At 30.2% G+C, this 69,843-nt stretch overlaps 2 protein-coding genes and 2 pseudogenes across 2 annotated transcripts; 1 reads left to right on the top strand and 3 right to left on the bottom strand.

The window, feature by feature from the left end:
- The first annotated feature begins 12,140 nt into the window (after window positions 1-12,140).
- Window positions 12,141-16,529, top strand: LOC137837507 (Regulator of Vps4 activity in the MVB pathway protein). Its single transcript, XM_068646514.2, has 7 exons — window positions 12,141-12,264; window positions 12,449-12,525; window positions 13,037-13,169; window positions 13,304-13,407; window positions 14,597-14,768; window positions 14,879-15,019; window positions 15,113-16,529. The coding sequence occupies exons 2-7, from the start codon at window positions 12,476-12,478 to the stop codon at window positions 16,088-16,090; spliced, it is 1,578 nt and encodes a 525-aa protein (XP_068502615.1). The 5' UTR covers window positions 12,141-12,264; window positions 12,449-12,475; the 3' UTR covers window positions 16,091-16,529.
- Window positions 16,530-25,224: 8,695 nt separating this feature from the next.
- On the bottom strand, window positions 25,225-28,966 carry LOC137838590 (uncharacterized; annotated as a pseudogene).
- A 4,401-nt stretch (window positions 28,967-33,367) lies between these two features.
- On the bottom strand, window positions 33,368-50,212 carry LOC137838589 (uncharacterized; annotated as a pseudogene).
- A 2,354-nt stretch (window positions 50,213-52,566) lies between these two features.
- On the bottom strand, window positions 52,567-54,968 carry LOC137838588 (replication protein A 70 kDa DNA-binding subunit B-like). The gene is made up of 11 exons (XM_068647831.1): window positions 54,840-54,968; window positions 54,465-54,732; window positions 54,284-54,380; window positions 54,086-54,207; window positions 53,905-53,989; window positions 53,697-53,829; window positions 53,454-53,608; window positions 53,252-53,372; window positions 52,977-53,147; window positions 52,816-52,905; window positions 52,567-52,743 (listed from the first exon to the last, which is right to left on the bottom strand). Exons 1-11 carry the CDS (start codon window positions 54,966-54,968, stop codon window positions 52,567-52,569), a joined length of 1,548 nt encoding a protein of 515 aa, XP_068503932.1.
- Between the last annotated feature and the right edge of the window lie 14,875 nt (window positions 54,969-69,843).

Genomic DNA, 69,843 nt, shown 5'->3' on the forward strand with positions numbered 1-69,843 from the left:
CACCACTTATTATGGCTAACTACATTGACATTGAGATTAAATAACTTGATCTTGGTGTCCTCCATTAAGGTCGCTTTACACACACTTCTTGCACTTCCCAAGAACAAAACAAAGTTTAAATTTTCTAAAATTATGTAACTGTACATAAACTTGGTAGTAGGTCACCACTTATTCCTATATAGGTCACCACTTAATGTGATTGTGACTAACTACATTAACAGTGACATCAGAGAACTTGATCATCGTGTCCTTCAGTGGAGTGACTTTACACACATCCCATGCACTGCACTGCCCCACCCAAGAACAAGACAAAGCTCAAAATTTCTAAAAGTACTTCGATGTGCAGAAAGTTGGTAGCCAATCACCACTTATTCATACATAGGGCATCATTTACTCTGATGAATTGACATTATTAGATAATCGTACCTTGATGTCTTCCATTAAGATCATTTTACACACACCTCATGCACCACCTCACACAAGAATAACAAAAAGCTTAAAATTTCTAAAATTACTTAATTATGCAGAAACTTGGTATTAGGTCGCCACTTAATCCTACATAGGTCACCACTTATTATGTTTGTCTCTAACTACATTAATAGTCATATTAGAGAGCTTGACCTTCGTGTTCTCCATTGGGGTTACTTTACACATACCTCATGCACTACACCACCCTACACAAGAACAACACAACCTCAAAATTTCTAAAATTAATTAATTGTGCAGAAAATTGGTAGCAGAGGTCACCACTTATTCCTACACATTTCACCACTTACTTTGACTAACTACATTAACATTGAGATTAGATAATTGTACCTTGATCTCCTTCATTGACGTCACTTTACACACACCTTATACACCACTCCGCATAAGAACAACACAAAGTTCACATGTTTACATAAGTGGTGGCCTGATAAGTGCCACATTTGAGTAATTTTATATTAAAATACAAACACTTATGGATATTAATTGATAAAATATACATAAAATAACCCCTAATTTATGAATTTATACCATTTTACATATTTTGTGATTTTAATTTGAATAAGAACAATTTATTCCCAAATTTGTATTAATTTCAGGATTTTAGGGAAGAATGGAAATGATTGGGAAAAAGGAGAATATACAAAGCTGGAACACACCAACACTCACCCAAAGCTCACCCAAACTTGCCTAAGCCAGACACCCCCAAAGGATCTCGTCCAAGCGAGCTCAATCTTGCCCAGGTGAGATTGCTCTAGTGACGTTGGGTCTTTTTTTGTGCAACTCATCCAGGCGAGCCCAATTACACCCAAGCGAGAAGTCACTTAGCCCAAGCCAATTGGATTAAATAGGAGGTTTGAGGCACAACCCCAAACACGCATGATTGAAAGGAAAACACCATTGAGTGAATTGTAATCCAATTAGGGAGAATATAAGGTGTTAGAAACCCTAGAGGAGGTAACCGTCAAGGAGAAACATTTGGAATCTTCTTTTCTTGCTCTCCATATTTGTAACGGCCAACATGTGTGGCTAATTCTACCCTTTGGGATCAGGAGTTATTTGTTCAAACTCTTATGTATTGAGGTGATATCTAAACATAATATTATGTTCTTAATTGATGATTGATATTGTCATTTTGTTTGTAATGCTTGGTTTACCATGATCTCGAAGCTTAGATTTGACTGGAAAGTACTTCTAAGTTTCTGACCCAAATGATAATGCTTAACTTATTTGAATGTTAGGAATAGACTTAAAATGTTAATTGATGTCAATGTCTTAATAATTTTATATGCGAGAAATCGATATAAATGATTTTTATACGGCATCAATATCAATCAAAGGACACAATATTGTCATACTAATCAAAATACAAAAGAGTTGAGAAAGATGAACCTCAATCCCTATTTTCCCAATTGAAACAACAAACTCTTTGACTTGTTTTCTTATAATTATTGCAATTACAACAAATTCCAACAAACTTTATTATTTTGTTTTCTATTTAGCGAATTTGTTACTTGATTATTTAATTGTTCCTTATGGATTCAATATCCGTCCTTAGGGACAAATTATTACTTCTGAGAACACAGTGCACTTGCCGTAGAAAAGTTATCATAGCCCTTTGTATAGGGTTTTACCTTCCCGATGAGAGCGTTGAAACAACAAATACCCTAAAATATGGCTAGTTAAATTTGTTTGGAGTAGAATTGACTATATATAACTTATATTTAGCCAAGAGGGGTTTGTGGTGGTGCTGATAAAGAATGTCAACCCTACAAAAGGGTTGTCAAATACAAAATGTGTAAGGACTGAGAAAAATAGTCTTAGAGTAGAAGTAATAAAATTAAAATGGCACCTAGATATTTTATTATTAAAGTTAAAAATAGCATATAAATAAAAATTTAGTTATTCAAGTTTCATTTTAAAAGAACCATCATCTCTCTAAAAACTCAATTTCCTTTCCTCTGCCTTCTTTCTAAGATTTTGGTCTCCTCACTCATAAGTTTGAAGATTGAAGTCTGTCATCAGACTCCTGACAGTGAATACTACAAGATTGCCCGGCCATAATCTTTAATAGAGTAAGTTCATTTTTGCTCTTCTCTTTGAGTTGATTTTTGAACTTCTTAAGTTTGTCTCTACATAGGCTTTGCATGTGACCCTTTAAGCTTCATGATTAATCTCTATTAGCTTAGGGTCCTAGTGATATAGTTAGATTTTTTATCATGACTATGTGGTGCAGGTTAAGCTACCCTTGAGCTTTTAGTGGGTTTGGAGCTCTTAGTAAGCATCTGCTCAAGTTTAGGTAAGGGAAGCTAGTTTAAATTTTCAATAGAACCCTAGGCTAAATTTTGGATGTCACCAATTCCAAATTTTGTTTGCAGGATGATTGTTTATGAGTAATGCATAATATTGTTTGAAATAAAATGGAAATATGTTGATTTTGATATGGATGATTTATGGTAGATGTTTTTGTTTGAATCTGAAAAATTGGTTGATTTATATAGTTGATGTAGTGTAAGTTACTTTTGAAGTGAAATGAGTTATTGAAATTGTTTTTGTTTGACTATGAATGATGAAATTAAGCATAATTAATTATGCAGATTTCTCTGCATATCTCGCTCAGGTGAGCTAATTCTTGCTCAAGCGAGAATAAAATGGAAAGATGGGATGCTCTCGGGTCCATTTTGGCCCAAGAGAGAAGGCATCTCGCTCAGATGAAAATTGGGTAAACTCTAGGATTGCTCTTGGATTTACTCTCACTCAAGCGAGAGGATTTTCCCTTGGGTACCCATTCTCGCTCAAGTTAGACTCTTTGTAAAAAGAAAACTTAAAATTTTTTATTTTTGCTTTTGAAAGCCTAGTTTATTATTCCATATTATTTTTAAGTGAAAATTATAAATTTTATTTAAAAATATGATTACAGGAACTTAGTTATATGTTTCAGTGAATTTTGAGATATATTTGGATTGTTTAGAAAAGTTTAAAATATGATGTGATTGAATGGTGCATTGATGTGTTACATGAGATATGGAATAGTGTGAAAGTGTGATCAAGACATAATATTTTCAAGAAAGAAATACCGTGTTGAGATTGTTGTAAGAGTGTATTGATTTGTCAGGTCCGTAATGAGACATCCTGACTCCACTGATATAATGAAATCACATAGATGAAGTTATTCAGTTGGTGAGAGTCGATGGAGGTTCATATGACTTTGTCTGCGGCTTGAAATATAATTTGTGTTAGAATTATTGGGCTAAAACAAGAGAGGGATGAATTGTTTTTGAAAGATTTTCGCAAGTACTGAAGGTAAAGTGAAAGGCTATGAAGAATTAATCAATGGAAAAACTGTCCAACCAAATATAAAATTGTTTTAAGCTTGATGCAGAAAATCAACCTGTTGTTTTTACGAAATAACCGGTTGTTTTTATCAGTAGTTTTATCAAAACAGATTTAAAGCAATTTAAAGAGTGTAAGGATAGAGAGATTCATACAGAATGTTTATACTGGTTCACTCAACACCTGAGCTACATTCAGTCCTCATAAACCACTGAGAATTCACTATGTAATCAATGACAGATTACAAACAATACATCCACAAAGAGGTGATCTTGAAACTACAAGACCCACTCACCCTCTTTGCAGCACCACACACCTCAAGTCAAAACACCCTCTGATTTTGCAGGATTTCACACACAGCAAGAGTGATGATCTTTAACCACTCAAGAACACACACCACTCCTTGGCAAACACCACACCACTCCTAGAATGTTGATCTTGATCCCCTCAAGAACACACAACATTTCTTGGCAACACCAATACAAAAATACAATTATTAAGAAGGAAGGGAATAGAATACACCTGGGTAAATCACAAGATCAAAGACCAGAATACAAAACCCAATCCTATTCCACACACTTGAGATGATCCAAAAGCTCTTTGAAAACATGAAAACTCTCTTTGATTGATCTCTCTTACTTAGTTAATGCATAGGAGCGTAAAACCACCTTTTTATCTTTCAATCAAATGGTTAAAACAGTTACAACAAAAGCCCAAAAGCAGTTGAAATTATTTAAAACAGAAAAACCACTTAACAGAATTCTGTTAAGGTTTTCATCAAAACAATTAGTTGATTTTTCGAAATAACCGATTGAATTTTATTTTACAGCATTAAAATCCACTAAGTGTCAAATAACCTGTTGTTTCGAAATTTCAACCTGTTGAAATTTGTTTGACAGCAAAGGAAAAGATAAAGCTTTTCCAAATCATTTTGAAATCCACTAAGTGTTAAACAATCTGTTGTTTCGAAATTTCAACCTGTTAAAATTTGTTTGACAGCAAAGGCAAAGACAAAGCTTTTTCAAATCATTTTAAAATCTAGTAAGTGTCAAAACAACCTGTTGATTCGAAATTTCAACCTGTTGAAATTTCACTTCCTTTTAGAAAATTCATCTTTTCAAAATGTTAAAGATTCAATTGAGCTTGGATCAACTTAAGGAATGAATTAACAAGTTTCAAACAACTAGACACACACACACAACATGATGGCATTCTCATAGAGCTCTTCTTGGATTTGTGAACAATGGTGCGGAAGCTATGGATTGAGATGTGCAAGATCCTCCTAGGAGTTATGGTGATCTTGAAGGTGCATGATGAGTATGGAAAGAGGGAGGTTCGGCCAGCCCTATGGTAGGTGATGAAGATGAAGATTAGGTCCTAGAAACTAGGCAAAAGCAATGTATGGCACAATGTGGGTAGCATAACATTACTCTCATTAATCTTGAAAATACAAGAGCTAGGTATCTCTTTTTATAGGCTAAGGAGGCCGTGAATGTTAAGCTAATTTCACATGAAATGTAAGCAAAATGAAATGGAAATGTGAAGGCACATGGCACATGGACCACATGGCCGGCCATGTGAGGCAATGTTCTAGAATGTGCACAAAATCTAGGGTAAATCACATATAAGACAAGTTTATGCTTTCTAACACTACACTAATTACTAAGCCACCCCTAATGGGCCTTCATGTAGCATGTATAGGTTCTTCTCCCTCCAATCCGTGGCTTGACCCATGTGTGCATGAAGGTGCTTGGTCATGGACCTAGTGATAGGTCCTAGACGGTCTAGGCTTCCTCCTAGACGCTCCTTGTGTAGCCGCCCCTCCTCTTGTGCTAGACGCTCCCCTCTTGAGTCTAGACGCTCCTCACATGGTTCTAGACGGTCTAGTCTTGGGTCTTGGCTTCCATGGTGAGGTGAGCTTGGCCCTCCTCCATCATCCCCTCCCCCTTGGAAAGGATTTGTCCTCAAATCCAGCTCGTCCTTGTCGTCATTGGTACCTACAAATGGAGAAAGGTCAATTACATTAAAAGTGTCATGTTCTCCATATTCAAGAGGTAGGTCCAATTTGTATGCATTGTTATTGACTCGCTTGAGGACTTGAAAGGGTCCATCACCTCGGGGACTTAGTTTGGACTTCCTTTGAGTTGGAAATCTATCTTTGCGAAGGTGAAGCCAAACTAAGTCTCCTTCCTCAAAAATTATTTCTTTCTTCCCTTTATTGTTGTATTTTGTGTACTTCTCATTTTGTTGTTGTATTTGGATTTTAATCTTCTCATGCATTTTCTTCACAAAGTCGGCTTTGATTACTCCTTCCTTATGCACAAATTCTTGTGGATTAGGAAGAGGCAACAAATCCATAGGTGTGAGAGGATTAAAACCATATACTACTTCAAAAGGAGAAGCATTAGTAGTCTTGTGGACTACTCGATTGTAAGCAAACTCAATGTGGGGAAGATACTCATCCCAAGATTTATGGTTTCCCTTCATGATAGCCCTAAGCATAGTCCCAAGAGATCTATTGACTACTTCGGTTTGGCCATCCGTTTGAGGATGACAAGAAGTTGAAAATTGTAGTCTTGTTCCGAGTTTGCCCCAAAGAGTTTTTCAAAAGTGGCTTATAAACTTGGGATCTCTATCGGATACTATACTTCTAGGGAGACCATGAAGTCTCACCACTTCTCTAAAGAAGAGTCTAGAAATATTTTGAGCATCATCTACCTTGTGGCAAGGAATAAAATGGGACATTTTGCTAAAACGGTCCACTACTACAAAGATAGAGTCATGGCCTCTTGCAGTCCTAGGGAGTCCTAAAATGAAATCCATGTTAATGTCTTCCCAAGGAGCATTTGCAATCGGCAAAGGGGTGTAGAGTCCATGAGGCATTGTTCTAGACTTTGCTTTTAAACATGATATGCATTTAGAACAATGTCTTTGGACATCTTTCCTCATGTGTGGCCAACAAAATTTTGCTTTCAAAAGGTCTAGAGTTTTATCAACTCCAAAATGGCCCATGAGTCCCCCCTCATGTGATTCCTTGACAAGGAGTTTCCTATGTGTGCCTTGGGGAATGCAAAGTTTTCCCTCTTTAAAAAGATATCCCTCGGACACATAGTAACCTCCTTACGCTCTATGTTGACATTGGGCATAGATGGATGAAAGTGCTTGATCCTCTTCGTAAAGCTCTCTTATGTGATCAAATCCAAGAATTTGTGCACCCAAATTTGAAAAGAGTGTATGCCGTCTTGAAAGAGCATCGGCCGCTATATTGGTGCTTTCTTTCTTGTATTTGATTACATAAGGAAATTGTTCAAGAAATTTCATCCATTTAGCATGTCTCTTGTTGAGCTTGTGTTGGCCCTTTAAATATTTTAAAGACTCGTGATCACTATGGATTACAAATTCTTTGGACACAAGGTAGTGTTCCCAAGTCTTTAGGGCTCGCACAAGAGCATAGAGCTCTTTGTCATAGGTGGGATAGTTGAGGGTGGCACCATGGAGTTTTTCACTAAAATATGCAATGGGGTGTCCACCTTGCAACAATACCGCACCTATGCCTACCCCCGATGCATCACATTCTATCTCAAAAGTTTTGGAAAAATTTGGAAGAGATAGAATTGGTGCATTGGTGAGTTGAGCTTTTAGCCTTTGGAAGGCTTGCTCATGCTTATCATTCCAACAAAATGCAACATCTTTTTTTACAAGTTCATTCAAAGGAGAAGCTAGACTTGAAAAATTAGGCACAAACCTTCTATAGAAGCTAGCTAACCCATGAAAACTCCTTACATCACTTACATTTTGTGGAGTGGGCCACTCTCGAATGGCTTTGATTTTCTCGGGGTCAACATGCACCCCCCTTTGGTTAACTATGAAACCTAAGAAAACTACACTATCTACACAAAAGGTACATTTATCCCTATTGGCAAAAAGACTATTTTTCCTAAGCACTAGAAGAACTTCCCTAAGGTGACTTAGATGGTCTTCTAGGGTTTTACTATACACTAGGATATCATCAAAATAAACTACTACATATTTACCTATGCAATCTCTCAAGGTATGATTCATGAGCCTCATGAATGTACTAGGGGCATTAGTGAGCCCAAAGGGCATCACCAACCACTCATATAATCCAAATTTGGTCTTAAAAGCGGTTTTCCACTCATCACCCTCTTTGATTCTAATTTGGTGATATCCACTTTTAAGGTCAATTTTAGAGAATATGGTTGACCCATGTAGTTCATCAAGCATATCATCAAGCCTTGGGATTGGATGCCTATACTTGATGGTGATGTTGTTGATTGCTCGACAATCACAACACATGCGCCATTTTCCATCCTTTTTGGGCACCAACAAGACAGGTACAACACAAGGGCTTAAGCTCTTTTGAACCCAACCCTTCTCCAACAAGTCTTGAACTTGTGATTCTATCTCCTTGGTTTCCTCGGGGTTTGTTCTATAGGCGGGCCTATTTGGTAGGCTTGCCCCCGGAATGAAGTCAATTTGATGTTCTATACCTCTAATGGGAGGGAGTCCAATGGGTCCCTCATTAGAGAATATATCTTCAAATTCACTTATAAGTTTTTCTATTTGAGGAGGTAGATTCATGAGTTCACTACTTGTGGCAGTGCATGTAAGTGTTCCTTTACAAAAGACTAGGCTTGGTTGTTCAACAAGAAGCAAATTTTCCAAAACGTTTTCAAAAGGCTTTTCTTGTTGAGCAACCTTGTGGGAAGGAACACTCTTCTCCCACGTCTTCCTATCCCTAATGATTTTCTCTTTTTCTAGCACTCTTTTTTTTTATTTTCCTCATCCCTCTTATGTTTCATTTGTATTTGGTCTTTCACCACTTGAGAATGTGGTAAAGGACTAAGTACAAATTTCTTATGCTTGTGGGTGAAGGAAATCTCGTTAGTGAGACCATCATCTAAGGTTTTCTTGTCAAATTGCCATGGTCTCCCTAATAAGATGTGCCAAGCTTCCATAGGCACTACATCACATAAAACTTTGTCTTTGTAGTTCCCTATGGAAAACTTGATTTCCACTTGCTTATCTACACTTAGTTCCCCATTTTCATTAAGCCATTGCAATTTGTAAGGTTTTGGGTGAGGAACTACTTGTAGATTAAGCTTTTCCACCATTCTAGCACTACAACAATTACAACTAGATCCACTATCCACAATGAGGGAACATATGTTTTCTAAAACATTGCATCTTGTATGAAATATGTTCTCTCTTTGTGTTTCCATGGATGTGCTAGGGTGATTGTTGAGGGTTCTCCTAATCATAAGCAATTCTTCCTCTAGTGGAGCTACCCTCTCATGCTCTCCCCCTTCCTCTCTCTCACTAGGCTCATCCTCACCACTAGTGTATTCATCTACACCCTTTAGAAACAAAGTCCTTTGGTTTGGGCATTGTGCTTGCACATGCCCCCTACCGTAGCACTTAAAACACTTAACATCTCTAGCTCGGATGGGTGGGGTTGAGGTTTCTTTGGTTAAGGGTTTGGTAGGTTCTTTTTGTTTTTCTTTTGATGTGCTACCCTCTCTTCTATATTCTTTCTTGGGATAAAAGTTAGAGTAGGAACTCACCCTTTGACTTGAAGTTTTGCGCAAGATTTGTTGTTCAACTTTAATGCAAAGTTGAACCAAGTCATTCAAGTCTTGGTAGGGAAGGAGTTCTACCCTATCTCTTATCTCAAGTGATAGGCCACTAAGGAACCTAGCTATGGTGGTGTCCTCCTCTTCCCTAATGGATGCTCTCATCATGTAGAGCTCCATTTTCTGCCTATACTCTTCCACACTCATGTTCTTTTGTTTGAGTCTTTGGAGCTTGTCCATCAACTCCCTATGGTAGTAGGAAGGAATGTGGCGACGTCTTAAGGCTCCCCTAAGGTCATTCCAATACGTAATGGGAGGTTCCCTATGAAGACGTCTTTCTCTTTCGAGAAAGGTCCACCAATACATGGCGTTCCCTTGGAAGCTAAGGGTGGCTAGGGGTACCTTGCGTTCTTCACTCACCCTATGACAAGCAAAGAGTTGTTCTACTTTCATCTCCCAATCTAGGTAGATTTCTACATTCTCCTTACCATGGAAGTGAGGTAGGTCTACTCTAACCTCCCTTGGCCCCTCTTGCTCCCTTTGCCTATTTCTTCTAGGGGGTGGTTGGTAATAGTCATTGATTCTAAGGCTCCCCTCCCCTAGAGACTCATTACTTTTAGATGCATGAGTATTTTGTGACTTCTCTTCTTGTGCTTTAGTCAACTCATTAATTTTAGTCTCATTCTCCAATTGTCTAAATGAAATCAATTGCACAGCTTGTGAAACTTCTTTCAAAAGAGTTTTTATAGATTTTACTTCACTTTCAATAGACTTTGCAGAATGAGAAGAAGAAGACATGACTAGAGCTTTGTGTATACAAGTATTTGACCTTGAGAAAATTTAGGAAAGTCAAAGAAGGTAGTTTTCCAGGTAAGGGAGGTGAGTCACAGTGGACTACTTAAGTACCAAGCCTTTGCCTTAGCCAAAAACTATCCCTCAATGTCTTCACACAAGGCTTTCTCTTAGTAAACCACTTAGAACACAATTAAGTTGAGAAATCAGATTTTAATGCAAGAAAACAATGCAAGCTAACTAATTAACCAAGCAAGAAGATTTAACAAAGCTTAAACAAGGCAACACAATTGAAAAGCGTAGCTAATTAGGCAAGGAAATGCAATTAAAAACAATTAACAATTTGCTAAACTAAATAGTTCTACACTAGTCGGCCCTAGGTGAGGCTTCTTGGACACTTGGAGCCCTTGAAGACACACTCACCGTCTAATCACGTAATTAAAGAAGTAATTAACACAAGTTAAGTTGCAAAGAAAATTAAAAAAACTCCCTTTGTTGATCTTTGTTTTTTTTTTTTTTTTGCTATTGGCACTTCCTTGGTTGTCTTCTCTTGTTGGGCCCTCCAAGTGTTTGTGGTGTTTGTGATAAGTATTTGTTTCTGCCTTTGCTTTTGTTCCTCTTAGAATTAGGGACTTAATTCTCCAATTCCAGCACCTATCAAGAAGACTAGACCTTACTCAAGTCAAATTTCCACTCAAATAAGTACCAATTGAGAATGAATTCCAGCACCAAATTTAGAGGCCAAAGAATTAAAGCAAGAAACAATTGAATTGGAAAAACAGTACCACACAAATGGAGTTAAATTGTGACAACTAGAAAGAGTTCCAAAGAAATATTAGACTAAATTCATTATATTGACTAAAGTTGATATTATCTTATAGATTGAAAAAATATTGATATGATTTCTATTAATTAATAAAAAGTTATGAGATGATTTATAAATTGATATCTAAATTAACTACCAAGTTTTAATTACTAACTACTTTATATTCTAAATTAGTCTCTATTATACTAATAGTTAAAATGTTGATAACTAATGGTTAGATATCAATTTAAAAAATATTTTATAAATTTTTATTAATAATAAAAATGATTTTAGATACTATTAATTTTTTTAATTTATAAAATAATCTCTAATTTATTCCATATATTAACTAATTATTTTTGATTTTTAAAATTAATTTTTATTTAATATTTTTTTATAATTTTTTAATTAAAAGATGTTAAGAATTAAATAACTTCTTTTATTCACATACATGTTATTTTTAGTATAATTATCTTAAAACTTTTGAATATTTTATTCTAATAATGTAAATTTCTCCCTTAACTCGTTATATTTAAAAGTAAAGGCTGAATTTCTTTTATATTAGATCAAAATAATATATGTTTGAGAACTCTTAAAATTTGGAAACTTTCACTAATTAGAGACCTTGTATTATACCATTTTTTCTATATTTTTTATTCTAGACAGATATTTTTCATTCTCTAATATATTATAGAACATGAGATTTGTTGAGATTTATAATTTATTGTCAGAACAAATACTAACATCAACAACCCATTACCAATAATTGATAACAAATACTATCTTTTAAAAACCAAGTACTAACCATAAAAAATTGAATTTTAAGGACATTTTTCTTTTGAAAGGGTTAGAACCAAAAAATTTAAATATATTAAAGTTTATTTATTTTAAATTGAAATGGTTAAAAATAATACCATATCACAATATAAACTAACTATTGCAAATCTAAATTTTTTTTATCATAAATTTTATGGTAATATTATTTATATATTTTATTTCAAAATAGCTTATATGTGAAAATATTTATTTATTAGTTTAAAAGTGAGATTTAACATAAGTTTTAATTAATTCAGAGTATATACTTTGTGAAAATCAAACAGATAATTTACACATCAACCTAACGCGGACCAAACACTTAAAAAAATTATATATATAAGAGAGAAGAAAAAACAAAATAAAAATTGAGATTTCAATTTTCACACTTTCATCGATCTTTCTTCAGAAATCAAAACCTTCGTAGTTAAGGAAGACCAATTGGTATTCATCACATATAATCTCATTCTCTTTCTCTATTATTCATTCACACGAATTTTTTTTTTGTAGTTCAATTTAAATTGATAAAAAAAATCGGAACCTTAAAGTTCCAAGCTAGCTGTCTTCAACAAAACTCACTGCAATTCTCTGTTTTTGGTTTCTGGGATTTTGTTTTCTTGTGATTTAGGGTTTGATCCTGATCGAAACCTACACCATGGCCATGTTCGATTCCCTCTTCAACAAAGGTTTTAAGGCTGCCAAATGGTACTGTTTGCTTATTTTGTTTGATTTTGTATGTAATCTGGGTGTTTTATTTTTCTTATTGAAATTGTATTTTTTTTATACTTTGAAATGGCTGGGTTTAGTGGATTAATTGAGATAGTTTGTATTCCTGAATTTTCCCCTTTATCTACTTACTAAGTAACTGGGTATTGTTTATGTTATTTTTGTGCTTTAATTGTCAAGTATGGACTATGCGACTGTGTTTCAGTTTGATTTAAATGATTCAGTTTATTGCATAGCTCATTTGAACCAATTTAAAAATTGCCGGAAATTGTGACTGCAATTGCGGGTTATCCCAAAAACCTTGATGTTGTGACCGAAATTGCGGTGGCAGGCAGATTGTTTTTATAAAACCTTGATCTGGACAACAGTTCTTTTGTGGTGTTTAATCATTTTATTATTTTTATCACTGGTGTCGTTGCTGCTGCTTTCATTATTGTATTTTTGGTGTTTAGTTTGTAATTGATCTGTTTGCAAATGTTCATCCTTTCAGTAAAACTCTTCTGAAACTGACAATTCCGCGAATAAAGCTGTTAAGAAACAGAAGAGAGAATCAGTTGAAGAATATGCGGCGTGACATTGCCAAGCTACTTGAGACTGGCCAAGAAGCCACAGCTCGTATTAGGGTAAGCCTGCATATGATGTTTAATGTTTTTCTTTTTTAATTTGAGTATTTTAAGCCAATGGTTGAGGACGGGAAGAAAATCATTTTGGTACTTTTTCTTTGGTAGTTCTGTTCTTGATGAGGTCATATGTGCAGGTAGAACACATTATCAGAGAGGAGAATATGATGGCTGCTCAAGAAATCATTGAACTCTTTTGTGAACTTATTGCTGTCCGCCTTCCAATAATTGAATCTCAAAGGTAGTCTAGAGATGAAACAGAAATCTGCCTGACTAGCTTAGTTTCTGTCTGAATTTGTGTGATATGCCCATTTTAATTTTGCATTCAGGTTAGTTTAGTTATTAGTAAATCTTGTGTTGATGAAACTGTTAGTATGTTATTCAGACTGAATTTCACAAAAATGTTACTTTGTTCTACTGGTCTGACTAACCAGTAACTGGGAGGATCAATTTGTTTGTAGTCAAGACCTACAGTAAGCAATGTAAAAGCATTAAACTAAGAAGAAACGATGATTTTTTTCAGCATTTTGGTTGAGGGAGTGTTTGAACAAATTTATCAATCAATTGGTAAATGATTGGGATATAATTTTGTGATTGAAATGTCCCAATGCCTGTGACACTCAAATGAAAAATCTACTGAAAACTATAAAATGAGTCATGCCCTGGTGTTTGGACAGTGAAGTGCCAACGAGAACAAAAGTAATTGTAGCAGAGATAAGAATACTGAGGTGATTGAGTGGATCATTGGAAATACAAGAAAATGTAAAATTACAAATGATTTATATCAATGACATTCTGAGCCCTTATTGATGATGGAACTTTGTAAGGTGATCTGGTTGTGTGAGAAGAAGACCAACAGAAACACTAGTGAGAAAAAGGGGTTGAATTAAAAATAATGAGGTAGACTAGACGAAGACCTAAGAGAAGTCATATAACCATTAAAAAAAGCTTGCTAGAAGTTTTGCTGAAAATTTTCTTTTTGATATAATTCAATGGTTCATCTAGTAGGTTTTATTTGCAGCCACAACCAGTTTTAATGTCTTAAGAAACTATCCCAATTATCATGATCATTAGCTGTGAGAACATCACTTCTTTTGTTAACTTTTGTACTACCCTAATTATCAAATATTACTGCCACATAGTTCTACAAGTGATGATTCCCTATGGTTTTCAATTGCTGTTCTAATCTTCATATAATTTGTATTATTTGCTATTATTATCATTAAATAGACTGGGAATTTTGCTTATCATCTTTTTGAGAGTGTGATGATAAGTCGGAAAAAGTGGCCAATGGATTTTTAGCATTATTTAGTACTTGTTTTTTAAAAAGTGCATGTTGTGATTAAGACCATGATCATTCTTGTAACGAAAGTATAACTATAAAATATCAATCATTATTCTCTAATTATGAATGTTCACAATATTTTCAGGGAATGTCCCCTTGACTTGAAGGAAGCTATATCTAGTGTATGTTTTGCTGCACCGAGGTGTGCGGATCTGCCAGAGCTGTTGCAGGTTCAGATGCTATTTGCTGCCAAATATGGGAAGGAATTTTTATCTGCTGCAACTGAGCTCAGGCCAGACTGCGGGGTTAATCGCCAGGTTCCATGAATTTTTCATGTTATTAAAAACTTTTCTTCTCTTGTACTAAACTTTTTATACAAAAAGCCATTTTATTTTCATGACATTCTCCATGTGAATTTCAATTGCAGTTAATAGAGCTACTTTCAATTCGTGCACCTTCACCAGAAAAGAAACTGAACCTTCTGAAAGAAATTGCTGTTGAGCATGATTTAGAATGGGACCCGGCTGCTTCAGAAACTGAGTTCTTTAAAAAACATGAAGATTTATTGGTAAGTTTTAGGTTGTAATGACTAGCTAGAAAAATACTGGGAATGATTTCCCAACACACCACTATCTTACATTATAAGTCCTTTCCTTTTCAGAATGGCCCCACCCAATTCTTTAGTGGGTCTAAGTTGCCCCTTCCTGATGAAAAGCCCCAGGAAGAGATGTACTCTTCTCATGAAACACCCAATAAAGAAGAACCTGATTCTGATTCTGGCTCTGATACATTAGAATTTCCTGAAGTTCCTAAAGTATCAGTACGGCCAAACGCAAATGTTGCCACAGCTCCTGAAATTGTTACACATCTGACTATGGAACCCCTTGAAGTTGATCTTGATTCATCAAGCAATTCTGGAGATTTTGAAGATGTCAAGCAGGAGCAAGTTGAAGATAGATCAACAGTTCACAAAAATGAACTCCATACTTCAATTGCCAAAGAGAATATACAGTTTGTGCCATTCATCTCTCCTCCAGCATTATCGTCTGGATCATTTTCTGCAAGACCTAGTGACTCTTCTCCCACCTTTTCAAGCGCAAAATCAGAACCCAAAGTGGACTTACAGGATGTGTTAGCTGCTGCCCATGCTGCTGCAGAAACTGCTGAACGTGCAGCAGCTGCAGCTCGCACAGCAGCTAGTCTTGCTCAAATCCGAATTAATGAGCTGACTAAGAAGAGAAGTGATGAACATGTATCCGACAGTAGCTCCGAGAACCCATTTTATGCTGGTGGTGATAATGAATCTCCAAAAAAGGATAAGCATTTCACCGAGCAAAATTCTGCAGGTAACTCTGATGTCCATAATAGAAAAGATCTTGAACATTACCAGGATCATTATACTTCCCCAGACTCTCATTCATCAAGTTTTCCTTCCTTTAACACACTCAAGGAAGATTATGATTCCTCCCCGCCCAGTAATCATGTACTGAATGACAACTTCTCTAGTCACCAGCCCAAGAGATTACCTTCAATGGATGACGACTCATACTTCTCATACCCCAACCTGTTTACCTCTCAAAACTCTAGTGTTGGATCTCAGACACATTCAGATCATAGCCGTTCCCCTCATGATCTGTGATGAAGAATTATCATCCGGCCACACATTTCCTTATATGAGAATCTTAAGTCTTGCTCACGAGTGTGTTTTATACCTGCAGTAAGTACTTTGTTTTTTCATATTTTCGAAGAGCATGCAATCCCTGGCTTTGTTGTCTCCACAGTGGATACTAAGGCCGGCTTTGTTCAATGACGGGTACTGCCACTATGTAATTGCTTTAGTTCAGAAGCGTTACTGTTTGTGGCCGTGGCTGCAATCGCTGTATAAATCTTATAGTGTTGGAATAAAAGCAGTAAGCTTCATTTTTATTTACATTTTTTGTTTCAAGGAAAGCAAGACAGCAGATATACGAGTTATGTCAGTGGAGGATATTAGACCTGTAATACATGTAGAACTTCATTTGTAATTTTGTGAGATGGTGGCATGAGTGTGGAATATATCATTTCATTAGTTTTTTTCATGATGTTTTCTATCAAATGAGTTTCATTGTTCATATTTCTTTCCAAATGTGTTAGATATGCATCATTTGACAATAAATTATTCTTAATTTTCCAAGTCTCTTAATCCTTAAAATGGTTCAAAATATTACAGACGCGAGACTAGCAAAGATCTTATCATGGTCATGGAAGCATGTATGCATTTTCATTGAAATTTTAATGGATAATGATGCTGGAAATTATTGTGTGTATGTGTGTATATTTTATATTCGTAGTTGAGGTTTTAGGTGTAAATGCAATTTATTAGACTTCAAACAATACTTATAACATAATCAAGGTGTAGCGTGATAGTGGAAGTAAATCTTGGTTGAAGAAATTGGATCAGACCACTTGGTTGATCTGATTATAAGGCTCAAAATTAGATAAATCTAAAATGATTTGATGTATGATATGGATTGTGTTCAACATTTATGATCGATCTTAATTTAATTTATTCTAGTTAAAATATGGGTAAATATCTTACATCTTTCGAAATACCAAATTATTCTTGATAGTTTTGATAGAGTAGTTCTAGAATAAGGGATGTTTTTGTAAGTAAAAGATGTTTTTGAAATAGGAAGTCATTTCAGAATATCCTTTCTATAATACATTTTTTCACTATCAAAATGATAAATGTAGAATTTATAAAGTGTATTATGAAAATGATATTCTGAAATGGTTACGGAATGGAATGTCCCACCATAGGTTATGAACTACCCTTTTCAAAATGCAAGGGAATATTTTAAATATTTATTATTTAAATAAAAATATTATAATAATAAATTTATATATCAAAATTAAGAATTATTGTAGAGTAAATTAAAATTATAAATCAAAATTACATCAATTATTGAAGTATTAGTAAAAAATTAAGAAAAATCAAATCGATCAATTATTCCATTATTAGTAAACAATTAAGAATACATAAAAAAACAAAAATAAAAATTTAACCCAAATTACAAATAACATTTGTATTATATTTATTGTCATAGCAATGTATAAATATATTTAGATAGATCTTTTCTCAAATTTAAAAGACAAGGTAGTTAGTAAAGAATTAAGAAAAATCAAATCGATCAAAAATAAAAAATTGACCCAAATTACAAATAACATTGTGTATTATATTTATTGTCATAGCAATGTATAAATATATTTAGATAGATCTTTTCTCAAATTTAAAAGGCAAGGTAGGCTTGATCCATAAATAGTAAAGTTTTGTTGTTTGTTGTGAATCATTGTGCTTCAGCTTTTTCTTTATCAAATTGGCAAGGGGTGTTTTATAGCTTGAGCATTTTCTTGTTCATCAAATTGGCAATGGGTGTTTTGTAGCTGCAAAATATAAAGCATACAGAATCTTTTAGATACAATATCCATGAGGTAATCATATATTCATAATTTTATAAGTCATATATTCATGTAGTTGTCTTATAGATGTTAACCACATAGAAAATGGTAAACACATTGTTCCAAAAACAGCAAGCCAGAACTTAAATGTATACATCTACATGTATGCATAATATTGTAACTCACTGTATGTATTCTCTTTTCATATTATTAAATAAAGACTTTTGACATAGTAAATTGTAACATAACGCAATATCTCATTAATTATAGGAAATACTATTATAGAATAAATATGAACTTCATTACTTGTGGCCAAGTGTATTTAAAGCTCAATTCAGACAACAATTTTTCAACAATTTCATGGGAAATGTAAATAAATTCCATAACAAAAGAAGTTAGATGTATTGTTAAATTCAAAGCTTTATAACAGAAAATATACTCAGTAAAAGAACAAAATATACTAAAAGAGAAATAGGGTCTTATGTTGTAGAGCTTAATAATAAAGCATTAACAAATTAGAAATGTAAAACACAAAACCCACCAGATTCTGTTAATATGGAGAAAGGAAGAAAGCTAATCTGAAACAAAGGATGGAAGAGCAGATGTTTGCAACAAAGGTTGTTTCTGCTGGAAAAAACATGGCTTTGCTTTGATGATAGAAATTGAAAGAGATGAAAAGTGAATAATAAATTGGGAAGTAAGATTAGAAAACCCAATGGTTTATTTGGTGTGTCCAGAAAGTTCCAGTGCCTACCTTTTTTATTTATCATTATTATTTTACGTAAAATACTTTTGAAATTGATTTTATTTTAATTTGAAAATTTGGAAATTTTATTCAGTTTGATTTTGATGATTAATTTTTTGACTTTTTAAAGTGTCTGTAATATTATTTTAATTTTGGCAAATAAATTTAAAAAGTAATTTGTTCAAATAATTCGAAATTTCGTACAATACTTCGATGGTATATAACATTTCATAGATAAAAAAAAGTTAAACTAAAATTTAATAGACAACTTACTATATTTAATTATCATTATTATAATTATAATAATTAATATAAGTTACAAATTGTTAATAAAGACAAATTTACTTCAAATGTGAATCATTCAAATTTAAAATAAATATTAAATATAGTAAATAAATATTAAAGCATTCATGAGCAGATTACATTAGTTTACATTGTAAATAATACAGGTATTATAAAAGAAAAAGAGGAACTAATTAATTGTCCCCAAAACATTTAAATTATAATTATAATGATGGTCATTCAAAAGTTTTTGAGATCCAATAAAAATAATATAGGTAAATTTGATTGATGTCCACGAACTTCATCATGTGGGTACATCTCCAAAAAGATCTTGAACTAATATCTGCAATTAAAAAAAATTATGTAAAAAATATAATTAATTACATTATAGAAACACATTTAAAGTAAATCGTATAAAAGAATATGTTTGTTCCTTAAGGAACATGATTTAGGTATGAAGCATATTGAATTATGCGACAACCTTCTTTGCTAGAAATTGAAATCAAATATATGAAATATATAATGACAAAGGATGAAATATTAATTAAAACATATAGTGCTCATACAAACGAAAGAAATTTAAAAGTTCATATAACAAAAGTCTAACTGTATGCCAAAACAGGTGAAAAAAATCAAAATGTAATACATTACTGAGTGATTAATAATGAACAATATAATAACAAACCTTATTGCAGAATATATTAAAACCTATTGAATACCAGATAAAAAATAATGAAAAATTTCTAAGTGTAATGTACTGCCGTTAAACATCATATGTAACAATGCTAACACATTATAAACACGTCTGATAATGAATGAAAGTTTGAAGTAAAACATAGAACAAATAAAAACAAATATATTCAGATAAACATTAAACATAATAACAATAAAATAAACATAAACATTAATAATAATAAACTGTTCTGGTTTCCAACAAAGGGAAACTTAAGTAAACCACAAAAGGTAACTTTTTTCTCCTTTCAAAACAAAAGAAAGGATTATCCAAAAAAACATTAAGAAATATAATTATAGAGTTTGGGCTGTCTTTTATAATGACTTTTCATGAGTAGCAGAACCTTGATATCAGAAGAAGGCATCATCATATGACATTCAAATATAATTGTGTTGTCTTCACGGAAGGAATGAAGACTACAAATTTTTTTCCAGCCACTCCCAAGCTTGATGTTTGTGCAAGGAAACCTTCCTCTTAACACTTTGCATTGAACATCATGTAGCAGTCCATGTAGCGTAACGTTTCTGAATTTCGTTTTCGAAAGATATTCCGCAAATCCACCGCGGAGATCCTTCAACAAAATAAGAGTAAGTATTGAAGAAAAGAAATAGAATATAAACAAAGCATTTAAAAGAAAGGATTCTTAAAGTTACCAGATAATTTCTTTTGATATTAAAAGAAGACAACGTAATGTAAAAATGTTCAAAGGGACTCTTGGTCAGCGGTTCCCTTCCTTGAACTTCCTTCAAATAATGATTAACACCAATTTCACAGATCTCTCCCATAAAAACAGTTATTTTGAAACAACTTTGACCCCGTAACGGAAGAGTATAGAGTGGTCGCCTTTAAAGCCATAAATGGAACTCAAAGTCGACCATCCATCCAAAATTTGGGAAGACAATATATCCTGGTTATAATATACATTATGGACGTTCCCTGCATTATCTGCGAGGGTTCACTCCTTAGAAAGTTCTGATTGAAACTCAACAGCGAAGGCACGATCAACATAACCATTTTATACATTGTGTAAAATAAAATAGGGTAAACAAAATGCATTGATGAAAAAAGTAGGTATTGAAGAGAAAAAAAATAAACTACATACTTGCCCGCGAATGTACATTGAACAAAAAAGACCTCGTGTATCAAGTTCATTAATTTCTTCAGCAGAAAAAGCCATCTAAGTTAATAATAAAAGTGGAGGTTGAATGACTTAGGAAAAGGTAAATATAGAAAAGTAGATAGAAGAAAAAAAGTCATCTAAGTTAATAATAAAAGTGGAGATTGAATGACTTAGGAAAAGGTAATATAGAAACGTAGATAGAAGAAAAGAGTAGGATTCTGAGTAATGAAAAGGCAAGTTTCTTACGTATTTATAGCCAAATATGAGTCGTCACACTTTCATATCCATTGCCTCAAACAACATGTCGTTTCAGTTCAAGAAAATCAATACATAATTAATAATGAATAATAAGAGTACATAAAAAAATTATTATTTAAATATTTATAAATAATAAAATAGTCAATCATGAATAGAAAATAAGATAAGTATGTTAACTATAATTATTGCTACACCATTGTATTTGATGACCTTTCAACTTTCCACTGCATTATACAACAGAATACTTGTCTTTCAAGTATCTTATTAAACAAATATTGAAATAATAATTATTACAATTTTCTAATTTTTATAACAAATGATAATAATATTAGTAAACAGTATAATTTTATTTACTAATAATTAGTATTTATATGAAAAAAAACAAACAATTAACGTAATTGAAAATAATAATATATCTATATAATTTTGACATATCTAATAATTTAATAGTAAAACGAATAGACTTATAATTTTTACCTACTTTATGTATATATTGAAATGATTACTTGCTGCCATATCTAAGAGAAATCCCTAGGAAGACTAAAAGTCTACATTGAGAAGAGTGTATAAGGGATAGAGAACGACCACATTTCTGACATCTATTTAATGCACATTATTAATTAAAAATAAAATAGTTTACACAAAAAGGTTAGTACAATAAGAAATATAAAATAAGGATTAAAAAGGGTAAAATCATTATGACTTATAAAAAAAATATTAAAAACACATATCAAACATAAATGTGAAAAATAATTGAATGGGAACAATAATTTTGAACCACGTATAAATAAATAACTGTTGTAAATCAATATACATACCTGTAATAATACCTTCTCTGAAAGCAAAATATTATTGTAATAATCTTAAAAAAAATGGAAGAACAAATAAGATATAGAATCTTGAATAATTATAACATTATAACATAGTTGACAAACCTGTAAGATATCTGACTAACATTCTTCCAAAAAATACGCCATTATATTAATTAGACACAAACTAAGTGAAATTCTTAAGTAGAAGGCAAAATTAACTATAAAGTAAATGATGAAATAAACAATGTTGTGAATAGAAATTAGAAAGAGTTAACAAAATTACAAATACAAACTAAAAATGTGCAAGAGTACAGAAGTACATCAAAATTCATCTTTCATAGTACTCTTTTTTCAAGCTGAAATGGTTATCCGAATTAATGGTATTCCATTTGGAATGACATGTAGTGGAAATAACAACAGAAGTACAATTTCTGATGCTATAATTAAAAAAAAAGTTGGATTTATTTGGGGAAAACAAAACAAAAACATATAAGAATGTTTCAAGTATTTTGTATCATAAACTGTTTGTTCATTATTGTGGCTAACCAATAATATTTACGAATAAGAACTACGCTGAAGTGCATTCAGAAAGCCAATGAAGAACATATATGACTCAAGAACCATAAATATAAATGTAGATGAATTTCTTGATACATTACCGTTTGACTGAGAATGGAAACCAAATTCGTTTCTTGTAGTAACCTTTGGCACCATAACTTTAGAGAGTATTGTACTCATAAACTATTTTTGGGCATACAAATCCTATATTGTTATAATTATTAAAAAAAGGTACATTTCAACAGGAAAACAGTTGTATTCTTCTCCATCATTTCCAAATATAACCTAATTATAAAATAATAATAAGAAAAGGAATTCGTGCAAGAAACCCTAAAATTTGTCAACGGTCCACAAAAGCTCACCTTTTACTTACATTGTCGGTTTCCATAAATGTGCATTCATTGTCTGTAATGACTAATTCCAAAAAAGAGATATCAACAAACAAAAATCATTGATAAGTAAATCGTAAATAAAATATGGATGATTTTTTGAATAAAATGCTTTAACCTGAAATCTGTGAACTAAATGCATGTCAAAAGCAGAACTTTAATTATCATTTATGTGCATAATCAACAAAGAAGAAAAATTATTTTCAGTTCCGAATTCATGAATGCCTCTAAAGTAGGTATGAATACAAATTCCTTATTCTCATGTGAAAATAAAAGAGAAATAAAGTTCTTATGTTCTAGAACTCAAGAATAAAGAAATAAGAAAGTACATATGAAAAAAAAAACTCACTAGATTCTGCCAAAATGGAGAAAGGAAGTAAAGCAATCTGAAGAAAAGGATGAAATCATAGACGTTTGCAACTAAGGGTCTTTCTCGGTTGGAAAAAACATAACTTTGCATTGAATATGGACATCCCAAGAGATGAAAACTGAACAATAAATTGGGAAGTAGGCTTAAGAGACCCACCCTTAGTTTATTTTGTGTTTCCAGAGAGTTCCAGAGTTCCAAGGTCTTAACTTTTTTTTATTATTCTTATTTTAAGTGAAATAAGTTAGAGATTAATTTTATTTTAATTTGTAAATTTGAAAATTGTATTAATTTTGATTTGATGTTGATGGTAAGTTTTGATAATTTTTATAGTGTCTGTAATATTATTATAAATTTTGGAAATAAATTTAAAAACTAATTTCTTCATCTAATTCAAATTCGAATTTCAGACAATAATTCAAGATTTAAACAATAATCATACACAATTTACTATATTTAATAATCATAATAACAATTAAAATTAAGATATATTAGAAATGGTTGATAAAAACAATTTGACTTCAAATGATGTGAATAATTGAAATTCAAATTAAATATAGTACATAAACATTAAAAAATTGATTATTAGACTACATTAGCTTACAATGTAAAGAGTACAGGTACTATAAAAGAAAAAAAGGAACTAATTTATTGTTCCCGTATAACATTTACATTACAACAATTTCCTAATTTGAGATTCCAATGAAAATGATATATGTAAATTGGATTGTTGCTACAAACTTCACCATGTAGGTACATCTTCACTAAAAAGATCTTGCACTACTTTCTACAAGTAAAAAAAATGTAAAAAGTATAATTAATGACATAATAGAAATAAAAATACATTTAAAGTAAAACTGATAAAAGGGAAATGTGTGTTTCTTAACAGAAACATGTTTTAGGTGAAAAACATATTAAATTATGCAACCACCTTCTTTGAAATAATTTGAAATCAAATATATGAAATATATAATGACAAATGGAGATAGAAAAAGAAATTTAAAAAACCATATAACAGAAGTCAAAATTTATGCCCAGACAGTTCAAAACGATCAAAGGATTTAATACATCACTGAATCATTAATAATGAATAATATAATAACAATCACCATTCCACAATATATTAAAAAAAATGAATAACAGGTGAAAAATAATGAAAGTTTTGTGAGTTTAATGTACTGGCAACTGTTTTAGTGTTAAGCATATGTAACAATGCTAACACATTATACACAGGCTTGATAATGAATGAAAGTTTAAAGTAAAGCATAGAACAAATAAAAATGAAACAAATCAAATAAAGCTTAAACATATAAAATCCAAATAAACATAAACTTAATAACAATAAATTGTTCTGGTCTCCAAAAAAGAGAAACCTTAAAACCAACTGGGAAAGATAAAAAGTAAAAATGTTAACTAAACAACAAAAAGTAAATAGTTCTTATCCTTTCAAAACAACATAAAGTAGTATCCCAAAACATTAACAAATCTAATTATAGAGTGTGACCTGTCTTGTGTAGTGACATATCTTGACTTGCAGAACCCTAATATCAAAAAGAGCCATCATCATATGACATTCAAAAATAATTTTGTCATCTTCACGGAAGGAATGAAGACTACAAAAATTTTTCTAGCCCATGCCAAGCTTGATGTTTGTGCAAGGAAACCTTCCTCTTAGGACTTTGCATTTAACATCGTGTAGTGGTCCATGTAGCGTAACGTTTCTGAATTTCGTTTTCAAAAGATATTCCGCAAATCCACCGCGGAGATCCTTCAACAAAATAAGAGTAAGTATTGAAGAAAAGCAATAGAATATAAACAAAGCATTTAAAAGAAAGGATTCTTAAAGTTACCAGATAATTTCTTTTGATATTAAAAGAAGACAACGTAATGTAAAAATGTTCAAAGGGACTCTTGGTCAGCGGTTCCCTTCCTTGAACTTCCTTCAAATAATGATTAACACCAATTTCACAGATCTCTCCCATAAAAATAGTTATTTTGAAACAACTTTGACCCCGTAATGGAAGAGTATAGAATGGTCGCCTTTAAAGCCATAAATGGAACTCAAAGTCGATCATCCATCCAAAATTTGGGGAGACAGTATATCTTGGTTATAATATACTTTAAGGACGTTCCCTGCACTATCTGCGAGGGTCCACTCCTTAGAGAGTTTTGATTGAAACTCAACAGCGAATGCACGATCAACATAACCATTCTATCCATTATGAAAAATAAAAGTCAATAAAATGCATTGTTTTAAAATGTAGGTATTGAAGAAAAGAAATGAACTTCTGACTTTCCCGCGGATGTACATTGATGAAAAAAGACCTCGTGTATCAAGTTTCATAATTTCTTCAGCACTAAAATCCATCGAAGTGAATAATAGATAGTGGACAATGAAGGAAGTAGGGAATAGTAAGATAGGAACGTAGAAAGAACAAAAGAGTAGGATTCTGAGTGAACAAAAACCAAGTGTCTTACGTATTTATAGCCAAATATCAGTTGTGACCCTTTGATATCCATTGTCTCAAACAACATGACGTTTCAGTTGAAACACAATATTCAATAATAAGGAGAGGAATATATAATTAATAATTAATAATGAATAATAATACTAAATAATAATAAAAAATTGATTATTAGAAATGAAAAAATAAAAAAATACTCAATCATGAATAGAAGATAAAAAGCTTACCTGTATATATTATATATATTATATATTATTATATTATATATTATATTGAAATAATAAATTGCTGCCATATCTAAGAGAAATACCTAGGAAGATTAAAAGACGACATTGAAAAGAGTGCATAAGGGATAGAGAACGGCCACAATTCTGACAGCTATTTAATGCACCTTATTAATTAAAAGTAAGTTAGTTTAAACAGATTTAGGTGAGTACAATGAGAAATATATTATATGGTTTAAAAAACCTAAAATGATATGACTTCTCCCAAAAAAACTATTAAAAACACATATATGAAAAAGGGTGTTAAAAAAATATACATATCTGTAATAATACATCCTCAGAAAGAAAAAAAATATTGCAATAAGCTTAAAAAAAATAGAAGAATAGATCAGATATAAAATTTGATAAGTAATATCTGGAATAATTATAAATTTATAAAATAATTCACAAACTTGTAAGTTTTGTGCCCAACATTCTTCCAAAAAAATAAGTCATTATATTAATTACACAAAAACTCTTTAACATTCTTAAGTAGAAGGCAAAAATTAACTATAACGTAATTACGTACCAGAAGGATAACGTCGAATGATGAAATCAACAATATTAAATAAACAAACTCAAAATGTATTTATACATCATAAAATATTCTAAATAGAAATTAAAAACAGTCAACAAAATTACAAATACAAAGTAAAAATGTCCAATAGTGATAGAAATACATCAAAAATCATCATCATTCATAAAACTCCCTTTTCGATCTTGATATTTTTCCTTAATACCCTTAATGGAACATCATCATCGGCTGTGTGTGATGGTGAAACAAAATCTCTTTTAAGTCCTAGAGGAACGACTTCAACACTTAACTTCATTGGCAAATTTTTTAAACAAATCCTGCAACATGAAGTATAAATATTAGTAAGATTTATATTTTTAAACTAATTATTTAAATATAAAATACCTGAGGAACTTCTACAGAGGAATCGTCTTGTTCGACATCTTTAATATTGCATAGTCTTTTCTTCTGAGTTTGAAGTTCCTTGACAACATAAAAATTAAAGTAAAAGATATAAATAATTAATTTAGAAATAAAATGCAACACAAAATATAATATAATAAAATAAAAATACATACCACACTTTCATAACCACCATTAGAAAATATTTGGATAATACTGTCATTAGTACAAATTTTTTTGACACGGAATGATTGGTCAAACTTGTTAGATTGATCTTTAATACAACCAACTTTAAACAACACAACTTTGTCTATCAAAAGACCAAATTCTTTGGGTAGTACACCAGAATCAAAGTTCTAGAAATTAAAAAAAGAGAGTAAAATATTACTATATTAATTTATACAATAACATTTTCATATATGCATCAATAGATATAAGCACTATTGGAAAATTACCTTGTCATTACTTTCAAATAATTCCGCACAAGATTTCAGTGTAGTTGTATCTCTGTCAAAAAGAACAAAAGTGGTGGAGTCTGTTTCATCCATTACTCCCACCTTCAGCTTATACCGGAAATATAAAATATAAAGAAAAGGTTAAGAAATATAATATAATAGATTTTACTAATATAGAAAGTAATGAAAAGAAAATTATGGCATTTACAAAGAATACCTTGGTTGCACTTTCATAACATGCTTATTACATTTTTCACAAAAAAACATCTTCGAATCCGGGTAAACGACTTTATTGCATAAGTAAGCCGTGTACCACAATTCATCATTAGCTACAATATGTTTTATAGTAGCTAAAACAACAAAAATGCTTTTCTGAAAACAAAAACAGGTTCTGCAGTTAAGCATACATAATTGATTTAATTAAATTTTGCTAAAAAAATATAATTATACCTCCTTACAATCTTTTAGGCCTTGAATAGTGTTTCTTGGAATGAAGTGGATAAATTCATCATCAACATTCTGTTTTCCAGAATCACACAACTGACTGAGTCCTTGAGTAGGAGAATCTGTATTTTCCATCATCCTACAAATGTTAAATTTGTAGTTAGAATGTGTCATAATTTTCAAGTAATGAGTGACAAAAGTACATATTGAAGTAACCTTTTCTTAAGTTCGTTTGCCTCTTTAGACTGTAAGTTATATTTTAATTTCGACAAGCAGTTTTGTAGACAAACCTTGTCCACAATCAAAATAAAATACATTAGGTTATAAGTACATAAATTTAAGTAGAATAATAAAAAAATAAGTTACAGTTGCATGAGTAAACATACCCTGGAAAATCTTGACTTTAGCAAACTGCACACTGATGACCACATTTTGCAACTCTCCAGATGACAAAAATGCATTGAGCTCATCAACGTAATTTCCAAATAATGTACACTCCATGCGCAAGTTGTTGTAAATAAAATTTGAATTGTTTAAAACAAATTTTCGAATGGTTGAACTACAAAATTTTAGCTTACCCATCAGCTTCAATGGAAATCACATTTAACTTAGTTGATGAGCCTGTTCTATTAATCTCCCTCTAAGTGCCTACACCAGTCAGTAAACCAATAACATCTGGAAGAAGAAAATTATGTAAGCACATATGGAAACAAATATGTTGAACCAAAACCATTATAAGTAAACTTACCAACTAAATAATCAGTATCAAAATCAGGGGCTCTTATCACAGACATTGGGGTGTACTGTGGTATTGCACATGATACCAGTTCATTACCTACACAGGTTACCTTAGTTCCAAACTGGAAATTAATCTTGCACTTGTGACGGGTTGTTCTATAAGATCCTGAATTAGTTGTCACACTAAAGAAATTGAAGGAATAAACCTTATCCTCGAAAATATGATTTTGAAATTTATAAATTAGTGTTTTTCCTAACAGAAACATGAATTCTATCACCCTGGAAAAGAAGAATCAAGATTAAACATGATTAGAATAATTGATATTAATATTTAGTACAAAACAATAAGAAAGGAAATGATAAAACAGTTCACCTCTTTATCTTGAATCACCATTTCCATTGAGAATGGATACTTGCTTTTCTTGAAGTCCGACACAAACCACAATCGAATCACTCTTGCTATCAGAATCCAATTTTCATTCTCTGGATTGATATCTTTGATTGAATTTGTATTTTGTCTTAACAAAGACATTGTAAGATATTCCTTTTAAGAAAAAGGAAAATGCAGACTACAAATGCTGATGCTAAATGAGATTCCAAATAACATACCACGCATCTATTTATATAGAAGGATTGGTGCTTAATTATTTTGAAAAAGTAAAAAATAAGTAAAATCTAGATTTCAAAATGAGTACGAATAGTAAGAAAAAGAATGAATGATGATTGATTTATACAATGTTTCACGAAAAGGAAAACTTTTTTTTAAAGAATCAAACCATAAAATGGTCTAATACATACGGTAACGTTAACATTGTGATAAAATTCTTAACTTTTAGGTCCTGGAAACAAAATTGCTTTTCCACTCAAAAGAACATCATTCTACTTTCAGCATTAACATTAATGAAAATGTTGTTTGACTTTCACTAGTACAAAATTTGAAAACAACGACCATTTATTTAGTGCGGCTTTGCGTTTAAACGCATTTGTAAAAAACGCGGTGACATTTTTGTAATTAAATTGATTTACAAATGCGGTTCTAGGGTAAGACCGCATTTGTAAATCAATTAAAATGAATTACAACTGCGGTCATAGTAAAGTCAATTTTTTATGATGTAAGTATCTTTACCTATTATTCAATTTACTTTATGTTAAATTATTATTGATTATGCTTTAACTAAAAACTTGTAGGTTTTTGCATAGAGTCTGTATCACTGAGGGGAAGGAAAATATGTATGGATTCGTAGATCCTGCATATACTAATCCCGTTGGACCAAACTCAACTGAGACTCAAGCATACATCACTAACATCCTGGAAAAAGAGGGAAAACAAATTTATTTATGCCCTTACATTAATGAGTAAGTTTAATTATATGTCATCAATTATTATTATTTCATGTTTTAAATATTTACTAACTCTTTTCAATGATCATATAGGCATCATTGGCAGTTACTTGTCTTATCAATGGTTGATAAGACTGCTGTGTGGTTTTGTTCCCTACACAAGAAGATGCCCACAAAATTTAAGGATATCATTGATACGTAAGTATAGTATAAACTTAACTTTGTATATGTTACTAATTAACCATCTACTAACGAGGTTTTTTGTATTAACCAGTTCATGGCGTGGATATAACATCCTAAAAGGTCGATCCAGTTCAAATAATTTGAACTACATAAGAGTAAAGGTTTGTAATTTTTTTCTTTCTCTATTATCATTGTTTATCAATATACTAACATATTACTTTTTATTGAATTATATAGTGTAATAAACAACCAGGAAGCTATGAGTGTGGCTATTACATTATGCAATGGATGATTACCATTATAAGACTAGGTGTTAAAACTGGTTGGAAGGAGGTATATGTTAAATCATTTTTATAATTCTTGAACATATATATATATCTAGAAACTAATTTATGTCAACTTTGCAATGCAGTTATTCACAGAAGAAACACCAATGAGTGAGGAAGGCATTTCATATGTTAGAGATTCTTGGTCCACATACTTCATTAATTTTTATAACTCTAGCATAAGTAAACAATATTAGTGGTTTTATTATATGTAATTTGATCACTTGTAAATGTACATTTTGATGATTTCAATTGGTTACTACATTTTTGTATTTGTCTGGCTGGGTTTGATCATTATGCAGGTTATTTAAATATATGGTTTCTGCACAAAACAGGATGTACCAAAAAAAAAAAGCACTATTTACAAATGCGGTCATTTACCAAGACCGCATTTGTAAATAGTGAATTCGCATTTACAAATGCGGTCTTAGTAAATGATCGCATTTGTAAATGGGAATTCAGTATTTACAAATGCGGTCTTGGTAAATGACCGCATTTGTAAATAGTGATTTATGAATGCGGTGTTTACCAAGACCGCATTCATAAATCCTAAACCCCAAACCCCTAATTTAGAATAATATACAAATGCGGTTGTTTTAGGTAACCGCATTTGTAAATGTGATTTATGAATGCGGTCATAAGACCGCATTTGTAAATTCCAGATTTACAAATGCGTGTTGATCAAATGTGGTTCTATGACCGCATTTGTAAATTTAAAATAGCCGCATTTGTTTTACTTATCTGCACTAGTGTTTAGAAAGAGAAAAATGTTGCGAAGAGACTTTTACAGACATCTATCTATAAAAAATGATGTTATACAAACTGACGTACATGCAATATGTAAAACAAATGAAAACCAAAGTTCAAAAATTGGTCCATTTTCTGTTCCAAAAATAGAAACTTCACATGCGTTTCTTTGCAGATTTGCAAAAGACCTTTTCTGGTTTACAAAAAAAAGGAACCCTTGCTTTGAAAACCTATTTATAAAACACAGATTGAAAGCTTACAAAATTGATACTACGAAGATTGAGAATGTAAGTTTCATGAAGAAGGTAAAATGTCGTAAATCTATACATAATCGTACAAAAGAACGAAAAAATCGTACCTAGGGTTTCATATACCGTGCAATCAGTTTCACAAACATGGAAAAAAAGGGAACCCTATGTAAAGGTTTAACCCAATTTGGGAAAAAAATCACTATGCTAAGCAAAACATTCACAGTAAAAATTCCAACAAAAGGTAATGTGGGGTTTAGGAAATGACGAAGTTCTTACCAATTTACCTTGGGGTTCATATACCGTGGATTCAGTTTCATAAACATGGAAAAAAAAGGAAAACCTATCAAAGTAGAGGTTGCTGGGGTAGAGCAAATGTGATGGGGTAGAGCAAATGTGATGAACAAATAACACAAAATGGAAGAGAGGCGATGAGTTTAGGTAATTGCATCTTTTAAGAAAATCCTTGTATCAGGTGCAATAAAAATAAATTATTTAAATTTCATTAATATTTTTTAAATATTATTAAAGAATTTATTATAAAATAATTTAAAAATGAAAAAAATAGGCCCTTTGTGAAGAATGAAAAAAACCCTACACCCTCTCCCCCATCCACTCTCCCACTCTCAAAACCATGGAAAGAAACAACAAAAACAATCCCTCCCTCCTCAAACTTGATTGTTGATGGACAAACTTGATTGTTGATGGACTTTTAGAAAAAATTGATTTGACACTAACTTTACAGACTTAATCCTTCATTTGTTTAAATAGCATTACAATGACATTATTTTTTTTATTTGAATTCATTTTCAAGTTTAATATTCTCGTTAATTTAAAAAATGGAATATTGATATTTTCAACTTTGTTAAATAATTATTTAATACTATTAAACAATTTTCAATTTGTCTTATTTTACAATCTTTTCTATTTGAATCCATTTTCAAGTTTAATATTCTTTATGTTGATATTATTAATATTATTATACTTAATTTTTCATTATTTTAAATATTAAAAAAATGGAATATTGCGATTTTCAAAATTGATAAATAATTATTTCATGCTTTTCAACATTTTTCAATTTGTATTTTTTTAAATAAAGTACAAAAAAATCATTTGTATTTGAATTAATTTTCAATAATAATATTTTCAAATTCTATTATTTTTAAGTAAAGAAATGATAAACATGTAATTTACAATATTTTAGAATAAAAAATATAAATCCTAGCTTTGAATTATTTGATTTGTTAAACATGTAATTTACAATATTGGACTCTTACACGTTCTGATGAAAAAATTTGAACAATCTAAAATGTTATCTATGCATATTGTAGGGAACGAATACAACGAAAAATAAAGTAAATTAACAAAAATTAAGTAATACTTAACAAATAACAAACAAAATTAAATATTTGTCTTCGTTTAAAAACAACAACTGGAAAGATTTAGCCTAAAAGCATAACAAAAAACTTAAAAGACTTGTTAACATAAAAAATTGTCCTAAAAACTTGTCATCAATAGCAAAACCCTGATATGAGAAGATGGGTTCCTGTTATCGCATTCAAAGATAATTTTCTGGCCTGGACGAAAAGAATGACGACGACAAAAATTCTTCCAGCCGCTACCAATTTTGATGGTTCTATAAGGAAACCTTCCTTTTAAAACCTTGCATTCAACATCCTTCAATAGTCCATGCAGCGTAACCGTTTTGAATCTACCTTGGCGAAGATATTCAGAAAATGCAGGAGGTATACCCTTCAATAAAATCAAAATAGTAAGTAAACAAAAAGAATACAATATAGCAGTCATTTGAAAAAAAATCAATGATAAACTCACCAGAGAACTTGCATTTACGTCTACCGGAGTCAAATTAATGGAAAAATGGTGAAAGGGACCAATGGTCAACGATTTCCTCCCTTCAACTTCTTCCAAATAATGATTGAAATAAATTTTAGGGACATCTTCCATATAAACGGTTATATGGAAAGCGTTTTGGCCTACATAACGAAATAAGATAGTGTGATCCCCTTCAAACCCATAAAAATCATCCAAAGCCCACCACCCTGTCATGATTTCTGGCGACAACAAATCTTAGTTATATTCTACTATATGTACATTCCCTGCGCTATCTGCAAGGGTCCACTCTTCACCAAGTTCTTTTTCAAACTCAATAGCAAATGCACGATCAATATACCTAAGCTAGAAATTTTGAAAAAAAGAAAAAAAAATTAAGCAACTGTAGAAAATGTATAAAAGTAAAAAGTTAAGAAAATACCCATAAAAAATACATACTTCACCGCGGATGTTCATTGAACAAAACAGACCTTGTGTGTCAAGTTTAACAATTTCTTTAGCAGTGGGCGCAATGGCAGTGAATAATAGAACAACAGAAGTAAGGAAGTGGGAAAGAAAGTAGGACTCTGAATAATAAATGAATGGATTTAAATCAGGGTTTAAAGAATAGAAAAAGGCTACAATATATAATATAATATAATATAATGATTACTTGCTGTAGTAAATCTGGAAAGAAGATATTATGATCTTGAAAGTAGTGTATAAAGCACAATACTGTCACAATATATGGGAAAACCAAAACGGGCACAATATATATTAAAAATTACTCATAATCCCAATACTTTAATATGCTGAAGGCAGTGTATAAAGAGAAGAGAAGCATCCAGAATATAATTAATAATAATAATACTATATGATAATGATTACTTGACAAAGAATAAAGAATACAAAACGGTGTCAGTATAAAATAATATATAAAAAATTTAAATTTAATATGTTGAAGGCAATGTATATCTGAGAAATGTGAAACAGAAGAAGAACTGCAGAAGTTGTAAATGTCTAAGAAAAACTCCTATCTAAGAAACCTTCATATCAACAAAACTCAAAAAATAATAAGAAACAGATAACAAAGACTGTGGAAGTAGTTAAATGCATCAAGAAAGCAAAAAGAAATTCACATCCCATAAGCATATAACATTCTTACCATAATCAATATCAACATCAATATGAAAGAGAACAAAATCAGAATGAACATCAATATGAATTAAATTAACAATGCAATTAGAATAGCAGGAAACAAACCTAGAAATTTTGAACCGAGAAGCCTAGAAACAAATAAACAAAAAATGCCTTGGCATAAATATTAGAGTTTACCAAAAAATGTTTATGAACATCAATATGAAAGAGGACAAAATCAAAATGAAAATAGCATCGAAAGGAGGTAAAAACTCAGTACCTTTTAAGATTAAACCCTCGAAAACCCTAGAATGCAAAAAAGAACAAATATCTTCAATCGGTGACTGAATGTAACCGTAAAAAGGAGATATCTTTTAATGAACCATGGAATCAGGAGAGGACGCAACAAAAAATTATCAAATGCATCCAACGAGAAGGTAAAAACTCAGTACCTTTTACACTAAACCCTTGAAAACCCTAGAATCGAAAAAAGGACAAAAATCTTCAATCGGTGACTGAATATAACCGTAAAAAAGAGATATCCTTTGATGAACCATGGAATCAGAAGATGACACAACAAAAAATTATCAAAAATAACCAAAAGAGGAGGTAAAAAACATTACATTTTACATGCTTTGTTAATCTTGAGGTTTTCAACCATAAAACCATATACTGAAAAAACAACACCATTAACGATTAAACGATTGAAAACCCTAGAATGCAAAAAAGGAAAAAAATCTTCAATCGATGAATGAATATACGGTGGATTTGCAACAAAATAAAAATTAACCGTAAAAAGGAAATATTTTTTAATCACAAAACCCTAAAAATAGAACATAGACGTGATAATGAGACGAACAAAAATATATAAAGCATTACCTGGTCCATGGAGAATGAAGAGAAGAAAATGAAACAGAAATGAAAAGGCGTTGGATACAACACAATATATAGTGAAAGAAAATCACCATTACCATTTCAAATTTCAAAAGAAGGCGTCATTTCTAAAGATGGGTAATGATATTTTTAGGCAAAACTACTTTCCAATAGAGCAGCTCTACAGTTGTCGAAATGGTGAAAAGAGTAAAGGAAAAAAAGGAGAGAAGGGGGCAAAAGATGAAGAGGAGTTTAGGGTTTCAGAGAAAAATAGGATGAAAGAGAAAAAGAGTGTTAAAGAAAGAGAACAAAAAGAAAGCGAAATGAGGAAGAATGAGAAAACCAAACGGGAAAGTGAGTTTTAAAACGTGGCACGTGTCACGTTTTGGTTTGCCCAGGTGTGTTGTGTTGATTGGTTGAAGTTTTACTACTTTTAGTATTAAATTTTTTGGTTTTTTTCTTCAAAATTTTATGGAGAAGACACGTGTTTAAACTTACCCTGAGAGTTTTCTCCATTTGTATTATCTATAGATTCTTTCATTTCATTCTGAATTTGTCATTTCCATAAATATTATGGATTACCAATTTCAAAATTATAAAAATAAATGAAACTCACCTTTTTTTTATGAACCACGCTTTCAAAAACATTCAGTTATCATCAAATTGTCAATGGAAACCACACAAGTCCATTAAAAACGCACCAAAAATCATAAATAAAGGAAAGAAATCTCATTGATACTACTGTTGCTCTCAAGAGTATCTATGAAAATGAAGAGAAGAAAGAAGGAGGATGGTATGTGCTGACTTTGGAATTTTTAAAACCTTCCAAGTTAATTTTGTAAATGATGTAGAGGTGCAGAAAGAAAAATATAGAGGTGAAGAAAGAAACACCCTTAAAATATATGTTCTGAAACTGGTCCAAACAGACGAGATTGGAAATGCAAACGATCCGTTTTAAGTTGGTCATAGAAAATTTGAGAATTTGTCTGGCAGCTTTACAGAGTCTTATTTTTTTAATCTATATATACAATATTTGCTTTTAAACTTTATTTATGAAATTGTATTATTCAGTTTTTTTTTATGAATTTGTGTTTTCATTAAAGACTTTATTATAAATATTAAGAGAAAGTCACTTTAATCCGTTTACAACTTCTGGAACTACAAATGAAAGGCGATTGTTTTGGAACTTCAGGAACTACAACTACAACTTCTATTTCCACTTGTAAAAATATTCATTTTAAATAAATAATTTTTTTTCTTATAAACAATTAAATCTTATAACAAAAATTACTAAAACATTCTTTTTTTTTAATGTTTTTAATGATAACATTAATAATTTATGTCAAATATAAAAAAAATATTAACTAACCATTATCAAATTTTATTTCTATTCTGTAAAAATATTATTTACAAATAAAAAACTATTTCTTATAAACAATTTAATTTTTAAAAACTAATAACTATCTACATTTATTATTACAAATTCAAATTTTTTCTCTAAACTTTTTCTGCCTTTTTAAATTACTATAACATTTTTTATAACATTTAATTCTAACATCAATAATTTATGTAAAATAAAAAATAACCTACAGAATACAAATATTCATTTTAAATAAATAAATCTATTCTCTTATAAACAATTAAATGTTAAAAAAAAACTATGTACATTTATTATTAAAAATATAAAAAATATTTATTTAAACTTTTTCAGTTTTCTTTAATTACTACAATATTTTTTTAATTGTTTTAATTATAACATTAATAATTTATGTTAAATATAAAAAAAACCTAAACTTTACAAATTTCTATTTCCATTTTGTAAATCATTAATTTTATACAAATAAATATTTTTCTTAAATGTTAAAAAAATAATAACTATCTACAAAAATTAAAAAAATAAATCAAATAAAGGAATTAGAAACAACATTAATTTACTAACTCATTAACATAATTAACTAAACTAAACCCTAAACAAATTATATTACAAAAGAATAATCATCCAAACATAAATATAAAACAAAAATTAAAAACAAAAAGTTAACATAAAAAAATTAATAAACCTGAAGAACAACACAATAGGGATGAAGAACACACCAGGAGAGTGCCTGAAAATTAAGCAACTTAAGCAACCCAGAGAATTTCACAAAGCTCACAAAAAATTAGAACATAATCGATTATCCCATCAGTTACAAACAAAGGATAATCGATTATCCAAAAAAATCAAGAATAATCGATTATTGAACAAGGCAAAAAACAAGCTTAATCGATTATCAAAAGCCATAATCGATTATCACCATCTATGAACGCTTAAGATAATCGATTATGTCTTGAATTTTTAACACATAATCGATTACTGGCTTTGCATAATCGATTATCAACTCCATAATCGATTATCTGGCTAGTGCTTTTTCAGCCATAATCGATTAAGCACCATTGAAGCAAAGTCATATGCTCACCTGAGATCAACCAAGCATCTGGGATGAACCAAGCACAATGTTAGTGAACCCCTACCACACACTCTGATGCCTTACTAATCTCTCCAACCCCAGTAGAACTCAATACATATGAGGACAAGCTTCGGTTTCTTTGATCAGTGAAACAGCCATGCATGGTTTTATATACTGAACAACCAACTTAATGCACACCTACTCCTCACCCACTGCATTCACAACCTTCACAGCCTTCAATGGTCAAACGATTCTTGAGCCAAGTCAAGAATTTCACGCTTTGATGTGGCATGCATACAGGGGGCAGTGGTTTGTCCTGAAAGGGAGAGGAGAAAAACAAGGGCACAAGGGTAACTTCCTAGCTGTGATGTGGCACTCGCTCTGATGATCCCTACTTTCTCTTCATCTTGGAGAAGAGCCTAAACCCACTCCACTTTCTCCGCACTTCCTCCCTCACCCGCATTGAACGTTGGAAGCAAACGGGGTGGTACTGAGACTTCCATCGTCGACAACAGTACCACCCCCAAAACCAAACAGGGCCTAAATGTATTTTGAGTAATGTGAAAGGCATCAAGTCTCATACTATCTACTTTATCGCTTTCAAACAATTTGTATATTAAGACTTCCAATATACCTTATAAAATAGTAACATGAGTTGTTGCCCTTTAGTGCATCAAATTGCCAACTTCATTTCAATTTTTTTTCTTCACATTTTAGTTTATCTGCTTCTTCTTGTATAGGTCATTTTTACCATTTGAATTTTTTTATTATCTTTTGTTAATAAATTTTCTTATCCTATTTTTGGTTTTATCATTTCATTTTTTTTAATATAAATCCTTATCCTATATTTGGTTATGTGGATGTTGGAGACCCTTGCCTTACACGTTGCAACGTTCATCGTTCTCTCATAAATAGATGTTTTTATTTTTCTCTAAAATCATACATTTATTCATTCTCTTATATTCTCTATCTTGGATTCTACACTTTTTTTGTATTTTCTACTTATATAATCCTTAGCATATTCTACTAGAAAAGTTCTTATCATGTCTTGAATTGCATAATATATTGCAGATAAGTCTTCAAGAACAATGTTCGTTTTCTTTCACGTATTAGGAAATCACTTTGTTTGTGTTCTCAACAAAATTTTACGACATTAAATATTGAAAAATACCATTTCAATTACATAAATCTTAAAAAAAAATCTTTCTCTTCCATTTTAAATAGAGTTATAAAAAAAACGATTAAGTGACTTTAATAACAAGTTATATAAGCAAATTCTAATAATTCAAACTTGTCAAACAATTATATGAAAATACATTTAGATTATCTAAGTATGAAAGCAAAAGAACTAATCCTCCACCATTGTCACTTCTTTTGCTCATTTCTCATTTTCAAACCATTACTCTCAATATATATGAAGTTGTATGTTGAAAGGAAAAGTAGAGTAATATCTAAAAGTATAAAATATGTGTCCAATTTATAGGACTCTAACTATCCTAAAGTTTAGAACATTTTTGAAACCATTATGAAATTACAACACCAAATAATTTGCAAGTTAGTTATAACATATTCAACTAACACTCAATAATAGATCACATGTACTATAAGATAATCATATATATTAAGACTAAGGGTGTGTTTAGATTGTGGAGATGATTTGTGAGAATTTGAGAGAGTAAATGTGTGAAGATTTAAGAGAAAAATATGAAAAAAATTGAGTATGTTTTGATTAGGGTATGCTAGGGTGAATGTATGATGTATGAGAAAAATTTATTGGAGTTTGCGAGAGATGTGATGGTTGGTAGGAGATTTATAATTTTTTTAAAGGTGTAAAATGTAAGTTTACAATTTTATCCTTATAATTAAAAAAATAAATAATGAATTTTGGTCCGATAGCGGGTGACACAATAGGCCCAACACAAATACTCACTAGGAAAGGCTCGAAAATGACTCTGATACTATATTATAGAGTGGACTTTAAGCCTAACTCAACCCCATAAAACCGGCTCATAAAGTTGAGGTTTGCACCCACTTAAATACAATGAAATGTCCTTATCTCTAGTCGATGTGGGATCTCCAACAATAGTTGATTTTCAACTCAATATGTAATGTATGGAAATCAATTTTGAACTTAAATAAAATGCACAATCGATTATGAACTATGTAATACTTGGAAATCAATTTTTAACTAAAACACTCAATGTAACGAAGGGTAATTTGAGTAAAACTTACACGGTTTATATGACTTTGCTCTCCTTTCAATGTTCATAAGAGAGGAACCGAAAACTTGTCTTCCTCCATATTCTGTCCTCACACTTGCCTACACAACCACGAATCCAAAAATCACAAATTACATCCTACTTTCGATATAAATAGGAGACGGTCAAATCCAAAATACAACATAAGAGTTTGGTAACTAAAAGCAAACAATCAAGCTAGTGGTTATTTTAATTCCAGATCTAAATAAATGTATTATAATGTAATTAGTTTGAGATGTTTGAGTAATTATAAGTTATTTAGATTATATATATATATATATATATATAACTTATTAAATTATTTTTCAATATATAATAATAGTAAAATTTGTCTTAAATACTAGTACTCGTGCATCGCACGGGAAAGAAATACAGATATAATTATTAGGTACAATGATTGATGAAGTATTATTATTATTATATTAATAATATTTTATATTATATTTTTGACTTTTTTTATGATATTTTTTGAAGTTTTTTTTATTAAAGTTTCTTACTTTTATCATTTATGTCGATTCTTTTCATCTCTTTATCGGTTTGTTTTTTCTATTGTTTTTCATATATTAATAAAAATATATAAATACCTTTTTTAAATTAGTAATTTATTGTATAGCTCATGTTAAGTTTCCATTTAATTATCAATATTATATCATTTTATTCATTAATTTTTCAATATTATAATTTATATTTTGTTCATAAAATCATGTGAAATGAAAATCAAATAAATTTGTCATTATTTTTTTTTGTAAAAAAAAGAAAGAAGGTAAACATTGTAAAAGTGGCATTCTGCAGTGTACATGGTCGCCGTTTGTGGAAGTAAAAATGGATATATTTTTTTTTAGATTTTTATTTAAGTAGGAAATAAAAATATTTAGCATTTGTATTTATTTATGATTTTAAAAACTTAGAAATTTTATTAATTTTAGATTTTTATTCAAGAATGACATTAAATATTTTAGGATATGGATATATTTAGAATTCTGAATCAAATTTTGGTTTAAAAATCATAAGAATTTTTATTTATTTAGGATTTTGAAAATCTTAGAAAGAAAGACAAAGTTTTTAAGAATTCAATTGCCATTAATAAAAATATATAAATACCTTTTTTAAATTAGTAATTTATTGTATAGCTCATGTTAAGTTTCCATTTAATTATCAATATTATATCATTTTATTCATTAATTTTTTAATATTATAATTTATATTTTGTTCATAAAATCATGTGAAATGAAAATCAAAGCCAATAAATTTGTCATTATTATTTTTTGTTATTTAATTTATGGTTTAAAAAAAATACTATGAATTAGTTACAAAATTTTTTTACGAAGAATATAAAGAAGGTAAACATTGTAAAAGTGGCGTTCTGCAGTGTACATGGTCGCCGTTTGTGGAAGTGGCGTTCTGCAATGTACATGGTCGCCGTTTGTGGAAGCGGCGTTCTGTAGTGTACATAGTCGCCGTTTGTGGAAGTAAAAATGGATATATTTTTTTTAGATTTTTATTTAAGTAGGAAATAAAAATATTTAGGATATGTATTTATTTATGATTTTGAAAAACTTAGAAATTTTATTAATTTTAGATTTTTATTCAAGAATGACATTAAATATTTTAGGATATGGATATATTTAGAATTTTGAATCAAATTTTGGTTGAAAAATCATAAGAATTTTTATTTATTTAGGATTTTGAAAATCTTAGAAAGAAAGACAAAGTTTTTAAGAATTCAATTGCCATTAATAACAATATATAAATACCTTTTTTAAATTAGTAATTTATTGTATAGCTCACGTTAAGTTTCCATTTAATTATTAATATTATATCATTTTATTCATTAATTTTTCAATATTATAATTTATATTTTGTTCATAAAATCATGTGAAATGAAAATCAAAGCCAATAAATTTGTCATTATTTTTTTTTGTTATTTAATTTATGGTTTAAAAAAAATACTATGAATTAGTTACCAAAAATTTTTACAAAGAAAATAAAGAAGGTAAACATTGTAAAAGTGGCGTTCTGCAGTTACATGGTCGCCGTTTGTGGAAGTGGCGTTCTGCATTTTACATGGTCGCCGTTTGTGGAAGCGGCGTTCTGCAGTGTACATAGTCGCCGTTTCTGGAAGTAAAAATGGATATATTTTTTTTAGATTTTTATTTAAGTAGGAAATAAAAATATTTAGGATATGTATTTATTTATGATTTTGAAAAACTTAGAAATTTTATTAATTTTAGATTTTTATTCAAGAATGACATTAAATATTTTAGGATATGGATATATTTAGAATTTTGAATCAAATTTTGGTTGAAAAATCATAAGAATTTTTATTTATTTAGGATTTTAAAAATCTTAGAAAGAAAGACAAAGTTTTTAAGAATTCAATTGCCATTAATAACAATATATAAATACCTTTTTTAAATTAGTAATTTATTGTATAGCTCATGTTAAGTTTCCATTTAATTATTAATATTATATCATTTTATTCATTAATTTTTCAATATTATAATTTATATTTTGTTCATAAAATCATGTGAAATGAAAATCAAAGCCAATAAATTTGTCATTATTTTTTTTGTTATTTAATTTATGGTTTAAAAAATATACTATGAATTAGTTACCAAAAATTTTTACGAAGAAAATAAAGAAGGTAAACATTGTAAAAGTGGCGTTCTGCAGTGTACATGGTCGCCGTTTGTGGAAGCGGCGTTCTGCAGTGTACATAGTCGCCGTTTGTGGAAGCGGCGTTCTGCAGTGTACATAGTCGCCGTTTGTGGAAGTAAAAATGGATATATTTATTTTAGATTTTTATTTAAGTAGGAAATAAAAATATTTAGGATATGTATTTATTTATGATTTTGAAAAACTTAGAAATTTTATTAATTTTAGATTTTTATTCAAGAATGACATTAAATATTTTAGGATATGGATATATTTAGAATTCTGAATCAAATTTTGGTTTAAAAATCATAACAATTTTTATTTATTTAGGATTTTGAAAATCTTAGAAAGAAAGACAGTTTTTAAGAATTCAATTGTCATTAATAAAAATATATAAATACCTTTTTTAAATTAGTAATTTATTGTATAGCTCATGTTAAGTTTCCATTTAATTATCAATATTATATCATTTTATTCATGAATTTTTCAATATTATAATTTATATTTTGTTCATTAAATCATGTGAAATGAAAATCAAAGCCAATAAATTTGTCATTATTTTGTTTTGTTATTTAATTTATGGTTTAAAAAAAATACTATGAATTAGTTACCAAAATTTTTTACGAAGAAAATAAAGAAGGTAAACATTGTAAAAGTGGCGTTCTGCAGTGTACATAGTCGCCGTTTGTGGAAGTGGCGTTCTGCAATGTACATGGTCGCCGTTTGTAAGAGTGGCGTTCTGCAGTGTACATGGTCGCCGTTTGTGGAAGTGGCGTTCTGCAGTGTACATGGTCGTCGTTTGTGGAAGCGGCGTTCTGCCGTGTACATAGTCGCCGTTTGTGGAAGTAAAAATGGATATATTTCTTTTAGATTTTTATTTAAGTAGGAAATAAAAATATTTAGGATTTGTATTTATTTATGATTTTGAAAAACTTAGAAATTTTATTAGTTTTAGATTTTTATTCAAGAATGACATTAAATATTTTAGGATATGGATATATTTAGAATTTTGAATCAAATTTTGGTTTAAAAATCATAAGAATTTTTATTTATTTAGGATTTTGAAAATCTTAGAAAGAAAGACAAAGTTTTTAAAAATTCAATTGCCATTAATAAAAATATATAAATACTTTTTTTAAATTAGTAATTTATTGTATAGCTCATGTTAAGTTTCCATTTAATTATCAATATTATAATATTTTATTCATTAATTTTTCAATATTATAATTTATATTTTGTTCATAAAATCATGTGAAATGAAAATCAAAGCCTATAAATTTGTCATTATTTTTTTTTTGTTATTTAATTTATGGTTTAAAAAAAATACTATGAATTAGTTACCAAAAATTTTTACGAAGAAAATAAAGAAGGTAAACATTGTAAAAGTGGCGTTCTGCAGTGTACATAGTCGCCGTTTGTGGAAGTGACATTCTGCACTGTACATGGTCGCCGTTTGTAAGAGTGGCGTTCTGCAGCGTACATGGTCGCCATTTGTGGAAGTGGCGTTCTGCAGTGTAAATTGAATGTGACAATATGATTTAACTTCAAATTACAATTCAAGGTGTAACATATAACAACTTCAGTATAAAGAACATTTTTTGTCTTGTTTGTTACATTCCCATCTTCATCAAGAATAAGAATTCTCAATCCTTTCTTCGTTCTGACTCTAGAGACAGCTACATACAACTGTCCATGTGTGAAAACTGGACGTGGAAGATATATACCAACTTTTGCCAATGATTGACCTTGGCTCTTATTAATTGTCATTGCAAAACATAAAGCTACTGGAAATTGTCTTCTTTGGAATTTAAAGGGCATACCTGCATCTGAAGGGATCAAATTCATTCTTGAAATCAATATTTTCTCACCAATGTTTGTTCCTGTTAGAACTGTTGCACGAATTACATTTTTACTCAAAGCAATAACTTGCAACCTTGTTCCATTACAAAGACCATTGGCTTGATCAATATTTCTCAAAAGCATAATAGGCACGCCAATTTTCAACTTAAGTCGATGATTTGGTATCCCTGGACATTTTATCTCATTTAAGAATTCAGACGTGAACCATTCCCCTTGAATCTCCTGGTCTTCATCTGATTGGCAAGGTGTATCCGAGCTAAGATAAGTTATTTCTTGAGCACTTAATAGAGATAAAATAAAATCATTCACTTGCTCTACTGATTCAGTTGTGGGACAAAGTATTGCTCCATCCTCAAAGTACCCAGGAGACACCATGTTAGTCAAAAAATTAGGATAAACAAAATTAACCAATGACAACAAAGGGGTTTCAGTGGCCTCAATCAATAGATCATGTGGGATTTCCACTGAACACTCACCATTCTCATTAAAACCAATTTTACCATCTCCAATTTTCAGGATCCAATCAGCAAATTCTTTGATATTCTCTGCACTTTAATTAGATTTTGCATGGTTTAGTCTCATGTTCTGAGAAAGTTTTAAGACTTGACAACTTAGCCAAAGATGAGAAGAGTTGATTGTTGACTTCACAACATCATATCTTGATGCTTTTTTTACAACTGGCAATATTTGCCTGAAATCACCTCCTAAGACCACAACCTTCCCACCAAATGGTTTCTTACTATTTTCTTCATGCACCGTTCTCATAAGATCTCTCAAAGTTCTGTCAAAGGCTTCAAAGCACATTCGATTCATCATTGGTGCTTCATCCCATATAATCAATTTTGTTTCAATTAAAAGCCTGGCCCTATGACTTCCTTGAGCTATGTTGCAAGTTGAGTCTTCATTTATTAAAATAGGAATACAAAATCTAGAATGTGTTGTCTTCCCTCCAGGAAGCAATAAAAAAGCAATTCCGCTCGATGCTACATTCAACACAATCTTTCCTGTAGATCTAATTGCAGCAGATAATGTTCTCCAAATGAAAGTTTTTCCTGTTCCACCATAACCATATAGAAAGAAAAAACCACCCTTTTCAGAGACAACTGATGAAATGATGTTTTCATAAACATTTAGTTGCTCAGCAGTGAGACATTTCAACAATGATGTATGCTCTTTTACCATTTCATCTTTGTTGTAGTTAAGTTCATCCATAATAAAGCTATTTTGAAAGAAAGATGAATGAGAAGGATCAAGTTGTGGCAAACAAACAAACTCTTGTAATGGCCTGCCATTTGCCATCAATAACTCTTGTATTTCTAATAAGCAAAGATCATGTAGTTCTTTATCCTCAATCCGAAGACCTAACATTTTTCAAATATACAAAACACATTCATAATTTATAGTTGAAACTATGTAATTAAAATTTTCATTTTAAAGAATCAGTACCTGGCAACCGTAACTCCTTTCTTTTGTGGTATAAAATTCCGTCTGACAGTAATTTCCAAGAAGCATTCCAAACCACATCCGGTTTGGACATTGTATTCATGAACAATAATGAAACAAATAGATGCCTGAGTTCATGACCAGAAGCTAATTCACTTGCTTCTTTTATTGCATCAATGAATTCTTTGTCATCTTTCAATAGCCCTAGTGCATAGCAAGCTTCTTCATATGTATTTATTTGCCCATTTACTGTCCTGATGCTAGCATAGTCAAACAACCTTTTTGAATAGTTAACAATATCCTCATGTAATAAAATTCTCCAGATCCAGGTGGTACATAGGTGAGTCTACCAATATTCTGACCTTGCTTCCTTGGTTTCCATTGTCTTTGTGTAGCAATCCAGACAAACTTGGTTGGAAATTCAGCATATGTCAAATTCCTTCCATCAGCATATTTTTTGTTGGCATCAAACCAACCGAGAAACATTGTCTTCATAGATTCATTATTTTGAAATACCTGATCAAGATTATCATCATCTTTAAACAGAATGGATTGTTGATTCTGTAAATGATATGATAACTTTTGTACAGGTGGCCATCTATGATGTATGTCAAAGCCAAAAGTTCTCCAAACAGCTTCACACAGAGATAAATATCTACAATCATAATAATTCTTGATTTCATCAACATCTTGTGTACTACCATTGATAATTTTCATTGTAGCCATGTCAGGCCCTTTGTTGACATATTTGAAAAGATATTTGATAGAATTTGACTTGTTGCAATATTCTGTATTCACATGTGCTTGATACCTCATAAGAAGATGGGGACTATATGGAACAACATTGCTATTATCCATTTGGATACCATTTTTTTCCACAAAAATTCCATTATTCCGACGTTTATAGATTGGATATCCATCTTCATCAATAGTAGTTACACATGTAAACTTTTTGGGAAAGAATTTTGAACATTTACCTTGTTTCATGCAAGGTGAATTTAATTTAGCCACTCCACATGGTCCATGTATCATGTAGCTTTTGACAACTTTGAACAATTTCGGATACAAATTTGGGTGAGGTAATTCAGCAGATATGACTTTATCAATATCTGTTGAATTTTGCAGCTTGTTTGATCCATCCAACCATAATAGTATATGAGCATGTGGTAAACCTCTTTTTTGAAATTCAATGGTGTACATTCCTGAAACAAAAGAAAAATATATGCAGAATTAATTATGGGAATATGCAGAAAAGTATATGCAGAAAACATACTACTGTAAATAATAACCTGCACTTGTTTGACCAAAAAAGTTATTCTTCTTGAAATCGGTCATCATTTGATCAAGTTTGATTTTGAAGACTCTACAAACAATATCAGGTCTATCTGATGGACTTAATCCTTTTGGCTCAAGAGCATCACGAATTTCTGGCCAATTGACATTGCATGTTATTGTTATGAACAAATCAGGATAACTAAATCTTTTACAGATGGCCATAACATCTTGGCAATTATTGAACATGTAACGCATACCACCCGTAAAAGATGAAGGCAAAACCACACGTCTACCAACGCAGGAAGAATCAGTCTCTCCTCTGTTAATTGCTTCTTGTAAGCCATTCAAAATTTCAGACCGAATTAATTTTTGATTTGCCCTAATCAGAGACAAACGTTGTGCTTCAATCATGGTATAACAATCCACCAAAAATTGTTGAAACAACCTACGTGCATGTACTATGTTACCAAACTCACAATTTCTTTCTTGAATTCTGAATGCAATAAATTCCCTTAAGAAAACACGGATTCTTTTTCTAGTTTCACTGCCACGGTGTCGGTCCCTTATTGGAATATTTTCTTGATAACCATCTTCTCCATAGGGGAACATCAAAGGATATTGTAGTGGAATGAAAGCGGTATGTGTTTCATGAAGCCTTGTTAAATTACCACAATTCTTCTTAACAATTATATCTCTGCCTACGTCCATGTTAGCAAAATCTCCCACAATTAGAGCAGCTATTTCATCTGATGACGGCGTGTTGTACACTCTTGGATCTTTGAATCTATTTCTAAATAATCGAAGTGTAAAATCTGATGGTCTATCCTGAACAGAGACATCCCTTACTCTTCGAAAGGATTTAGCAAGAACATTCTACTCATCAATCATCTTTATGAAATCACCAACCAGTGATTTATCAAGTATGGATTTATCATTATTTGACCTGAAACCATATCCAACAGAATTAACCATAAACAATGCGACAAATAGAATGTTTAAGTATGAGTAAATACAGAAATACTTACTCAAAATGGCTCATTCTATTAATTAATTCATTCTCTGTATCATATATATACAATTGTGCAAACTTGGGATTTGAACCTGCCTCTGGTAACAAACTTCCAATACAGTGATAATTTTGGCCACTAAGTATGAACTGAGGAGGTGCACTACCATTATTCATAGAAGAATCAATCTTTCCACCAATTGAAGTAAAGGAGAACATACTGTTGTAAGTTCTAATGTTATCTAAGAAATGCTTGCTTTTAGGATCTTCACCATTTAATAATTTGTGTAGCACTTTTGGGGGTCTTTGTAGGAAAGGTAGTTGTACTTTTCCATTTTGGCAACATATAGAAAATTGAACTTCTTGTGGACGTTTTGATTTATCAGCTCGTTCCTCATACCACAAAATAGCTCCACAGTGAACACATTCAATCAAAGGTTGACCAACATGAAGAACATCTGAAAATTAAAAAGAACTCATATAATTTTGGTTTCTATACAGGAATCATGAGTTCTAATATGATGTATTATGAATAAATTAATAATGTATTAGAAATGCTTTACTTTCTCACATAATTGCTATTATGCTCACAGAAGTTATACAATATCAACAATTACATAATGTGCTAACCTTGTAATTAAGATTTTGAATATAGTTCACTTCTAAAATTGTTGTATACATCATCTGAGATAAATAAAATAATCATAGTTAGATATGGGAATAGTTCTATACACAATATGAGGAAGCACCTTAAAGATAATTTACCATTATTTTCATAACTTGGAGAAGATTCAGGATAATGCAAAGTTTTGCTAAATGAATTCATTATGTTCAAAGGATATCTAATAGCTTTCTTTTGAGAGACAGAGTAAGAATGGTGTCCACCTCCAGAACAATGAATAAATTCAATTTCTCCTGTATAGACAAATTATTGATATCAAAAATGGATACATATAAACAGTAATTAATAAATTACAATTGCAACCTATTTGTTCTTCATCAATTTTTTGATGTGTTCCATAATGAGTACTTAATATTCAAAGGTAACTGATATAATTTCTTATTTTGCACATGGTCAGATGACTTTTGGAGTTCAGAACATAAAGAAGATATTTGAGCCAACACTGGAGTATCTGTCATCAAAGTTTAAAATAAGATATGACATCTCACAAATCCAGTATTAATTGAATAACTTAATGAATTTCATGGTTTAAGACGTCCACTTACTATAGTTCAATTCCGATAATGGTTTCCTTTGTGCAATTGAGTGCAGTGTGTTTTGAATTCCAGAACGACTAACTGCAAATAAAGAATAGTATAAACAATCATTAATTTAGTTAATGATATACAATATTACTTTATAACTAAGGCTTAAAGACTTACCTATACTTAAAGGACATGAGGGTTGTCTATTCTCTAAGTCTGATCTTGCATTCTGTGACAACATAGGCTTTGTACCCCTTAAGATTTTGTTTTTGGTTGTACATTGTGGGGTAACAACCATGGAATGTTCCTTTGTTGCATTTTCGGATGAACTGTAAAGTACATCTGCATTAAATTTTGATATTGAATGCATTAGCAGTTGCTTCAGAAAACTTACATTCTAAACTCTAAATAATTACTTGCATATAAGGTCTAACCCGAATATAAGTTTCTTGCAGACTTAGCATTACTTGACAGACAAAAATCTTCTGTATTGTCTCTGCCAAAAAATGCATTTTGTGTGTAGTTTAATCCATATGCAGTAGTTGTTACCTTATTCCTTTGGCTTATGGTTTCTTCCTTAAAAACCAACTTCATTTTCTTTGTTGGATTGTGGTATGATTTGTCATGGACATCTGTAGTGCATTTTCATTGTAATGCATTAGTAGTAAATAATAAACAACAATCATAAACTCATATACCTGTTCTTAAAACAGAATCTGCTTCTCCAAATGAAATTGTGCTTGTCTGAGAACTTTGTTCACTGCAATTTTTATTTGAAGTGCCTGAAGAAATATAGTTATCAATGATAAACTTAAATTCAATATTACAAAAAAATAAAAACACATGAGTTTCTACCTATGACTTTGCTAGTTTTTCTGTTGAACTTGTTTTGAAGGATGATTTTCCTTCGATTTCTTGCATACTTGGACTCATATGGATCCATATGAATATAGAGTTATTAGTGAAGTTCAATTAATTCCTCAATTAAAGTCACAAAACAATTGGTTAAATACTTACTCACCATGGAAAGTTTAGAGCGGGAATATCCAAATTTTTCATTTTGGGTTGCACTTTGACATTCTGCAGTTTGGGTTAAGGTATTTGTACATAATATGCTTATTCTGCTAAAGTAAAAGCAAATTAGGCTAGACGACAAACTTTCACACAATAGAACCAAGTTCTATTAATAAAGGTGCCTGCACATTCCAAAATTGGATTAATAAAGGTTACTACACATTCTAAAATTGGATGTTATACTTACAAATATTACTGACAAAGATTCAGAAAGCACATTTTATGAAAACTTATTGACATTGGTAGGTTCCCAAGGTACATATTGAGCATCCCATAATATGTCTCAGATTGAATACTGTGCTTGAACAATTATTTTATGGACAATTAAATTTTATATGTTCTGATATAAGCACAACTAAACTACTGCTTTTGTGCAGGATGCTCCATTCAAAATTATTCAGATTTGAGATAATCTTTTTTTCATAATTAATGGAAGATTGAGCAGAATGAATCTTCTGGATATGGACATTGGTAACTACTCAAGCTACATATTGAAGATCCATAAAATTTTTTGATACTTCAACAGTGTATTTATGATACTGTCATGAAACGTCCAATATCTATATATAAACCAATATTCTGCTTGAAATTTTATTTTATAACCTATTAATAATTCTTACAATTACAATTTTTAATTCTTTCAATTACAATTTATAACTAGTAAAATCATTTGAAGAGAAGTGTTATATTTGGTTTATTTTATTTAGATACTGTATAAAGGTGAATGGACATAGTCGCCGTTTGTGGAAGTGACGTTCTGCAGTGTACATAGTCGCCATTTGTAAAAGTGGCGTTCTGCAGTGTACATAGTCGCCGTTTGTGAAAGTGGCGTTCTGCAGTGTACATAGTCGCCGTTTGTGGAAGTGGTGTTCTTCAGTGTACATAGTCGTCATTTGTAAAAGTGGCGTTCTGCAGTGTACATAATCGGTTGACGTCAGGTTGGTGTCATCGTCGTGTTAGATAACGGAAGATCAGGTGGTCTGGCATCGCCGCAAGAAGCACATCGCCGGAAAAATAAATAATTTATTTGAAAAATAAATAATTTATTTGAAAAATAAATAATTTATTTGAAAAATAAATAATTTATTTGAAAAATAAATAATTTATTTATAAATTTTGAAAAACATATAAATTTAGTTAATTTGGATTCTTATTTAAGAATGACATTAAATTTTTTGGGACATATATTTATTTAGGATTTTAAATACTCATAACTTTTATTTATTTTAAATTTTTATTTAAGTAGGAAATAAAATAATTTAATATTTTGTATTTATCCGTATATTAGTTCTCAATTTTATATTAGTCTATTTTAATGAGAATAAAAAACAATTGCATTAAGAAAGATCTATGATAAATCTTTCAATTTTTATAGATTTTCATAACATCAATATAGAAGAGGTGAAATTAAAATTACAATATTTGCTAATAATTGCCTACAACTCTTCATGATACTAATACAACAACTTTTATGCACTCACAACAATTATGATATTATTATCAACACAAATTACAATCCATGCTACAAATTCAGATGATACAATACATCAAATGGTGCCTGCACAGGATAAATAAAAATAAGTTAGGACAAATAAAAATAAGTTTTCAGTTATTATACTTTATACTTCAGAAAGTAGATGAAGAGAAAGAGTAGTCCAAGAAGAGAGAACAATATTCCATGATGAAGAACATCTATCACCTTAAAATAGTCGCCGTTTAAGGTACATAGTCGCCTTCTATAGGTGCTTTGTGATTCTGATGCAAAATCTTCTGCAAAAATGATATAGAATACTGGAAAACGAAACAAACAGAAAAGTAACAATATTAATACCAGTGGAGCAAAGGAAATGCAAAAAAGATGAAGAGATATGTGCTTGCTTCAAATGTGCTTGCTTCATTTCTCACAATCTACAACTTTCCTGTGACAGAAGTTTCTGCATCCTCTCACAATCTTCAGCCATTGAATATCAAAATATTCAAATGTACAAAATAACAATAGCAATACACAACTATACAATGCAAGACATAACATGTCATATATAATAGTATTTATCCATAAATAACACCAATAAATAAGTCCAATAATATTAAATGAAAAACATAATTCTGCAAAATATTTCAAATGTATAGCAATATTACATAATTGAAGAATGTTTGTTGATTTAGGAATGTTCCATAATATCCTCCAAACATCAAATTTGAGCATAATCCTTAAACTACATTTCACTTTTCAATTTTAATATTTCTTTTAAATGTTTTAAGCGGAAGATTTTCCTCTGCAACTTCAATCAATGTTGGAGATTGTCTCTTAAGTGGAGTCACTGTAGCATTGTCATTGCTCAAATCCACAGTTTGGGATTGACACTCGTTGCATTCACTGCCAAACTTGTTCAACAAATCCTGTTTCAATACACACACATTAAGAATAAATGTTTTCAACTAATGTTACTCTCTATCAGAATTAAACAATACCTCTGTGATGTTCTCACAGGAAGCATCAGTCAAAGCTAGTTTGCCTTTGCCCTTTTTGCCATCTTGATCATACAATTCCTTCTCAAAAAACTGCATTTAAAGAAATCAGTATTGAAGAAATATTTTATATTACACACATGGTACTGGAAAGCATAACTTACCAATGAACTATTATTGCCACGAATGAAACGTTCTATGATGTCTTCATCCATACAAATTTTTTTAACTCTAAAGGTTTGCTCAAACCTGAAACCTGTATCAGTTTTTAAATCAACCTTGAATAAAACCTTTTTCTCCAGTATGTCTGCAAATTCTTTTGGAAGATTTCCATTCTAAAATCAAAATGAAATTCAAATTAACCAAGATCTTTATATATATATATATATATATATATATAATATAATATAATTCACATCTAAAGGTGTGCAACGATAACCTTATCATGAGTTTCCAAAATTTCAGCACATGATTTGTTCAGCAGTGAGTTTGCTTCTCTGTCAAAGAGAATGAAAGTGGTAGAATCAGTCTCATCAATGACACGTAGTTGCACTTTATATCTGCCATAAAAAACAATATCAGTATTGAACTGCAGTCAATATTGAGTAATAAATAAATAAGAAACATTGCAAAATGTGTACCTAAACGTGACTTTCATAATGTGCTTGTTACATTTCTCACAAAAAAACATTTTGGAGTCAGGATAAATTGCCTTATTACAGATGCAGGCAGTGTACCACCAATCATCATTGTCCACAACATGTTTTATAGTGCAAAGAACTATGAAGGTGTTCACCTGTGTAAATATAAATTGTAAATATCATGTCTAAATAAGTGAAAACCAAAGACAAATCACGAATTACAAAATATGTAATGACATTTACTTCTCTACAATCCTTCAGCCCTGCTATGGTGGTCCTGGTGGAGGTTTGAAGGAATTCATCTTCAGGAGTTTGCTTTGAAGATTCACATAGTTGGCTTAGCCCCTGGGATGGAGAATCCATACTTTCTAACATCCTTTACATTAAAACTACATTAGAATACACGCAAACCATCTTTTGAACACAACAAATAATGATATTTGTAAAGTACCTCTTTTTCAACGGTAAGGCTTCTTCAGTCAGTACATTATATTCCACTTTTGTGCAATCAATGCAGTTCTGAATATAGATATTGTCTATATAATACTATAAATTAACATGTAAGAAAAATATACTTGGAACCTAATTATTGAAAATAGAAATAAGATACTTTGATTGATCCAAAATGATACCTCTGAACAACTTTACTTTGGCAAATTGGATAGCTATAACTACATTCTCTACTTCCCCAGCAGCGAGGAAGGCATTTAACTGATCTACATAATTGCCGAAGAGCGTGCATTGAATCCGAAAACTACTCTCAAAAAACATCTTTGTTAAAACGTTAGTTTAAAAAAAGGAAACAATGGTGGACTGAAGTTACAACATACCCATCACAATCTATGGAGATGACATTCAGTTTGCTAGTTCTTCCTTCCTTTCGCAATTCGCGTTCTGTTCCCACTCCAGTCAGAACTCCAATTATATCTACATAAAAAGATTACTGAAGTTAAAAACAGTAATGTTGTATTAAAACATTAAACCCTAAAAACAACATATAATTTCACTAACCCCCTAAATAGTCTGTGTCAAAGCCAGGAGCAAAAATCAGAGAGAGAGGTGTGTATTGTGGTGTACTTTGTGGTACCACTTCATTAGCCATTAAAGATACCTTCGTCCCATACTGAAAGTTGATCTTATACTCATGTTTTGTTGTTCTGTAAGACCCTGAGTTGGAGGCAACAGTAAAAGATTGTATGGAATATACACGATCTTCACATATTTGATTCTGAAATTTGTATATAAGAGTCCTCCTCACAGATGCATGTATACGGACTCCCTACAAAGTTCAAAAACAAAACAATCTTTAAACACAACAAATGAAAAATATATGTTTGTTAGAACCGAGAGTTTTTTTGAAAAACTTATTTCTTCATCCTGTAGAACCATCTCTAGTGAAAATGGAATTTTCTGTTTGGTGAAATCTTGCACACACCATAGTCGTAACACTCTGACAACCACATTCCATGTCTCCTTTGTTGAATTAACGTCATTTAAGAAATGAGTTAACGTCATTAGTGTATTCCAACAAATGGACCAAACAATTTTTGTGTATTCCAGCAAATGGACCAAACAGTTTCAGTGACACAACACAATGACAAAAGTTCATTTAAATAGTGACATTCCAAAAAAATGATGCACCATTTTCATTAATTGATTTATTTTTTTTATATTTATTAATTTATTAATTTACCTCGTAGCTGTACAGTAGAGGTTTAGAATGCAGGTTCAGAATGCACTTCTTATGATGCCTTTTAGGATTGGACTTTGCATGTGTCAGCCCAATTTTAACACTGTTGGGGGAAGGCCATTGAATAGCTGCTCTTATAGTCCACAGAACTATATTGTATTGTAGATTTGGCAATTGCTTCAATTCAGAAATACATCATGTTGCCTACAAAAGCTAAACTATATACAAAAGGAAATCTGGAAATAGTTGTTAGACTTCTGGGATAGGTTCTTCAACTTTAGACACTATTGCAGCAAACATTGTTCAATGTGCACTGTTCACCTCAAGTCTAAGTCATATTAAACCATATCTATCTTCTGTCTTCAATACAACCCACTTTTGATTTGACAGCCCAATTTAAACACCATTCGGGCACTTGGTTGACTTTATGCAACACATTAGAATAAAGTTGTGTCATACACCTGTGCCATACAAAAGGGACTTGCCAATGCACAACTTTTTCTATAGCTCACAGAACTTCACAGTTGTGTTATATACAAAAGGAAACCTGCACATAGATCTTGAAGTGTTGCAATAGCTTTATGAACTTTATACAATCCTGCATTATAAAATAGGCAAAGACCCTAATATCCGGATGAAAGAGAGAGAGAAAAAAAGTGAGTTTTAAGAATTGGTACGTGGCAAGCTCTGGTAGGTCAAGGTGTCATGTGGTAATTGGTGAAGCTTTGGTCAATTTTCTTCTTTAGGTATGTATTTATTTACGATTTTGAATAAATTTGGAATATAATTTGTTTTGGATTTTTATTTAAGTATAAAATTAAATAATTTAGATTTTGAAAATTTTAGAAATTTTATTTCTTTTATATTTTTATTTAAGTAGGAAATAAAAATATTTAGGATTTGTATTTATTTATGATTTTGAAAAACTTAGAAATTTTATTAATTTTAGATTATTATTCAAGAATGACATTAAATATTTTAGGATATGGATATATTTAGAATTTTGAATCAAATTTTGGTTTAAAAATCATAACAATTTTTTAGGATTTTGAAAATCTTAGAAAGAAAGACAAAGTTTTTAATAATTCAATTGCCATTAATAAAAATATATAAATACCTTTTTTAAATCATAAGAAGTGGCGTTCTGCAGTGTACATAATCGGTTGACGCCACGTTGGTGTCATCACCATGTTGGATAACGGAAGATCAAGTGGTCTGGCATCGCCGCAAGAAGCAAATCGCCGGAAAATAAATAATTTATTTGAAAAATAAATAATTTATTTATAACTTTTGAAAAACATATAAATTTGGTTAATTTGGATTTTTATTTAAGAATGACATTAAATTTTTTGGGACATATATCAAAACTTAGAAATTTTATTAATTTTAGATTTTTATTCAAGAATGAAATTAAATATTTTAGGATATGGATATATTTAGAATTTTGAATCAAATTTTGGTTTAAAAATCATAAGAATTTGTATTTATTTAGGATTTAGGATTTTCAAAATCTTAGAAAGAAAGACAAAGTTTTGCAGTGTGGAAGTGGCGTTCTGCAGTGTACATAGTCGCCGTTTGTGGAAGTGGCGTTCTGCAGTGTACATAGTCGTCGCAAGAAGCACATCGCCGGAAATATTTAGTTAATTTGCATTCTTATTTAAGAATGACATTAAATTTTTTGGGACATATATAAAAACATAGAAATTTTATTAATTTTAGATTTTTATTCAAGAATGACATTAAATATTTTAGGATATGGATATATTTAGAATTTTGAATCAAATTTTGGTTTAAAAATGATAAGAATTTGTATTTATTTAGGATTTAGGATTTTGAAAATCTTAGAAAGAAAGACAAAGTTTTGCAGTGTGGAAGTGGCGTTCTGCAGTGTACATAGTCGCCGTTTGTGGAAATGGCGTTCTGCAGTGTACATAGTCGCAGCAAGAAGCACATCGCCGGAAAAATTTAGTTAATTTCGATTCTTATTTAAGAATGACATTAAATTTTTTGGGACATATATAAAAACATAGAAATTTTATTAATTTTATATTTTTATTCAAGAATGACAATAAATATTTTAGGATATGGATATATTTAGAATTTTGAATCAAATTTTGTTTTATAAATCATAAGAATTTGTATTTATTTAGGATTTAGGATTTAGGATTTTGAAAATCATAGAAAGAAAGACAAAGTTTTGCAGTGTGGAAGTGGCGTTCTGCAGTGTACATAGTCGTCGTTTGTGGAAGTGGTGTTCTGCAGTGTACATAGTCAACGCAAGAAGCAACTCGCCGGAAAAATTTAGTTAATTTGGATTCTTATTTAAGAATGACATTAAAATTTTTGGGACATATATAAAAACTTAGAAATTTTATTAATTTTAGATTTTTATTCAAGAATGACATTAAATATTTTAGGATATGGATATATTTAGAATTTTGAATCAAATTTTGGTTTAAAAATCATAAGAATTTGTATTTATTTAGGATTTTGAAAATCTTAGAAAGAAAGACAAAGTTTTTAATAATTCAATTGCCATTAATAAAAATATATAAATACCTTTTTTAAATCATAAGAAGTGGGGTTCTGCAATGTACATGGTCGCCGTTTGTGAAGGTGGCGTTCTGCAGTGTACATAGTCGTCGTTTGTGGAAGTGCGTTCTGCAGTGTACATAATCGGTATACGCCAGGTTGGTGTCATCGCCATGTTGGATAACGGAAGATCAGGTGGTCTGGCATCGCCGCAAGAAACACATCGCCGAAAAATAAATAATTTATTTGAAAAATAAATAATTTACTTATAACTTTTGAAAAACATATAAATTTAGTTAATTTGGATTTTTATTTAAGAATGACATTAAATATTTTGGGACATATATAAAAACATAGAAATTTTATTAATTTTAGATTTTTATTCAAGAATGACATTAAATATTTTAGGATATGGATATATTTAGAATTTTGAATCAAATTTTGGTTTAAAAATGATAAGAATTTGTATTTATTTAGGATTTAGGATTTTGAAAATCTTAGAAAGAAAGACAAAGTTTTGCAATGTGGAAGTGTCGTTCTGCAGTGTACATAGTTGTCGTTTGTGGAAATGGCGTTCTGTAGTGTACAAAGTCGCCGCAAGAAGCATATAGTCGAAAAAATTTAGTTAATTTGGATTCTTATTTAAGAATGACATTAAATTTTTTGGGACATATATAAAAACATAGAAATTTTATTAATTTTAGATTTTTATTCAAGAATGACATTAAATATTTTAGGATATGGATATATTTAGAATTTTGAATCAAATTTTGGTTTAAAAATGATAAGAATTTGTATTTATTTAGGATTTAGGATTTTGAAAATCTTAGAAAGAAAGACAAAGTTTTGCAGTGTGGAAGTGGCGTTCTGCAGTGTACATAGTCGCCGTTTGTGGAAATGGCGTTCTGCAGTGTACATAGTCGCAGCAAGAAGCACATCGCCGGAAAAATTTAGTTAATTTCGATTCTTATTTAAGAATGACATTAAATTTTTTGGGACATATATAAAAACATAGAAATTTTATTAATTTTATATTTTTATTCAAGAATGACAATAAATATTTTAGGATATGGATATATTTAGAATTTTGAATCAAATTTTGTTTTATAAATCATAAGAATTTGTATTTATTTAGGATTTAGGATTTAGGATTTTGAAAATCATAGAAAGAAAGACAAAGTTTTGCAGTGTGGAAGTGGCGTTCTGCAGTGTACATAGTCGTCGTTTGTGGAAGTGGTGTTCTGCAGTGTACATAGTCAACGCAAGAAGCAACTCGCCGGAAAAATTTAGTTAATTTGGATTCTTATTTAAGAATGACATTAAAATTTTTGGGACATATATAAAAACTTAGAAATTTTATTAATTTTAGATTTTTATTCAAGAATGACATTAAATATTTTAGGATATGGATATATTTAGAATTTTGAATCAAATTTTGGTTTAAAAATCATAAGAATTTGTATTTATTTAGGATTTTGAAAATCTTAGAAAGAAAGACAAAGTTTTTAATAATTCAATTGCCATTAATAAAAATATATAAATACCTTTTTTAAATCATAAGAAGTGGGGTTCTGCAATGTACATGGTCGCCGTTTGTGAAGGTGGCGTTCTGCAGTGTACATAGTCGTCGTTTGTGGAAGTGCGTTCTGCAGTGTACATAATCGGTATACGCCAGGTTGGTGTCATCGCCATGTTAGATAACGGAAGATCAGGTGGTCTGGCATCGCCGCAAGAAACACATCGCCGAAAAATAAATAATTTATTTGAAAAATAAATAATTTACTTATAACTTTTGAAAAACATATAAATTTAGTTAATTTGGATTTTTATTTAAGAATGACATTAAATTTTTTGGGACATATATAAAAACATAGAAATTTTATTAATTTTAGATTTTTATTCAAGAATGACATTAAATATTTTAGGATATGGATATATTTAGAATTTTGAATCAAATTTTGGTTTAAAAATGATAAGAATTTGTATTTATTTAGGATTTAGGATTTTGAAAATCTTAGAAAGAAAGACAAAGTTTTGCAATGTGGAAGTGTCGTTCTGCAGTGTACATAGTTGTCGTTTGTGGAAATGGCGTTCTGTAGTGTACAAAGTCGCCGCAAGAAGCATATAGTCGGAAAAATTTAGTTAATTTGGATTCTTATTTAAGAATGACATTAAATTTTTTGGGACATATATAAAAACTTAGAAATTTTATTAATTTTAGATTTTTATTCAAGAATGACATTAAATATTTTAGGATATGGATATATTTAGAATTTTTTATCAAATTTTGGTTTAAAAATGATAAGAATTTGTATTTATTTAGGATTTAGGATTTCGAAAATCTTAGAAAGAAAGACAAAGTTTTTAATAATTCAATTGCCATTAATAAAAATATATAAATACCTTTTTCAAATCATAAGAAGTGGCGTTCTGCAATTTACATGGTCGCCGTTTGTGGAGGTGGCGTTCTGCAGTGTACATAGTCGTCGTTTGTGGAAGTGCGTTCTGCAGTGTACATAATCGGTTGACGCCAGGTTGGTGTCATCGCCATGTTGGATAACGGAAGATCAGGTGGTCTGGCATCGCCGCAAGAAACACATCGCCGAAAAATAAATAATTTATTTGAAAAATAAATAATTTACTTATAACTTTTGAAAAACATATAAATTTAGTTAATTTGGATTTTTATTTAAGAATGACATTAAATTTTTTGGGACATATATAAAAACATAGAAATTTTATTAATTTTAGATTTTTATTCAAGAATGACATTAAATATTTTAGGATATGGATATATTTAGAATTTTGAATCAAATTTTGGTTTAAAAATGATAAGAATTTGTATTTATTTAGGATTTAGGATTTTGAAAATCTTAGAAACAAAGACAAAATTTTGCAGTGTGGAAGTGTCGTTCTGCAGTGTACATAGTCGCCGTTTCTGGAAATGGCGTTCTGTAGTGTACAAAGTCGCCGCAAGAAGCACATCGCCGGAAAAATTTAGTTAATTTGGATTCTTATTTAAGAATGACATTAAATTTTTTGGGACGTATATAAAAACTTAGAAATTTTATTAATTTTAGATTTTTATTCAAGAATGACATTAAATATTTTAGAATATGGATATATTTAGAATTTTTTATCAAATTTTGGTTTAAAAAAGATAAGAATTTGTATTTATTTAGGATTTAGGATTTTGAAAATCTTAGAAAGAAAGACAAAGTTTTTAATAATTCAATTGCCATTAATAAAAATATATAAATACCTTTTTCAAATCATAAGAAGTGGCGTTCTGCAATTTACATGGTCGCCGTTTGTGGAGGTGGCGTTCTGCAGTGTACATAGTCGTCGTTTGTGGAAGTGCGTTCTGCAGTGTACATAATCGGTTGACGCCAGGTTGGTGTCATCGCCATGTTGGATAACGGAAGATCAGGTGGTCTGGCATCGCCGCAAGAAACACATCGCCGGAAAATAAATAATTTATTTGAAAAATAAATAATTTATTTATAACTTTTGAAAAACATATAAATTTAGTTAATTTGGATTTTTATTTAAGAATGACATTAAATTTTTTGGGACATATATAAAAACTTAGAAATTTTATTAATTTTAGATTTTTATTCAAGAATGACATTAAATATTTTAGGATATGGATATATTTAGAATTTTGAATTAAATTTTGGTTTAAAAATCATAAGAATTTGTATTTATTTAGGATTTTGAAAATCTTAGAAAGAAAGACAAAGTTTTTAATCATTCAATTGCCATTAATAAAAATATATAAATACCTTTTTTAATCAAAAGAAGTGGCGTTCTGCAGTGTACATGGTCGCCTTTTGTGGAGGTGGCGTTCTGTAGTGTACATAGTCGCCGTTTGTGGAAGTGGCGTTCTGCAGTGTACATAATCGGTTGACGCCAGGTTGGTGTTATCGCCATGTTGGATAACGGAAGATCAGGTGGTCTGGCATCGCCGCAAGAAACACATTGCCGGAAAATAAATAATTTATTTGAAAAATAAATAATTTATTTATAACTTTTGAAAAACATATAAATTTAGTTAATTTGGATTTTTATTTAAGAATGACATTAAATTTTTTGGGACATATATAAAAACATAGAAATTTTATTAATTTCAGATTTTAATTCAAGAATTACATTAAATATTTTAAGATATGGATATATTTAGAATTTTGAATTAAATTTTGGTTTAAAAATCATAAGAATTTGTATTTATTTAGGATTTTGAAAATCTTAGAAAGAAAGACAAAGTTTTTAATAATTCAATTGCCATTAATAAAAATATATAAATACCTTTTTTAAATCATAAGAAGTGGCGTTCTGCAGTGTACATGGTCGCCGTTTGTGGAGGTGGCGTTCTGTAGTGTACATAGTCGCCGTTTGTGGAAGTGGCGTTCTGTAGTGTACATAATCGGTTGACGCCAGGTTGGTGTCATCGCCATGTTGGATAACGGAAGATCAGGTGGTCTGGCATCGCCGCAAGAAGCACATCGCCGAAAAATAAATAATTTATTTGAAAAATAAATAATTTATTTATAACTTTTGACAAACATATAAATTTAGTTAATTTGGATTTTCATTTAAGAATGACATTAAATTTTTTGGGACATATATCAAAAGTTAGAAATTTTATTAATTTTAGATTTTTATTCAAGAATGACATTAAATATTTTAGGATATGGATATATTTAGAATTTTGAATTAAATTTTGGTTTAAAAATCATAAGAATTTGTATTTATTTAGGATTTAGGATTTTCAAAATCTTAGAAAGAAAGACAAAGTTTTGCAGTGTGGAAGTGGCGTTCTGCAGTGTACATAGTCGCCGTTTGTGGAAGTGGCGTTCTGCAGTGTACATAGTCGTCGCAAGAAGCACATCGCCGGAAATATTTAGTTTATTTGCATTCTTATTTAAGAATGACATTAAATTTTTTGGGACATATATAAAAACTTAGAAATTTTATTAATTTTAGATTTTTATTCAAGAATGACATTAAATATTTTAGGATATGGATATATTTAGAATTTTGAATCAAATTTTGGTTTAAAAATGATAAGAATTTGTATTTATTTAGGATTTAGGATTTTGAAAATCTTAGAAAGAAAGACAAAGTTTTGCAGTGTGGAAGTGGCGTTCTGCAGTGTACATAGTCGCCGTTTGTGGAAATAACGTTCTGCAGTGTACATAGTCGCCGCAAGAAGCACATCGCCGGAAAAATTTAGTTAATTTCGATTCTTATTTAAGAATGACATTAAATTTTTTGGGACATATATAAAAACATAGAAATTTTATTAATTTTATATTTTTATTCAAGAATGACATTAAATATTTTAGGATATGGATATATTTAGAATTTTGAATCAAATTTTGTTTTAAAAATCATAAGAATTTTTATTTATTTAGGATTTAGGATTTTGAAAATCATAGAAAGAAAGACAAAGTTTTGCAGTGTGGAAGTGGTGTTCTGCAGTGAACATAGTCGTCGTTTGTGGAAGTGGTGTTCTGCAGTGTACATAGTCAACGCAAGAAGCAACTCGCCGGAAAAATTTAGTTAATTTAGATTCTTATTTAAGAATGACATTAAATTTTTTGGACATATATAAAAACTTAGAAATTTTATTAACTTCAGATTTTTATTCAAGAATGACATTAAATATTTTAAGATATGGATATATTTAGAATTTTGAATTAAATTTTGGTTTAAAAATCATAAGAATTTGTATTTATTTAGGATTTTGAAAATCTTAGAAAGAAAGACAAAGTTTTTAATAATTCAATTGCCATTAATAAAAATATATAAATACCTTTTTTAAATCATAAGAAGTGGCGTTCTGCAGTGTACATGGTCGCCGTTTGTGGAGGTGGCGTTCTGTAGTGTACATAGTCGCCGTTTGTGGAAGTGGCCTTCTGCAGTGTACATAATCGGTTGACGCCAGGTTGGTGTCATCGCCATGTTGGATAATGGAAGATCAGGTGGTCTGGCATCGCCGCAAGAAGCACATCGCCGAAAAATAAATAATTTATTTGAAAAATAAATAATTTATTTATAACTTTTGACAAACATATAAATTTAGTTAATTTGGATTTTCATTTAAGAATGACATTAAATTTTTTGGGACATATATAAAAACTTAGAAATTTAATTAATTTTAAATTTTTATTCAAGAATGACATTAAATATTTTGGGATATGGATATATTTAGAATTTTGAATCAAATTTTGGTTTAGAAATCATAAGAATTTGTATTTATTTAGGATTTAGGATTTTGAAAATCTTAGAAAGAAAGACAAAGTTTTGCAGTGTGGAAGTGACGTTCTGCAATGTACATAATCGCCGTTTGTAGAAGTGGCCTTCTGCAGTGTACATGGTCGTCGCAAGAAGCACATCGCCGGAAAAATTTAGTTAATTTGGATTCTTCTTTGAAAATGACATTAAATTTTTTGGGACATATATAAAAACATAGAAATTTTATTAATTTTAGATTTTTATTCAAGAATGACATTAAATATTTTAGGATATGGATATATTTAGAATTTTGAATCAAATTTTGGTTTAAAAATCATAAGAATTTGTATTTATTTAGGATTTTGAAAATCTTAGAAAGAAAGACAAAGTTTTTAATAATTCAATTGCCATTAATAAAAATATATAAATACCTTTTTTAAATCATAAGAAGTGGCGTTCTGCAATGTACATGGTCGCCGTTTGTGGAGGTGGCGTTCAGCAGTGTACATAGTCGTCGTTTGTGGAAGTGCATTCTGCAGTGTACATAATCATTTGACGCCAGGTTGGTGTCATCGCCATGTTGGATAACGGAAGATCAGGTGGTCTGGCATCGCCGCAAGAAACACATCGCCGGAAAATAAATAATTTATTTGAAAAATAAATAATTTATATAGAACTTTTGAAAAACATATAAATTTAGTTAATTTGGATTTTTATTTAAGAATGACTTTAAATTTTTTGGGACATATATAAAAACTTAGAAATTTTATTAATTTTAGATTTTTATTCAAGAATGACATTAAATATTTTAGGATATGGATATATTTAGAATTTTGAATCAAATTTTGGTTTAAAAATCATAAGAATTTGTATTTATTTAGGATTTTGAAAATCTTAGAAAGAAAGACAAAGTTTTTAATAATTCAATTGCCATTAATAAAAATATATAAATACCTTTTTTAAATCATAAGAAGTGGCGTTCTGCAGTGTACATGGTCGTCGTTTGTGGAGGTGGCGTTCTGCAGTGTACATAGTCGCTGTTTGTGGAAATGGAGTTCTGCAGTGTACATAATCGGTTGACGCCAGGTTGGTGTCATCGCCATGTTGGATAACGGAAGATCAGGTGGTCTGGCATCGCCGTAAGAAGCACATCGCCGAAAAATAAATAATTTATTTGAAAAATAAATAATTTATTTATAACTTTTGAAAAACATATAAATTTAGTTAATATGGATTTTCATTTAAGAATGGCATTAAATTTTTTGGGACATATATAAAAACTTAGAAATTTTAATAATTTTAAATTTTTATTCAAGAATGACATTAAATATTTTAGGATATGGATATATTTAGAATTTTGAATCAAATTTTGGTTTAAAAATCATAAGATTTTGTATTTATTTAGGATTTTGAAAATCTTAGAAAGAAAGACAAAGTTTTGCAGTGTGGAAGTGGCGTTCTGCAGTGTACATAGTCGCCGCAAGAAGCACATCGCCGGAAAAATTTAGTTAATTTGGATTTTTATTTAAGTATGACATTAAATTTTTTGGGACATATATAAAAACTTAGAAATTTTATTAATTTTAGATTTTTATTCAAGAATGACATTAAATATTTTAGGATATGGATATATTTAGAATTTTGAATCCCATTTTGGTTTAAAAATCTTAAGATTTAGTATTTATTTAGGATTTTGAAAATCTTAGAAAGAAAGACAAAGTTTTGCAGTGTGGAAGTGGCGTTCTGCAGTGTACATAGTCGTCGTTTGTGGAAGTGCGTTATGCAGTGTACATAATCGGTTGACGCCAGGTTGGTGTCATCGCCATGTTGGATAACGGAAGATCAGGTGGTCTGGCATCGCCGCAAGAAACACATCGCCGGAAAATAAATAATTTATTTGAAAAATAAATAATTTCTTTATAACTTTTGAAAAACATATAAATTTAGTTACTTTGGATTTTCATTTAAGAATGACATTAAATATTTTGGGACATATATAAAAACTTAGAAATTTTATTAATTTTAAATTTTTATTCAAGAATGACATTAAATATTTTAGGATATGGATATATTTAGAATTTTGAATCAAATTTTGGTTTAAAAATCATAAGAATTTGTATTTATTTAGGATTTAGGATTTTGAAAATCGTAGAAAGAAAGACAAAGTTTTGCAGTGTGGAAGTGACGTTCTGCAGTGTACATAATCGCCGTTTGTGGGAGTGGCGTTCTGCAGTGTACATAGTCGCCGCAAGAAGCACATCGCCAGAAAAATTTAGTTAATTTGGATTCTTTTTTAAGAATGACATTAAATTTTTTGGGACATATATAAAAACTTAGAAATTTTATTAATTTTAGATTTTTATTCAAGAATGACATTAAATATTTTAGGATATGGATATATTTAGAATTTTGAATCATATTTTGGTTTAAAAATCCTAACAATTTTTATTTATTTAGGATTTTGAAAATCTTAGAAAGAAAGACAAAGTTTTTAATAATTCAATTGCCATTAATAAAAATATATAAATACCTTTTTTAAATCTTAAGAAGTGGCGTTCTGCAGTATACATGGTCGTCGTTTGTGGAGGTGGCGTTCTGCAGTGTACATAGTCGCTGTTTGTGGAAGTGGCGTTCTGCAGTGTACATAATCGGTTGACGCCAGGTTGGTGTCATCGCCATGTTGGATAACGGAAGATCAGGTGGTCTGGCATCGCCGTAAGAAGCACATCGCCGGAAAATAAATAATTTATTTGAAAAATAAATAATTTATTTATAACTTTTGAAAAACATATAAATTTAGTTAATTTGGATTTTCATTTAAGAATGACATTAAATTTTTTGGGACATATATAAAAACTTAGAAATTTTATTAATTTTAAATTTTTATTCAAGAATGACATTAAATATTTTAGGATATGGATATATTTAGAATTTTGAATCAAATTTTGGTTTAAAAATCATAAGATTTTGTATTTATTTAGGATTTTGAAAATCTTAGAAAGAAAGACAAAGTTTTGCAGTGTGGAAGTGGCGTTCTGCAGTGTACATAGTCGCCGCAAGAAGCACATTGCCGGTTAAATTTAGTTAATTTGGATTTTTATTTAAGAATGACATTAAATTTTTTGGGACATATATAAAAACTTAGAAATTTTATTAATTTTAGATTTTTATTCAAGAATGACATTAAATATTTTAGGATATGGATATATTTAGAATTTTGAATCCCATTTTGGTTTAAAAATCATAAGATTTTGTATTTATTTAGGATTTTGAAAATCTTAGAAAGAAAGACAAAGTTTTGCAGTGTGGAAGTGGCGTTCTGCAGTGTACATAGTCGTCGTTTGTGGTAGTGCGTTCTGCTGTGTACATAATCGGTTGACGCCAGGTTGGTGTCATCGCCATGTTGGATAACGGAAGATCAGGTGGTCTGGCATCGCCGCAAGAAGCACATCGCCGGAAAATAAATAATTTATTTGAAAGATAAATAATTTATTTATAACTTTTGAAAAACATATAAATTTAGTTAATTTGGATTTTCATTTAAGAATGACATTAAATTTTTTGGGACATATATAAAAACTTAGAAATTTTATTAATTTTAAATTTTTATTCAAGAATGACATTAAATATTTTAGGATATGGATATATTTAGAATTTTGAATCAAATTTTGGTTTAAAAATCATAAGAATTTGTATTTATTTAGGATTTAGGATTTTGAAAATCTTAGAAAGAAAGACAAAGTTTTGCAGTGTGGAAGTGACGTTCTGCAGTGTACATAATCGCCGTTTGTGGGAGTGGCGTTCTACAGTGTACATAGTCGCCGCAAGAAGCACATCGCCGGAAAAATTTAGTTAATTTGGATTCTTTTTTAAGAATGACATTAAATTTTTTGGGACATATATAAAAACTTAGAAATTTTATTAATTTTAGATTTTTATTCAAGAATGACATTAAATATTTTAGGATATGGATATATTTAGAATTTTGAATCATATTTTGGTTTAAAAATCATAACAATTTTTATTTATTTAGGATTTTGAAAATCTTAGAAAGAAAGACAAAGTTTTTAATAATTCAATTGCCATTAATAAAAATATATAAATACCTTTTTTAAATCATAAGAAGTGACGTTCTGCAGTGTACATGGTCGCCGTTTGTGGAGGTGGCGTTGTGCAGTGTACATAGTCGTCGTTTGTGGAAGTGGCGTTCTGCAGTGTACATAATCGGTTGACGCCGGATTGGTGTCATCGCCATGTTGGATAACGGAAGATCAGGTGGTCTGGCATCGCCGCAAGAAGCACATCGCCGGAAAATAAATAATTTATTTGAAAAATAAATAATTTATTTATAACTTTTGAAAAACATATAAATTTAGATAATTTGGATTTTTATTTAAGAATGACATTAAATTTTTTGGGACATATATAAAAACTTAGAAATTTTATTAATTTTAGATTTTTATTCAAGAATGACATTAAATATTTTAGGATATGTTTATATTTAGAATTTTGAATCAAATTTTGGTTTAAAAATCATAAGATTTTGTATTTATTTAGGATTTTGAAAATCTTAGAAAGAAAGACAAAGTTTTGCAGTGTGGAAGTGGCGTTCTGCAGTGTACATAGTCGCCGTTTGTGGAAGTGGCGTTCTGCAGTGTACATAGTCGCCGTAAGAAGCACATCGCCGGAAAAATTTATTTAATTTGTATTCTTATTTAAGAATGACATTAAATTTTTTGGGACATATATAAAAACATAGAAATTTTATTAATTTTAGATTTTTATTCAAGAATGACATTAAATATTTTAGGATACGGATATATTTAGAATATTGAATCAAATTTTGGTTTAAAAATCATAAGAATTTGTATTTATTTAGGATTTAGGATTTTGAAAATCTTAGAAAGAAAGACAAATTTTTGCAGTGTGGAAGTGTCGTTCTGCAGTGTACATAGTCGCCGTTTGTGAAAGTGGTGTTCTGCAGTGTACATAGTCGCCGCAAGAAGCACATCGCCGGAAAAATTTAGTTAATTTGGATTCTTATTTAAGAATGACATTAAATTTTTTGGGACATATATAAAAACTTAGAAATTTTATTAATTTTAGATTTTTATTCAAGAATGACATTAAATATTTGAGGATATGGATATATTTAGAATTTTGAATCAAATTTTGGTTTAAAAATCATAAGAATTTGTATTTATTTAGGATTTTGAAAATCTTAGAAAGAAATTCAAAGTTTTTAATAATTCAATTGCCATTAATAAAAATATATAAATACCTTTTTTAAATCATAAGAAGTGGCGTTCTGCAGTGTACATGGTCGCCGTTTGTGGAGGTGACGTTCTGCACTGTACATAGTCACCGTTTGTGGAAGTGGTGTTTTGCAGTGTACATAATCGGTTGACGCCAGGTTGGTGTCATCGCCATGTTGGATAACGGAAGATCAGGTGGTCTGGCATCGCCGCAAGAAGAACATTGCCGGAAAATAAATAATTTATTTAAAAAATAAATAATTTATTTGTAACTTTTGAAAAACATATAAATTTAGTTAATTTGGATTTTTATTTAAGAATGACATTAAATTTTTTGGGACATATATAAAAACTTAGAAATTTTATTAATTTTAGATTTTTATTCAAGAATGACATTAAATATTTTAGGATATGGATATATTTAGAATTTTGAATCAAATTTTGGTTTAAAAATCATAAGATTTTGTATTTATTTAGGATTTTGAAAATCTTAGAAAGAAAGACAAAGTTTTGCAGTGTGGAAGTGGCGTTCTGCAGTGTACATAGTCGCCGTAAGAAGCACATCGCCGGAAAAATTTAGTTAATTTGGATTTTTATTTAAGAATGACATTAAATTTTTTGGGACATATATAAAAACTTAGAAATTTTATTAATTTTAGATTTTTATTCAAGA

This window comes from Phaseolus vulgaris, chromosome 4, assembly GCF_051622355.1.
Source record: "Phaseolus vulgaris cultivar YP4 chromosome 4, ASM5162235v1, whole genome shotgun sequence".
NCBI classification, from domain to species: domain Eukaryota; kingdom Viridiplantae; phylum Streptophyta; class Magnoliopsida; order Fabales; family Fabaceae; genus Phaseolus; species Phaseolus vulgaris.

Bases quoted from the DNA above. Each gene is read 5' to 3' on its own strand.
- LOC137837507 (XM_068646514.2), top strand. From the start codon at position 12,476: ATGGCCATGTTCGATTCCCTCTTCAACAAAGGTTTTAAGGCTGCCAAA. The intron at 13,408-14,596 runs GTAGTCTAGAGA...CAATATTTTCAG, and splicing joins CCAATAATTGAATCTCAAAG to GGAATGTCCCCTTGACTTGA. The intron at 14,769-14,878 runs GTTCCATGAATT...TTTCAATTGCAG, and splicing joins ACTGCGGGGTTAATCGCCAG to TTAATAGAGCTACTTTCAAT.
- LOC137838588 (XM_068647831.1), bottom strand. From the start codon at position 54,968: ATGACGTTAACTCATTTCTTAAATGACGTTAATTCAACAAAGGAGACA. The intron at 54,733-54,839 runs GTTCTACAGGAT...TGAACTTTGTAG, and splicing joins TTCCATTTTCACTAGAGATG to GGAGTCCGTATACATGCATC. The intron at 53,830-53,904 runs GTACTTTACAAA...TTTAATGTAAAG, and splicing joins GCCTTACCGTTGAAAAAGAG to GATGTTAGAAAGTATGGATT.